The sequence below is a fragment of the Lepisma saccharinum genome, chromosome 13, assembly GCF_977018435.1.
Source record: "Lepisma saccharinum chromosome 13, izLepSacc3.1, whole genome shotgun sequence".
NCBI lineage: Eukaryota > Metazoa > Arthropoda > Insecta > Zygentoma > Lepismatidae > Lepisma > Lepisma saccharinum.
Window position 1 is genome coordinate 6,635,926 of NC_139241.1, and position 72,089 is coordinate 6,708,014.

The 72,089-nt window shown below is 36.9% G+C and overlaps 1 protein-coding gene across 1 annotated transcript; it reads left to right on the forward strand.

Moving 5' to 3' along the window:
* Positions 1 to 20,829: 20,829 nt before the first annotated feature.
* On the forward strand, positions 20,830 to 35,130 carry LOC145997123 (putative gustatory receptor 28b). Its single transcript, XM_083133751.1, has 4 exons — positions 20,830 to 20,984; positions 31,343 to 31,411; positions 33,308 to 33,397; positions 35,002 to 35,130. The coding sequence occupies exons 2-4, from the start codon at positions 31,388 to 31,390 to the stop codon at positions 35,128 to 35,130; spliced, it is 243 nt and encodes an 80-aa protein (XP_082989877.1). The 5' UTR covers positions 20,830 to 20,984; positions 31,343 to 31,387.
* The last annotated feature ends 36,959 nt before the right edge of the window (positions 35,131 to 72,089 follow it).

The window sequence follows — 72,089 nt, forward strand, 5'->3', positions numbered from 1 at the left end:
TTTATTGCGCATAAATTCATTTTAACGATACTTCTCACATTTATTATTATTATTGTTATTATTTTATTACTATCATTCTAATTATTATTTTCATTATTCTTGTTATTATTTAATCTATTTCTGGAAATGTCTTTCGGTATCCTAGTGTATTGTTTAGTTTTACTGTGGTTTCAAGTGTGTACTGAAATAGGTCAAAATTATACTTTTTGTATAAAAATCAAAATAATCAATCTCATGTGAATTATGTGGATCCAAAGTGTGAATTATTCCATAAAATTGCTAATCTTACACATTTGTATTGATTTAGGGGTCAAATAGCGAGCTCCTGATTTTTGCCGATTTTCTTCGCATTCCGGATCACTGTGCAATGTGTGCATAATTAAAGAAAGCGATTAGATTAAAATAACAATTATTTATTGCAATAATGAACAATGGATAATCATAAGCTTAACCTTATATGTTTAATGGGAATATACATGTCTAAAGTTGTAGTTTTTATCTGCGATTCAGAGTCTTTGGAGATAAAAATGAAGGCCCAGAATAGGCATAACTTTGCTGAGGCAAGGTGGGACACTTGTTCCCACAATTTCCACATTTATTTAAATGTACATGCTAGGGATTTTTTTTTACCTTTTTACCCCTTCCTCAAAAGTAAGGTTCCAAGTTAGGCTGCTCAGGGACACCTATACTAAACTGATATTAACTCGTTTTCCATTCAGCTCCCGGGATTGATATCCGGTGGAGGCACATAGTGGTTCGGATCCCATTTTAAACTAACTGTTAGCCCAACTGTGTATAAAGTGGACTTGAAACACCAAATCAACAATCATTTTCCATTCACAATTGTCCCACAACGGGAATTCTCACACGTTTGTGAGTAGGCTATGTAAGACTCGAATATGATACGTTCATGGTTTCCTCTCCCACTTGTATAGTTGACGTACCTTTGTCTGGATTCATAAACTGGATTAATATCACAACATAGGTCATGATAGAGGCAGCCATCTGAAAAAAAATATAATTATATTTATTTATATTTACTCTAATTTTTATTATTACATGACTTAGGAACTGTTACAACTAGAAAAGACTCATTGTTGTTATATTATTATTAACAAAGTCACAGCGAATTATTTCGTGTACATCCACTAATTGCATTACAGTGAAGATTATCAAATCAGCTTTTACTAAATTGAACCTATTAGACTTGTAATCAACATTCTTACAACTATTTCACTAAGCCAATAAAAATATAATTATGAAATGTGAAAGTAATTGTAACTTTGGCCTCACCGATGGTGCAGTGGTAGCGTTATCACCTTGTAATCAAGAGGTCCCGGGTTCGATGCCCGGTGGAGGCACATAATGGTTCAGATCTCACATTAAACTGTAGGTCCAGTCCCTATTAGCCTTACTGTACATAAAGTGGACTTAAAACACCAAATCAATCAAAGTAATTGTAACTTGGTAAATTTGTAAAACTTGTGTATAGATAAGGTCTACAACCAATTAAGAAATTTTTCTTGTGTAAAATAGTGAAATGCATAACTTAAGACACAAAAATTGCTCACCTCTCGCAACTTTCCCCAGAACATTAAGATCAGTTTTTTTTTGTTGTTTTTTTAAAAATAATTTCTCATAAGAAGAACCTGAACTTCTCAGAAAGGAAATCATTGAAATACTGTTTCTCTTGTTACTGATTAATTTTTCTTTTCAAGTCATGGAGACGTCATTATGCTTGTATATATGTGTATTACGAATGTGTATTGAACCGATATACTCTTACCAATTCCTACCGATACGGATACCGATCCTTGAAAATTGACTATTGTCAACTTGACTATTATAAGTTTTTCAAAATATTGATTATTAATAGTTGGTGAGTATTCCGCTCCAATTATAAGCATGAATGTTGTACCATAGTTTTGCTTTAAAATATTAAAAAAATACATCAGCATGTAAAAATATCTGTTATGTAATGGCAAAAAGTTAATATTTCATATAATATTGGTGCAAAATTAATGGAAACTTTGAATTTTGCATAACTTTCATAATAGTTTGATCCCCCGAAAATTTCGGGTAGAAATTTTCACGAACCCATGAACGAGGAAAAAGGCGGAAAGTGTCTTCAGGTATCGGTAAATAAAATCCAACATATATATACTTTCCGATACCACTGGTATCGGCTCAGCCCGAACATCCAATACGAATTTAATTCTTCGAAAGTTTAATTTGATACTAACCGAATGCAAGAGAGTCAAGTCCAATGGGAACATCCCACAAGCAGTGAACTGAACCTTCCTGTGAGTTGCCTCTGTAGCGAATAGCTGGAGCTAGAAAGAGAATAAAGGCAGTTTTAAGGTTTTCAATGAATGAAACTTACCTTGATACGCACCCACTTATTGTATCATTTTAAGTGTTTAATATGTTAAATATCTATGATGACGTAATTTGTTTTGTTCAATTGAGTAGTCTGTTATGGTTATGGACTAACCTTAAAACATTTGATTGTAGGTTGTGAGGTGAGAGATAGTATGAAACTTGCTGGATAATGGAAGTGATGGAGATTATGAAGTTGAGTTTTCATGGTGGTATCGTTTGGATTCTGTGTGAATAGCGTGTTGAATTGTTTGTTTTTCTAGTTTGAGATCTAATTAATTGAAGTTTGATTTGAGAATAATAGTTCTAGAGTTACAAGATTAAATCTCTCTATACATTTTACATTTGATATGTGAAAGAGAAAAGCGAAATAAAAACGCTTGTGATTTCCCAAGATGGCTCAGGATGTGAAGATTAATGAAGAAAATTTAATGCAAGCAATCCAGAGTGATATGAATGTGATTGTACCTGAACAGTTAGCGGAAATGGAAGTTAGTGATAAGACTTGTTTCAAAAGAGGTCGATCTAATGAAGAATGCACGGAACCTGAAGTGGAGAAAAACCCCAAAAATCCGAAAGTAAGTGCAAGTACAAAGGTTGGTGTTGCTAAATATAAAAATGAGGCATATGATATGTCTTTATATTATGAGGGACATGAAGGCCCATATATCGTGTTGGTGGACAGTACATTACCTGGATCACAGAGCCTGAATACGGTAAAATTAGGTTATAATTTGTGTAAGGAGAAGGTTGATGTTGAATTCGTTAAACAAAGTGGTTTGAAGCAGGCAAAATTGTCATTTCGCACAGCATATGATGCAAATAAATTTGCTAAAAATGAATTCATCAAGGAAAAATACCATTTAGAAGCCAGAATTCCTAAAGGTCTATTAGTGAGAGAAGGATTAATATATGGTGTACCTACCGACATCCCAGTAGACGAGATAATCGAAGACATTAGAGCTGAAGTTCCAATAATAGATGTAATAAGGATGAAGAAAACTTTTTTCAATGAGGATGGGGAAGTAAGACAAGAACCTACTAAACTCATTAGTGTAACATTCCAATCTCAACAGTTACCAAAAGAAGTGAAGTTGTGGAGACAAATATTTGAAGTGAAGCCAAAAGTAAGATCTGTGATTTTATGCAAGAAATGTTCCCGTTTCTCACACTCACAAACACAGTGTAAATCCTCTCCCGTGTGTTATAGATGCGGTCAAGCGGAACATGGAATCTGCAATGCCAGTCCTAAATGTATTAATTGCAAGGGAAACCACTTATCTACCGATAAGTCTTGTGTAAGATGGGAGCAAGAGAGAGAAATACAAAGGCTGATTGCTTATAACAACATCTCCTATCAAGATGCAAAGAAACAAGTACTTTTTGGAATTGATCCACGAAATGAACGGCGAACATATGCGACCTCTGCTAAAGACTTTCCTAAATTGCTGGAGATAAGAAAGGAATCAATAAACAAGGAAAGCCCTTGCACATCAGAAAATTATACTACAAACAGATTTAATTCTGTTACAGATTGGGAAAATAGAAGAAATGACACATATCTAAGTAACCTCTGTTGGAAGAAAGTGCCACCAGAATCTGACCGGTCTTATGAAAGTTTTAAAAAACAACACGGGGAAAATTTTAGACTGCATTCTTCTTCACAATTGAGGAAAACAATTAAACCTGTTTTGATAAAGGACAAAAATAAACACAAGGATCCACAAATTGCGTCAACATCATCAGCAGTGGGTAATTCAAGTGAACCTGTGAGCACGACGTGTTCCTCTAAGGAACAGGAGAGAAAATCAGATTCGATTGGACGCAGGACAACAGCAGAGAGTCCTTCTCAGAAAGAATCGCTAGTAAATCTGCTACATCTAATAGCAGAACTAACCACAACAATTTCAGTGAGTGATGATTTATTATATATTAGGAAAATAATATTAAAATGTAACGAAATTTCTGTACAAATTTTAAAACTAATTCAAGACTTACAAGATTTCGGGGACACCCCCTAATTTAAAACAACAATGTGTTGCCAGCAAAGAAAAATCTTGCCATTAATAATACAATGGAATTTAAGATCCTTTTCTGCGAGGAAACTTCAATTAATTAAATTAATAGATGAGTGTCACCCGTTAATTATTTGTGTTAGTGAGGTATGGGGTTTAAAATCAGAAAATATTCATATTGCTCACTATCATACTATATTAAATGATTATAATGTGGGAAATAAGGGTGTGGGAATTTTTGTTCATGAAAGTGTACCATTTCAACAAATTCAGTTTAATTCAACACATGATTTATTTTCCAAATATAATGTAGAAGTGGTCGGTATAAAAATGCAGTTAAACAACTTACTTTATAATATTATTAGTTTGTATATTCCATCTCATTATACTTCTCAACAAATACAAAGCTCTCATATAAATTCTCTTTTGTCTGGCTTTCAACATCCCTTTATCATAACAGGAGATTTTAATTGTCATAATACATTGTGGGGTGATCATAGAATTGATACTTTGGGAAAGACAGTTGAAGATTGGATGGATTATAATAACTTGACAGTTATAAATGATGGATCTCCAACACATGTACCACCAAATGGAAACAATATGTCATCAATTGATCTAACTTTAATATCTGATAATCAGTGTTTTGAATTTGTATGGGAAATAGACTTTGATTTACGAACTAGTGATCATTTTCCATGTTTCATCACGCTAACATCATCTCAAAAATTTCCAAAATTAATAAAACAAAAAACAATTCGTAAGTGGAGCGTAAAGATGGCAGATTGGATGAAATATAATTCAGTTTTAGACTTAAAATTTTCAGCCAAAGAATATCAAAACCAATATACTGTACAATATGAAAAATTTGTGGATATAATAACTCAAGTTATGGATTATGCCTGTCCGCGACTGAAACCGCAATATGATCGAAATTTTCCTAAAATAGATTGGTGGAATGAAGAATGTTTTCAAGCAAAAAGGAAGCGAATACAAGCATTGAAACAATTTGTAAGTGCTCCTTCACCTGCAACTTTGATAAATTTAAAACGAGCTACTGCAAAATCTAGAAAAGTATATATAAAGGCTAAGAGATTTTCATGGCAAAAATATTGCGATGAAATAAACCCTAAAACAAAATTAGACGTTATATGGCGCAAGTTCAGATCACTTAGAAAAGCACATGTAAGTCGGACTTTACCTTTGTCCACTGAATGGAAAACTGATTTTATTAATAAAGTAATTCCTACACCCTTTACATCAGCCTGCGAACCTCCTAATATATTCTACACGTTCTCATCTACATCAAAATACTCAAAGGGGTTCACATCCTCTATCACTGTAAATGAAATTCATGAAATTCTTCAAGGGTCTAAAGATTCTGCTCCTGGCATTGATGGAATTACGTATTCTATGGTACGAAATCTTCCACAGAATGCACTAAGCATTTTATGTAAAATTTACAATCAAATATTCCTATCGGGTAAAATTCCTGTTGCATGGACCTCTCAAATTATTATGCCAATTCTAAAACCAGGAAAAAAACCTTCGTTGGGTCAGTCATATCGCCCAATAGCTCTTAGTTCCGTATTGGCAAAAATTTTTGAGAAGCTTTTATTAAAGAGATTAGAGTGGTTTATGGAAGGTCAAAAGGTATTTTCTCCCAGACAAATGGGATTTTGGTAAAGGTTATGGAACCCAGGATGCATTAGTAACATTATCTTCTCATATTTATAGCGTTATTAAAAAAAACAATCAGTACTTTCAGCCTTTATTGATATTCAAAGTGCATATGACAACGTAGATATTAATGTTCTATTGAGACAACTACAATTACTAAAAGTGCCTCATTGTATACTCATATTGACATGGAAATTGTTATCTAAAAGACAACTTTATTTTAATTTTGGTTCAGAAATGGTAGGTCCAATATATATTGGACAAGGACTACCACAGGGAAGTCCTCTTAGCCCATTATTATTTAATGTTTATTTATCAGATATTAAAACAATAATAGATTCCCCATTTCAGTTTCTACAATATGCTGATGATGTATGTATATATTTAGACTCAAACAATCACTTGAAAGATTTTTCAATGTTTGAAGATAAATTAATAGAATTTAACCAATGGTTAAAGCAGAAAAAATTATCAATATCTTTAGAAAAGTCCAAAATAGTAGTATTTAAACATAAGGGTCTTCAAAATATTTTCAACATTAATCATAGGAGATTACAAATTCCAATTGTTTCACAAGTAAAATATCTAGGTGTATACTTTGATGCATCATTATCATGGCAGTATCAAATAAATATGATGAAAAATAGATCCGATAAAATATTTCATTTATTTAAAGCTATGGCGAATACCAAATGGGGAGCACATCCTACCAGCATGCTTATGTTTTATAAGAATTATTATCGAGCAGTATTAGATTATGGATTAATGGTCTTGTGTAATCTTCCAGTAACAAAACTTTCTCCACTAGAAGTCCAGCAACGAAAAATTCTAAAAAGATGTTTGGGATTAATGAACAGTACTGCTAATGTAGTGGTATATATGGAGTCAGTAGAATGTTCGGTTTCTGTGAGGATAAAGTTAATTGCAATAAAAACGTTATTTAAAATACAACATTCACCATGGCATCCATTCAATGATGTTTTATTAAATCTTTTAGAGCTGCATGATTCAGGAATAACCAATGATAAATCAGCTACCCTTTGGGTACAACTATTTATTAAATATCACCATGAATGTAGTCAAGTACTCATAGCAAGAACATTGCCAGTACACTCGTTAGAATTTCCCACACAACCAATTCAAAATATATATATCCCGAAATATAATCATTCAGCTGAGTTTAGAGAATCTTGGGAAGACTTTTATCATATATATACAGATGGGTCTAAAACTGAAAGTGGAGTAGGAGCAGCTCTTTATGATACTGAAAGAAATATATCAAAAATGTTTAGGTTACCAGTGGAGGCATCCATATTTACAGCAGAAATATATGCGGTATATCAAGCTTTGATTTATATTGGTACAGTTCCTGAACAGAAATTTCTAATACTGGTTGATTCGCGAAGTGTTTTACAAGCAATACAATCTAATTATAAAAATGTATTTAAAATATCACCATATGTCATCAATTGTATTCGTGCAACTAATAGCTTAATTAGCAATGGAAAGGTAGTTCATTATGTGTGGGTAAAATCACACATTAATATTTACGGAAATGAACAAGCAGACAGATATGCAAAAGAAGCTGCTCAAATGAATGAAACAATCCAGTTACCATTGCATTACACAGATCTTCTTCCGAGGGTTAAGAAGAAAATTTTTGAAGAATGGAACTTATGGTGTAATAATGCATTAAAAAGCGTTGGTGAAAGTTATCGTCCTTATGTTGATTACAATAGAAAAAAAACCTTGGTTTTATAATTGTAAAGGATCAAGAAATGCAATTGTTTTAATAAATAGACTAAGAAGTGGTCACGCGAGATCATATCATCATTTATTTAAAATACACATTTTAAAATCTCCGAATTGTGATTGTGGTGATTTAAGGGGTGATGCTCATCATATTATTTTGGAATGTCTAATTCACTCAGAGAGAAGAAAGACTTTATACAAAACATTGTCAAAAATTAATGTTCCTTTCCCTATTAATATGACTTCAATGTTGTATGCTCCAGATATTAGAATTGGATATGTTATACTTGCTTTTTTGAGAAAAGCTGATATAAAATTATAATATACTTCTGTTACTGACTGACTTAATGTAGTTACATAAAATTGTATTTAAGAGCATTTATGAACTTTGTGTGTAAAATTTATATTAAAAATGTTTATTATGTACTTATAATGTATGCTGGGCATAAACAGCCATCTGTAAAGCTGTAAGTCCAATAAATCTTTCTTGAGTTGAGTTGGATAATGGAAGTGATTTTGGAAATGTGAATGTGTTAATTTGTGTAGTCAAGAACAATTATGATGTTAATACAATTTTGTTTGTAATAAGGAGTTTAATTGCGAGTGCAAGTGTAATATATTAACATTAACTGACATCTAAATATATTATTTGTGTGTGAGAGTTAGTAAGGTTTACGTAAACATATCCTTATGTTATTTCCCACAACCTGAGGGCTTCATAGTAGGCTGATAAGTCTCATGCTCGCCGTCGAGGAATAAAAGTAAGTAGATCCATTGAGAATAAACCGGGGAACGTAACAACCTTTGTGTAACTTCTTGTGGTATGGCATTTGACTCATAATGTCGGGTTGAATTTGAATCAGGTATAGGTCTGGAAGAAGCTTGCGCTAAATAACTAAACTAAACAGTCACACTTGCTGTTTAACCTTTTAAACTTTATTCTCTTGTTTACTCTTCCGTCTCATTTTGAATTTTGTATATCTTTCGTGCCCCCTATAATCTCTGTATGAGATGTTTAGCAAAAGGAAAACAGGCCACCCTGTATAACAATGAAACTACGTGCTCACATTAAAAGTAATCCCCTTAGGCATGGAGGCATTCGTAACACCGTTCCGCCAGTAGGTCAATGGCAGTCCTGTAGAAGATGGGCAGTTGCTGCAACAACCAATCAGTCGCTGCATCCTTTACCTCAGCGTCCGGGTTGAACCGGTGACCATGCAGTGCCCGTTTCAGCTCACCAAAGATGGCAGAATCGCACGTGCAAATGTCTGGCATATAAGGTGGGTGCTGGAGTGCTTCATACCGAAATCTGTGTAAAAGGTCCCGGACAACATTGGCCGTATGCGAACGTGCATTATCAAGCAACGCCACCACCTCGGACGACAGCAAACCTGCTCTCTTGGATTTGATGGCCTTACGCAGGCGCGTCAAAGTTTCTGTATACCGTACGCCAGTAACGTTGCGCGTTTCTCACAAAATTCGATAAGCAGGGGCCCCTTGTGGTCGAGGAACAATATGAGGAGCATGTGACCGGAGGAACTCTGCATATGCCAGACGGCAAGTTCCTGCGCGTGTGCACTTCACATTGCTCACACTCGCACTGCTTCACACAAGCCTGCGACGGGTCAACCATATACCGGGCCACAAATTAACCCCCTTCAAGTGGCAGGAGTTTCGTGGAGCCGCGGCATCTACACGTTGAGATATACGAGGTGGCCTTTTTACCACTGACTGATGCTTACACTTGAAAGTTTTCGGAATGCTTAGCGAATGCCGCTATGAAAGTAAGAGTTACTAGGTAACGTAGGAACGTATTATTGTGTTTTCTATTTCCACATTTCATCATTCATACACATTGTAGCAGTAAACATAGATATTTCAGACAATATTAATATTTGTTAACTGTCCACTTCTTGAACTTACCTGTAAATCCCTCTCTTTTTCTAAAATAGACTCTAAGTACTTTTTTGTACAAAACAAACGAAAGAAACTCCTGAACCATAGATAATTAATCGAACACGTAGACTTCAAGAGAAAACTAAATGTCTAATATTCTGGATCATAACAAGGGGTCCCGGGTTCGATACCCGGAGCCACATAGTGGATCGGATTTTACTTTAAACTGTAGGTCCAGTCCCGATTAGCCTTACCGTGCATAAAGTAGACTTAAAACACCAAATCAATCAATCAATCAATTCTGGATCTTAAATTTTCTTCAGAGTATTCCTTGCTATTGCAGATTCCAACAATGGAACAACAGGCCAGGGTGTGTGTGCAGGAGCGGCTCAGCCGGGCGAGATAGATTTTTGGCGCCCTACACCCTGCCACCTCCTCCAACTTTCAGTTATATCATTCCACTGCCATATGTAGCCCCAACTATTTTTTGCTTATAACTTTTTAATGTCGCGTTTCCGGATCAGGGTTCCTCATCTCATATTGCTACTTTGGTCAGTCTTCATCCACCCTGCCAGTTTGATTCAAGGTCACAGAAACACCCTGTATATGGAAGCCCGAAACTGAAGAGTCCTTCCCTCCAAATTCATCCCACAGAAGAGCTTTACTTCTGGTCAGATTCATTGATTGAACATTTTTGGGTGCGTCGGCACTTTACGCAATCTTGCACCCTTCAATGTATACAGGAAAATGTCCCCTTATCTAAAATTCTTACTGCAAATGTTAAGGGGTGTAAAAAGCCCCTTGGGAAAAATTAAAAGTACAAGATTGTAAAGGGAGCTGCACAAGAAAAACACAACTCATTGTAAAATAAGAATCAACTAAAAACGTCCTCACAGACAGTGGAATAGACCAGCTCTTCGCACAAAGCAAAAACATAGGATAACACACAGTTCTCATCTCGTAACATGGATGACAAACAGTTTGGAAGATTAAAATTCTGCCTGAGGAAAGGAAAATCGTCACACTGAAAGATAATTCTTCTCGACGAATAGGACGGGACGAGGAACGCTATGTACAGTGGTGGAAAAAAGTTCTTCACCATAAGACTTTAATGGCAGTAAATAATGCCGGAAGGGTAGGCAACACACATTGCACGTTTAGGTGATCGGGTGATTCTGACTGTCTCAAAAGCAACTCGTTTTTCATTCAAAAGCCAACAGGCACAGGAAATGTAGGAAAGTCACGTGACTTGTCAGGTGGAATATTGTTCGTCAGAAAATCGCCTTTTCTCAAGCCATGTCGCAGAACCGACAAGAGCTACACGTTATATCTCCGAAAATGATTTACTTAAAAACGTTGAACGAAATGCTAAAATAATTCTTGCCTTAATTACATAGGCTACTATACTATATGTACCGCAGTAGCTCAGTCGTTAGGGCATTATGTTACCATGCGAGAGATTTGGGTTCGAGCACCGACGGGGGAGAATCGGGATTTTGTCCACCTTTTCAAGCGGCTCCGGTGCCCACCCAGTGTCGTATGAAGTGGGTACCTGGAGGAAACTCGGGGGGGGGGGGGGTAGGCGGCCAGGGGCGTGGTGCTGATCACATCATCACAACTTTCGGCCTGATCAAGAAAGCTTGTGGCCTTAACTTCACACCCCCTACACGCCTTCATGGCTTGGTGGAAAGCACAAGGTAGCACTTTGATTTTTAATTTACTATATACATCCCGAATTTGTCGGAACAGAACTTCCCAATCTCTACGTGGGCTTTCTTCCAAATTCCGTAGGAATGTGATTAGGCTCCAATTCTTCTTGACACAATTCATACATGTTATATTTCCTTATAAGAACAACAGCCGATATATTTTGTGTGCGTGTGTGTGTGTGTGGGGGGGGGGGGTTATAATCCAAACATGTGAGGTGACCCTTTTCCCACTACTCCATTCTCAGAAATAAATCTCAATTCCACACAATGAAAATGTAGCACTTTCTAGATCTTAGCATACAAATATGTAGTAGCAAAATAATGTGTGGAAAGAGAAAAATTAACGATTTGTAACGGCACTCTGGAAATTTCGTAGTTTTTTATCCAATTTGAACTGACATTCATAATAGTATTCATTAACAATCCCAATATTGACTAAAGAAAAGCTTAGCCTTTCTGCTACGTTCAATTATTCATTAACGTAGTCACCGTAACTCTCTCTCTCTCTCTCTCTCTCTCTCTCTCTCTCTTAGCCTTCCCGATGGCGCAGTAGTAGCGGTGTAGCCCCGGTTTCGATACCTGGTGTAGACACATAGTGGTTCGGATCCCACTTTAAAGTGTAGATGCAGTACCGATTAGCCTTACTGTGCATAAAGTGGACTTAAAATACCAAATGAAAATAAAAATAGAAATCACCGTAACTCTCTACAAAGCCAGATGATCCAGGTTCGAAACCTGCTGTGGCTTAGATGTAGCATTGCATTCGTATCATTACCCATCATCTTCATCGTCGCGATTATCGCAAGAGGTAAAAATGTGGCACAAAATAACCCAAACAGAAGATTGGATTCAATCTGAATATTGGTTACGTTGGATACGTGGTAGAACTGTCTTAAAAATCACTTCCTGTGATGTAATAGGGTTTTTGATTACAGATAATTTGTATAATACATATCGTTGTTGCGAACAATAAGTAGTTTCACGTTCACCACACTCTTCGGGTGTTTAGAAATCGTAAGGCAGAAGGATCTAGAAATTTCCGCTTTCACATGTCAATGAAACTTTAACATAAGTTCAGTGTAGGTCACAAAATAGATTTTCACATTGTTATGATATCCTTTAAAAGCCACGAAATCTAATTCCAATAGAATACGATACTACTCCTTACGTTCCTGTAAATGTTCACCATTAGTCTGGCAAAAAAAGTATCGAAGATTTCTGTGTTTCCTTGAGCAGAGATAGTCGCCTGCTTGTAGCAAGCAAGCACCAACTGCTTCGATCAGTGACCTACACTGCCAGAGTGATTCACAGCAGGCCTGCGCTCGTACCAGTGTGCGTATAAAGCAGGTATTTTATTTCGTTTGTTCCAATCCACAGTTATATCAAGCTAACATTCTAATATTTCCGTAAAATATGTAGTAAACAAGTTGTATACGTTATGGTCTTCCAGAGTGTTGTTGCCTGCTATTTACACGAGGGAGATGGGGGTGTTGTAAACACTTCTGAACCCAAAGGTCGAGCACGAAGGAAAAGTCGTGTAAACATTGGAGGTAATAACAAGGTAATAGAAGTTAAAGGAAATGCTAGAATTAATGATATTAGAAATTGAGTGAAAACAGTTTTCATCACACATAGAGCTATCAGATCACTCTTCAGCGGAAAGTAGGAAAAACTGTCTCAAAATGTTGGACACAAACTCATTTGCAGTAAATATAATATGTTACTATGTTACTAGGACATATTAGCATATAACGAGAATATTACACATCTTCAGCTCAAAAATTAATTGAAGTGAACCGTTGAGTTGAAAATTCACCAACTGTTTATTTAATAGCTCGTCCGCATGAGATTTCAACTTGTGTATGCAAGACGGAACGTTTTTCATCGAGACGGGGCCAGGAAAGGAAACCAATCAATGAATTCTTGAAGGAAAAAGTTCTCAATTTCGTAAACAGTCGGGAAGTTCTTGATTATTGAAATGTGAAAGACTACTATACACTGGGAAAAACCAGAATTGTGTGCCTTATTTATCCAATTTATGCATGTATGTAATTTCTGGAATGAAACTTGTTACTTCGAACAAATTACCGACACTTATAGTATCGATAAAACTTCACAAAGTAAGCATTTTTATACATATTTCCGGACTTTTCAGGTTCTAGAAAATCGTTAAGAAATTTCTAAGCTGGGATTGTAATTGTTTTTCCGAACATCCAGTAGCAACCATGCACACTCTTTGATTTAAGCATACTTCTCCAAGGAACCACGTTATCTCAGACTCCCCTCAGATTTTCTGTTTTTCCATCTAATTTGAAGTTACGTGATGCCCAAAATACGTATAAGACATTTGCGATTTCTTTCAAATTCCTTCCGGAAGCCAGACGCAACTCTAAAATCTAGGACACGTCCGGAAATAAGAATACTTTTTATAACCTCTTTTCATTTAGTTATTTAGCGTCGTTTTTGTTTCACCTTTTGCTAATCGCGACGACGAGCATGAGTGACATGATGAAATTGAAACAGGGTCACTCACAAAGAACACCCATACGCACGACGGAATTCGAACCCAGGACATCAGACATCGTAGCGCACTGTGCTAACCACTCAGTCACGGACGGAATTCTTATAGCCCTAATCGTTCCTCAAGCATATTTCCTATCTTTAACTACACACGAAACATAATGAACAATCTAAATAAACAGGTGCCAGTTCACACTCTAACCGTAAAAAAAACAAAAACATATGCATGTGAAAATGTAATATAATATTTATTTTTAGGTAGTTTTGATTTATTATTGTATATTAAAGAAATATATTAGTGATAAAATGACGGAATTAGAGGAACATCTCCAATGAAACACTCATGCCTTATGATATTTGTATTTCTTGCTGAACAAGATTCCGAATTCGAGTTCCGACTAAAATGGGTTCATTGTGTATGTTTATTCATGTGTTTAATGTAATCATAAATCGTCATCATCAATAATTTAACTTCAGAGGAAGAAAACTGAGGCAATTACTAATTAAACAATAACAAAACAAATTTGATCTTAAAGCCCGGGCTTTGCGCCACATATTCCATCAAGGGGACTGGCACTTTACGTAGGTGCAGACACGCTTCGTACAATTTGATGATATCGCGATTACATAATGGATGTGCAGCCACTTAACTGGACTCCCCAAAATTCCCATTTTATTACTAAATTCTAAATTAACATAATATCACATAGTTTACCTATTCATAATATGCGCTTCTTTGGTACACTTTGTGGATTGTTTCGTTGGTTGTTTTTTTTAAAGTTAATGTTGCATTAATCAACATCAGGTTAATCGCGGCAGGCAAAGTGGAGGGAAAATGACAATGAAGCAGAACGAGGGGCCCCTTGGTTCCCGATTAATGAAACTGTGTCTACATGCAACTGTGTCGCTGTGTGAAATCGCTGAAAATTTAATTTCTTAACTTTGCTTATTTTATATTGCTTTTCTAGCACTTGCGTCAACAAAGGCGATGAGGATGATTAATGAAGTTATGAAATGGATGATAGAACATGATGATCCATGCCTTACACAAAATTCTAAGTTTTGACTAATGAATATCGATTCGTCTTATCATTTGTCAAGTAGTTGTTTTTAACTCCAATCCTTTTCAAAGGGTTCTGGGTTGACAGCATGTGTGTTGGGCGATGATGATTTGATGAAAACCACCACTTCAGTGAACTTTCTTGACAATGACTAATATCAGTAAAGAGAACATTTCCTTACGAGTAATTGCTGTTAAGAAACCAATTCCTGAAACTTTTCCTGGAGGTCTCACGGCACCCAGCTGTTCTTTGTTATGGTTGGGCGTGGGGGTATGACTCACGCTGATGTCAATACTCAATCATTTCCGAGAAGCCAGGTTCACCAGGCAAACCTAACTGATAACTTTGATATTTGGGTTGCATAGACAACAGGTTTTAAGATGTTAGGATATCGTAGTTCACGTGGCCCATAAACTAATTTCTCTGACTGTACCTATGGTGAGCTTAATAGCGTGAAGCTTGTTCGCCGTTATCGCATGCTGCCCAGTGTCAAGAATGCAAAGTCGAAATACGTTCTGCAAGGCCCTAGCTGGAAGCAGGTGGACGAGAACGTCGCCGTCTGATGCAAACTTGGCGACAGCATCGGCTGCTTCGTTTCCCTGTATGACCACGTGAGAATGTACTCATCAGCACACTCAGATAAGGACACGAGCCGTCTCAAGATGTCCTGCACCACCATATTATCGGAAATCCGGCGATTCCAGTGTCTGAAGCACATTGGTCGAATAGCGCCATTTTAAGAAGTACCTTACTTTCCACAATTTCAGATATTTATCGCAAAGGAATAAGTAGTTAACTAAAAAAAAATGTCCATTTCCTCATACCTCTTCCTTGACCTCAGGATCCATGTCTCTTCGAATGAGTGTGTGCAGAATAGACCCTGTTGCATTTGCCTGTAAAATAAATGATAATGGATATTACGCACCTTTTCCTATTGCACATTCAATACTCTTTGGGGACACGTTCAGCTTAGTGATTTATTGATTTACTGTACTATTTTCTTTACAGGTGGTGTTGTATTGCACTTGATGAATGATGATACATATAATGAATGAATTAATTAAAATTTTGGTGTGTATCGACAGGTGTGGCCATTTAGCACCCTTCAAAGTACATGAGGAAATTGCTGCTATTGTATCTAGGACCTGATCTCAACCCCTACAAGGCCTCCTGCCAACGCCAAGAAACCTTAAATCTTACTGTCAATATACTACCCACTACCAGACCACATTTCATTAAAAGAAGTGTAATGTGACGTTATAGGTGTGTTTCACCTACGTCACAAACTGTTGCATTGTGGCTTCGAGCAGCCATGATTGAGGCCAGCTTTTGTACGTATACGAGTGCGCATCCTGAGGTCACATGAAATCGACCTGTACATAATATACACCGGTCAAAAAAAATTAGGGGAGCAAATGAGAAACTGCATATACAAACCAGCAAACTGTGCAACTATGATGTATTTGCCCTCGATGGGCTTTGCTGTGGCAATATACACTGGAGAGTGGGTAACTGTAGCTTAAGGGTGATGTCACGAGACATGACTCTCAAAAGGCGATAAGACGTGGAAGGAACCAGCCAAACGGGCACTCCAGTAGTGCTATACTGACTGTGAGAGTGTGTGTGTGGGCTTGTGTAGTGGAGTAATCAATGCAAACAATGCTGCCACAGCACGATTTACAATAATCTATCGCATGGAGAGCCATTTGAATGATGGAAGCAGGACAGACGCAAGGCAGGTTGCAGAAGTCCTTGGTGTATCTCGAAAGTGTCATTTCCCGCCTGTGGACACGTTTCCAGGAGAATAGAAATATGCAACGGAGGGCCGAACAAAGGCATCCACGGGCAACGGCAGCGAGGGACGACCAGTATGCACTGTTAATGGCTCGTCTGAATAGGCGACAAACTGCGACGGACCTTAAACGTGAGCTTCTCACGGCAACAGCATGCAGGGTATCACCCAAACCATTCGCAACCGAGTACGGCAAGATGACCTCTATGAACGAAGGCCAGTGGTTTGTATCGCTTTGACTAATACTGGACCGCAGAACACCGTTATTGGAGGCATGCAGGGTGGTGTCAAGTTCTCTTCTCCGATGAGACGAGCTTTAGTCTTCAGTCAGACAATAGGCGCATGCTGATCTAGGGGGAAGGTGGAACTCGTTACTGTCCAGCTAATGTGAATGGATTATCCCAGTATGGCGGTGGAATTATGGTGTTGGCAGGAATCACAAATGGCCGACTTACCGACTTCCATATTATCCTTAACAATACCTTGACAGCCCAGCGGTATCGAGACAAGATCCTGAGGCCTCGAGTTCTGCCTCTGGCTGTAGAAATTGTCAAATCGTCAAAATTGTGGACGATGATGTCCGCCCCCACCGAGCTCGGATGGTGAACGACTTGCTTCAGGATGAAGGCATCTAGAGAATGTTTTTGCCCGCGCGTTCCTCAGACCTTGATCCGATAAAGCACGTCTTGAACGTCCTGGGAAGACGCATATCAGCTAGGCCGAGACCTCCTGCAACTCTTCAACAACTGGAAATGCCTGTCCTGGAGGAGTGGCGAAGGCTCTCCCAAGAACTTGTTGATAATCGTATTGATTCCATTTCAAACAGGTGTGCAAGTGTGTTGGCAGTTCAAGGAGACCACACACCTTACTAGAGGTCGGTTTCTGTTGCGAACATCAATGTTTCAATCAACTTATTCCACCGTGGTACACTCACCTGTAGTGTGTCGTATCATGTGTCACTACATAAACACCCTATTGGGCTCTGCCAATTGTTCTTAACGGAACTGTACTTGTTGAGGGAAAGTCCATCACATGTAAATAAATCACTGTTCCGCCACTTTCTAGGTCTTTTATGCAGTTTCTGGCTTGCTCCCGTAATTTTCTTGACCAGTGCACATCAGGAATGGAGTCTCTTCTCAAGAAATCCTTTCCGTTTACTCTGTAACTGCGATATGTTCCACCAATCTGGAATTGATGCACATACATAACAATTCCACAACGTAATTTAAATGTTTTCAATGTGAGCCATAAATGAAACTTAAGTTCAACAAAGAGAGGAATACGATTACAAAATTTGCATTTGTGTATTACAATATACGTAATTTATTCTGATTTTCTCGCATTATTTTTAAATGTAATTACCCTAATTGCAACCAACTAAGATATCCAGCAATAATAGATTGTGTTGACTTCTTTCGTAGTGATTATTTTCAAAACCTAATAAATGTATTACAAGAGAAGCATCTTCGAACCTAGTAAACTTACCTCCTGAAGAGTCCTTGTTCATGTACTTGCAATGAAATATCCTTTCACAAAGTATGTTGATAAAACTATAATATGTACAATAATTTTATAAGTTTTCTTTGAATCTGAAAAACTAATGTGGAATACAAGACCATACAACAAAAAGAAAGCCATGACCAAAATTTGTAGCGCGTGCATTAACATTGGGAAACCGTATCCATTTTTTATTTGATCAACAACCTTTGCCAAACCTTTGCGAAGCTCTCTCAGCTGAGATATTGTCTTGGAATGATCTTGTTTGCTGTTCAGAGCCCTACAGCTGGTTCTTTCCTGGATTGTAATATGAGAAACTTTAACGTTTAGTACTGAAAAGTGATACTTGAGAGTAAATAGTAGATTGAGATACCACACTCCAACCATTTCAGCTTGTACATGTCCTAAGAAAAAGGAAATCACGTTGAGCAATCGACAACAGTTTTGAACATGCGCCGAGTAACCGAACATGACATTTCCATGTACCAATAACAAGAACAACAATGCCAGTAAAGATAAACGAATTATTTTCAACAGCTTAGAGTTATATTTCTTCAAGTTGAAAGAGAGACCACAATTTAAGTCTGACATATACGCCAGTACGTCAATGGATTTCCCTGAAGATTTCCTAACGAAGTAAAAGTTGGATAGAAGATCAGCCAATGTTGGCAATGTGTCTAGAATGCCAGAAAATATATCTGAAGAGCTGTGGTTGTTCCATTGTGTAATACAATATGCTTCCAAATTAGGATAAGATATAATGATGACCAGCAAGTAGCTGTAGACTTGGACAATTACAGAGCATGAAATGCTACAGTGAATCTCTGAAAAAATCAGTGGCATAATTCCAGCCAATTTTGATACGATGTAGGGGCTTTTGAAAACGCCAGTAGATTCATGTTTTTGCTGAGGACTCCAAAGTTAGAATGTTAAAGTTTTGAAAGGAACTGAATTAATAGCAGCAAACGCCTGTTTTACCTAACGATTGTGGCAGATTTTGGAGAGAAAATATATTGGTGATTTACATGTTTAATCGTCCTTATGGTGTATAAACTAATTATTGACTTATTCATCAAGATAATTAGATTCACATTCAAGGACGTTTCAGAAAAGTTTTATGATTTTCCAATTACATATTGATGACAAAACAGAGGGTGCTAAGTAACGAGGGGTCGGGGGTGCCCAGAATTCCTCCCCCATCAAGTATTTCTGCCAGCAATGATTTTTAATCCTCCCTTCCAGACTTTGTGACGAACACACATGTTGTATGATGACTTGAGTGGTAACCGCTGAGTTTTGAATGTGAATTTATGAGCGGACATGTCAGGAATTACTTGAGAATCGAAAAAAGGAAATAGTTTGTAAAAATAATGTAATATATTGTACCAACTCGGGCCTATCTCAAAGATGAAACGTTACGTTTGCTGTACGCAGTGACGTACTTGCGGCAAAGTTAATCTATCAGCGGAATGCGAAGCGATAGTGTTGCAATATGCAATATTAAATACTAGAACAAGAATAACTTTTAGATAAAACTGTCTATTACTACAACAAATAAAAAATAACTAGGGGTCAACTAAGTTAAACAATATCCACTCCCTTGACAATGACTTCTTTCTGGATCGACTACCACTACGTTCGAAATGAATGTCCGTTAACAAACCTGTGCCATAGAAGAATGTTCCAGGAAATGGCATTCTTTTGGAATTTGTTAAATCATGAAGTAGATGCTACTTTTTCAGCTTAATTTTCGAATCCCGTATACAAAAACTAGACGCAAGAATGAAGTTTTTCATCTTAAGAAGGCTAGATCGGAGACTGAAAAGAAATCTCCATTATGGAGAATGCGCACGAGTTACAATAAATTGCTAATCAAGAGTGAAATCTTTTCTATAAACCTAAGGAAATTCGGTAAAGCCCCTATTAACACACTGACCATAAATACAGGATTTGCTAATGAAATGTTATGCTAAACGTTGCAAGCACACACATATCATAGAAAAATATATGTAACTATATTCGATAAATTTATGCACTCTGCAGTACGCACCTGTTAAGTTCAATAAACATGTTCATTCATAAATCAACTTACCTCTTGAGATACATAAGAGGGTATTGCTCCTAGGAGGATAGCTTTGAATCCCTGGTTTACAAACGCCACGACTTTGATTACTGTCTCGCCCAAGCAGTGTTCGCAGGAATTTGCAATCAGGTAGATGACGCTCTGAGATAGGAACATGAACGTACACAAAAGTTGCAGAGACTGGGCCAACACAGGAACTCCAAACGTCTGGTTTAAGAACTTCGTGGTTTTATACATTTTAAGGTGCAAGTTTCGCAGAGTAACTATCCTTTCGGTCAGAGCTCTCGAAACCTCACTGTTGCCAGGTGTTGGTCTTGAACGTTCTTCATTGGCTCCAATGTTGTAGATAGCATTGTTGAGAGCTAGTGAGTAATCACTTAGCAACCAGCAAAGATAAAGGAAGATGAGGTTTATGATGCACAAATCGACAAACATAATTGCCATGTGAAAGCAGTCTATTATTATTGGAAAATAGTGATAATGTTGGTACTCAAAGTACGAGTTGACTACCATGATGGTAAAGGTAGGCGTGACAATGGTTAGCATGGAGAGTATATAAGTCATTCTCAACCTTGAATAGCGTTCGGGTGAGAGTTTCAGGTGTGTATCAAGGTAACATATTTCCTCTAGAAGTGGAGGAATATTCTTAGAAAATATTAATAAGAAAGCAGTTGACCCAAGTAAACCGATCGTCTTTTCTCCAATTATAAGGAGCCCAATGAACACTTGCGAGGGAGCTTTGTTTCTCCAATCAAAGTAGTATCCAATTAGAAAATTGTACGCTATTGATGATATGGAAATAGATAACTTGGTGATGCATATTAAAATGCTCAGCACTTTTACAGTAAGGCATTCGGACACCTTGAAGTACTGTCCATTACCTATGTCTGTTACTAACAGACCAAAATATCTGAGAGTGTTGTAAACAGGTATTAGAACCCATTCCATATTTCTTGTGGACATGTTGATGAAGATGAAGGAAAGAAAATGTTCAGTACTTCACTTGAGAGCTTGTCATTGCTACAAACTGATATAACCTTCTTTGCAAGCTCAGAACTTTCCCAATAAAAGAGTTTCTTATTACGTTAATGGTACGAGACAAATGCCACGAAAACATTTACGTCAATATCTATTCCGAGAAATTTTCATTTGCTGTTTGGGCGAGCCTCTTTAATTTGAAATACAAACAGAACAAACATGTTTTCTAATTGAAGCACTTGAAACAGAACTACATCTTGTTACGCCTTGTTTATTTTAACATGTGTACGTTTTACATGTTTCTTATATTCCCAGTAATAAGTTTCATTGGTTTGTTTTAATGCTGTTGTTGTTTGTGTTGGTATCAAATTTATAGTTTTTGACTTTATGTAAGTTTAAGATTTATCGCAATAAAATGAAGTGTTTAAGATTCTTGGATCTAATCACCGGAAGGTAAAGCCATTTCCGGAATCGATAAATTTCTAGAACTATCCAGTCTGGGAACGAGACAGCCCGTTATTGTCTCGGTTGCCAGGACAACGGTATCTGTGGGAAGAGAACTAATATTGTTATGGGTAGAGATTTTATTTATAACGTTTCAGTTTGATTTTTTGTTGTTTTTAAATCCACTTTATGTACAGCTAGGATAATCGGGACTGGACCTTCAGTTTAAAGTGGGATACGAACCACTATGTCCCTCCACCGGGTATCAAGCTAAGCACCCCTTGATTACCACGTGACAACGCTGCTACTACGCCATCGAGGAGGCCCTAAATTAAAAGAGAAAGCCCCATTGTATTGAACTGAATTTTTGTTTTGTGCCAACATTTGTGCACAGATAGGCTATTCGGGACTGGACCTACAGTTTAAAGTGGGATCCGAACCACTGTGCAATGTCCTTTACCAGCTATCGAACCCGTCCCCCTTGATAACAAGATGAGATTGTGTATGATTCAGTGTCGGCTGGTGGTCTGGCTCTATGGGTGTCCACTTCAGTGTCGCTTCCAGAAGAAGTGCTATAACACTCCTCTCAAATACTCGCACCCTTTTTTGCGTACCTAATGATGCTAAATGCATTGAAAACCCAAGTTATCATCACCTTTCACTGAAAATGAGTTAAATTTCATGAAACTTTTTAAAAACATGAATATTTTTACAAATTTCAAATGCAATAGAAATTTTCCAGCATATTACGAGAAGAGCAATGTCATTGTGCTATATGTAATTCAGCATTCGATAACCTGACAAAATCACTCTAAAATTTAGCAATACCCATCTACAATATCAATAGTATTGTCTATTTTCAAAATATTTCCTCACCCGCTCCGCTGATAGTAATGATCAAGGAAAATAATAACGTTGGCGTACACCAAAGAAGCCGATCCAACTATCACACGGAGGGAATCAGTTGTAATCTATGTAGCAGTTATTTATTTCAAATGCCGACTGACCGAACAAAGCAAATCAAGCGTAAACAAGGTAATAATAAATCCTAAAGATAATAACAGTACTCACTCAGTCCTCACTGCCCTACTTCGTACTTTAGAATTTTTCCTTCCTTTCCGCCATATCCATATATTACTACAGTCACTGCACGATTTGTAGCTAACTTTCCTCCAATAATTCAACAACGTTAAATATTAAGTCTCTGCTATCGCTATGTAAAGTTTCCCCTTTCATGATGAAATCAAAAACTTTGCACTGAAACAGGAACAAATTTTTGACAGCGCTAAACAATTTTGCAACTCAGTAAGGTTGAGAATTCGGCTACTGAGCTACAGAACCGTTTATTTTGAGAAAGATGCACAAAGGAAAGGGAATACCAGACATGTTTAAAACACCAGTTTCGCTTTCAGTCACCCTTCTCGCCCTCCCCTTCTTTCTTGCTCCTGCCATACTGGGAACAGGATGAGAGGACAATGTACAATCGAAATTTCCCTTTTCTACAAAGAAAATCCCTCAATTTGCAATGATGTATTGGTTTCCTCGACTCCGTCACACGGTTCTGATCCCCAGGCACGGTACCAAAGCCAGAAGACCCAATCAGCGTTTTCTACGCGACTGCTGCAAACAGCGTCAAAAGGAGGGAAACTCGCATAGAGCGATCTCGCCTCGGTCTACGCGTGTTGATATTACTGATCGCACGCTTCTCCACCACTTCTCTTGGTGAAGCGGTCTGGGTACATTTGATGTTTAGAAGAAGATAGCGTTTAATGAATAAGTACAATAATTATTATTTGCATTACAGATTTATTTGGGTGTGCACGTGCGAATGTGCTAATAGGCAGAAGCCGCTATTGGTATGATTGTGTATTGAGATTGTGTAGGTCACAATAATGGCATTATATTGCCGTGAGTGTTTTTAATTATTAAACGACAATAAACTTCGGCAATGGTAAGTTATCATTTCATTTTCTGACACATCCTAATAGAGCTAACTGCAATCGTACTTTTAAGGAGAGTCACGTAACTCTACCGCAAAGAGATTGGGCAACTACTGTGACGTAATTATCCTTGGCTCCCACAAAAGTGAAAATCACAATTTATTCTGCTCAAATACACGCGCCTGTCAAAAATGATAATACTCATGGACGCTAGCTTTCGTCAGTTGTCCCAAAGATCTTGAATGACGTCGTGAGGTACACGCCTCTATTCTGGAACAACACAATGGGTCAACACTGTTGCCATAAGCCTCATGCTGTACTCTTGACTGGGGATCAACAATGCGCTAAATGCAGCGTTCGTTTCTAATTTCCGTGTTATATTGACACAGCAAAATTCATGGAATTATATAGAAGCAATCAAGCAATGTCATCCATGGTTTTCAAGGTTCAATGAACGCATCAAAAGAAAAAGCGCTTGAGAATATTCAGAATGTCACGACCAAGAAACATCAATTTTAGACAATTCGGAAATAGGTTATGTTTGCATTTTGAACAGATGAAAAATAATGGCAGAACGTTATGTACACTGGTCGAAAAAATTGAAATTAATGTAAACACATTCAGTTGTGTGCACGCTAATGTAATAAGGCAGTAGATCAATGGCAAATCTTTAAAGAACTGAAGAAATTTAAGTTGGTGCAGAGAAAGTTAATCTTTCTCAATGGTAACACTGTTAAGCCTTGCTTCCATGTTAATAAAACATTAAAATACTGACCAAGGCAGAATTTATTGTATAAAAAATATATATGCACTAAAAAGGTAATGTTTCCACCCTTTAACCGGGTCTTCTTCAGACGAATATTCACACTAGAATGATCAAAATTACAAAACATCATCTTATATATACACACTCCCAGATAGGGTCAATACACAAAACAACATGAAGGCAACAGAATATTTCCTGTCAGGAATTCCTGAGTGTGGAATCTCCTGACAGGTAATTGAGGTACTTGGTCAGAGTGTGTGCCTTATCAATTCCTCAACTAGTGGACCTAGATAGATTCCTTATTTCCTGGACCCCTTCACTCCTCTCTTCGTTATTCTTCCTTCTTCTTTTCTCCTTCCTTTCTCTCATCCTTTCCACTATTTCTAACACTCCTCTCCTTGTTGATTTTCAGCCCGCCCATTCCAGTTCATTATTTCTTCTTCTCCTTTTTTCTCTATTTACTTGGCCTCTTTCCACTTCCTCACTATTCCTCTCTTCTCCCTCCCTATCCTCCTAGCCTTTTCCCATTCTATGTCGTATCCTGTTTCTTTTGTGTGCTTGAATATAGCACTTTTCTCCCTCTTTAATCTTACGTCATCCTTATGTTGCCGTAATCTGGTCTTTCAGTTTATTTTTTGTTTCCCTTATACCTTATACACACTATAACATTTCTTGCACTGAATCTCAAATATAATCCCCTCCTCTTCCTCCTCTCTGTTTTCTTCCTTCGTCTTGTTCGCTATTCTTAAAATGCTGCGGTCTCCTTTTCTGTATGTTTTTACGTTCGCTTTTCTAAGCACTTTGCTTATCGTCTCTGTGGCTTTCCCCATACTCCTTTCTCAAGTGTACTTCTAGTCGTTACATATCTAATTTTCAGAAGAAATTTCAATATTCTCGTCATCATGCACAGCAACATCCAATCTGTGCTAACACCAATTTACCATACCATCAAATACTCGGGTATAATTTTACCAAGTTTCCAAATAGGTTCTGAGGTAACCGAAAGTATGACCACAAAGTTATTGGGCATTTCAGTATGCTTCATCCTGAAGTCTATTGCGATGTCGTCATTCGTTTACAATTTGATGATTGGATATTACTTTCCTGACGTCTCGAGAAAGGGAGCAGAGTCTCACGTTTTTATTTGTATTCTTAATGTAGGGGAAAATACTCTTGGCTTCTTTTGATAAGGTTTCCGCTTAATAAGTTCTTCTCATAAAATATTTTCTCTTCTCAACCTAATAGTCACTCTTGACACACAACTCAAGCTGTCACCGGAGCGCTGTTGTAGACTGAGAAGAGGTTACTACTTTCTCTCCATATCAGAATGTTTGTCACTTGGTTTCAGCATTTGGACACATACTGTGAATGCCGGCGCTATAAACACTTCCCCATAGTAATTGATGGTTTGCACATGGGAGCAGTGTTTTTTTACATGTGTACCATACACGTCACCTTCCTTTATTTTTGATGAGTACTGAGAGAATTCTCTCTAGCCTTAAACAACGAATTATGTCATTTTGAAACCACCCATGAGGATCTAAGATATCCACATGTTCAAACTGAGATTTCCGTAGTTCTAACTGTGCAAAGCAGAATTCCTAAGTTCAGAAACAGAGCAGATCACTGTTCTAGAATACTTGAATTACGAAAATTACATCTTGAAATCCATACAATCATGAAGTCGTTAAATTATATTTTTGGAGTTCCTACTTTGGCTCACACCACTCAGATACTTTGCACTGTTTTGTTCGTTACTCAGTACGCCATCTCATTGATTGCGAGTTCCTGCACATACTGCTTGTATGAAATTGCAGTCAAATATACGACACTAGTATTTTACGGAGCCATGACCTATTTTCTTGGAGTGATACCCTCATCAGCTTCCCAGAGGTAACTGGGAGTTAATGTATTTTACTGTTTTAGATGTGTAGCGTCTTCAAATACTTTTTCGCACCTGTGTGGAATGGAATTCTCTTGATTCGAAGCAGTTGTTGTCCTCTACTTATTGAGGATTTTATTCTAATTTATGATAACCACATTATGGAAAGCAGACTGAATGAAAATGGCGATAGACAATTCGCCTACTATTTATTTTGCCGTTGGGTGTGGGTATGTGTGTTTTTGTTGATGTTATTATATAAAAGTACATTATATTATTTATACTCTGGAATTGGATGATTTTCATCTGTTTTGCTAAAAATAAAATATGATACTCTGAAAGACAAGACGACAATTTAAAACTGCAAAGGGTACAATTACGAAGCACTATCCATAATTTTGAAGATAGTCTCCGGAAATTAAATTTAAAAATGTGCAACACGCGACGTACTTCTCTTATTCGATTGGATAATTTATTTCGGCTGTGTTTGCTCAACGTAGAATATACGAATAAATCCATTACAGTGCGTTTCAAAATTAGAGTACTCCTCATTCTAATCGCTTACACTGTAGCATGGAATTCATAAGATATAATTACGACTGGGTTCTATGAACGCTCGCCCGTTGCAACATTTTGAAATACTTCTTATCATCTATAAATTTTATAAGTTTATTAATTGCGCTTTCAGAGACAAGTTTGTTTCAGAATGATAATTTCAATGAAGGAAACAAGATTAAAAGTTGAATTAAGTCTTGAAGCTTTCCTGGCGACGAATTTTGAAAGAAGTAGACTTCTACCCTGATGATGTGAGTGACGTTAGCTCTCGAAAGCTTAGAAACTTTTCCACAACTAACCTGGTCGATAGCCCGAGAGAATCTTTTCAAGATTAAAAGTTACTAGAAGATCATAATTCGAAATATTACTGCCTTCTATTTACAGGTTTAACCAAAGATGTTCTCTAGGGTAATGTAACTATACAAGACTAATCAGAAAGGAAATTAAGTATTGTAATGATATAATCACTACAAGATTCTTTTCATTATTAGTTTTTATGCATGTTCAATGTTATTTGTTTTTAGGGACAGCTATACTTCTTTTTTATACAGTTTCCAATGTAACTTGCTGTAGGGATGGCTTACGTGACGGTGAAAGCCAGCTTGCAGAAGGCGGGTAGTTTCAAAATCTTGTCCTTTCAACCTGAGGGTTGTTGGAAAAAGTTCCGTTTAGTGTTTTTTTTTCGAATCGCCTATATAAGGGAATCGATTGAGTAACGGAGGTTGGAATTCTTACGTTCTTTTTTTGGGCAGGAGGAGGAGACCTTTGGAAGGTTCTTCGGTGCCGGTAGAGTGGTGGGGCTAGTCAAATGGCTAGCAGTCACGGATAAACCATTTACTTTAATCGAAAAGCATAGATAAGTCCACGCATTTTTCTTGATTCGTTTGGTGACAAGCCAACGCCTAGTTTTCGGTGGACCTTTGTATTATTCTTAGAGAAACGTAGTATGCGAGGGGTTTTAGGGACACGTTTAATTACAAGAATGTGTCTATCAGTTGGTGACAAGCCAAGTACTTCGTTGCGCGAAAATATTAGTTCAATTTGTAGATTCCACACTGTCAAGGTGTCCGGTTTATATTTAATCTGGGATTAAAGGGACTGTGACAGGGTGGAAAAAGAATCGCATCAGTTTTGTTTTTATATATTTTCAAGAACAGCGCATAAATTAGTTGTTGTAATTTCATTCAAGTTTAGTCTATTTTTGCGTAGCAATTTTCATTATAATGAAGAAACATGTCATGTATGCTAGTGACAAGCTAGATACATTTTTAAACTATTACTGCTGGTCTAGGCCAGCGTACGAACCTCTCTTAAATATAGATTACAGTATTTCAATTAAAGAGGATCATATCTTTTGTTATGTGGGGGATAATTCATATGTAATTCTTTGTACATATTTAAGCAACGAAATAAATAGCCTCTTTATATATTTTTAAATTGAACGTCTGGGTATCATTGAGATAAAAGAACTGACTTTTTCCCTAATATCCATGGTAATGAATAAGGTAGTTTTTCTATGACTTTATATTAGATTGAACCGTTTTTTGTTAGTTATTGAAGTGTTATGCATCTTATTTTGGCTGGGGAAGTAACGAAGAAAAGTAACAAATCGAGCCAAGGCAGGTTACTCTCCCTAGAAGAGAAATAGAGCATAACAGTATATATAATTTAGGCTCCATTTCGTTCAAATATAACGTATTTATATTAACATTGTTATAATCTCAGCATGTGTTTCACAACAGTGTTTGATCCAGCCAACTTTCTCTCAAACTTCACGGTGGAGAATGTAATAGGCATCAATTTATAATACTAATATTTTAAAATTGCCCCTTAGTTTTGATACATAATTAAATTAAATTAAGTGTAATTAGGTATAATTAACTGTAATTTAAGGAAGAGACTTTGAGAATGAATAATATACCACTACTGAATGCAACAATTTACATTTACAGCAAACTAAGGCGTTTAGGCTATATACAGCATATTTGTGGATGACATGATCAATGGAATTTGGACGAACAGTTTTAAAAACCACAATTCGTAATCCACTTTTCTCTCCGGGCTTCGTAGATAACCTAGAATATATACTCCCGGTGAGAGTGTGTGTGCGAAACATTTCATTGTACCACATCAATTACGAGATTAAATATTGAGGTCGCCAAATATAGCCCTTCCTGAATATTGAACGCTATTGGAAGTTAGCAAGGCAATAGCTGTTAAATTAGGATGGGTTATAGACTTATGTGCCTCTTGAAGCATGTGCTGGAACATATCCAACGTCAAAGGATATTAAGCTCTGGAATAGATTAATTGATTACGAAATTATTTCGATCACTTGAAATGGAGAAATGGAAATTACATTGAAAAATTTCGAATAACAAGGTTTGTTTGTTCGATCTGTCAAATATCGAATTACGATGGACATTTTATTAACTCTAGTTTATTAGATCACTCTTCTCAACTCTTGTAAATGACATGTTGGTTAGGTGAGGTTAATATTGGACTTCCACACGAAACGAAACAGAGCATATTATTATGTATTCAGTGAATTAGGAACTTAGCAGATAAGTATATTACCTTGATGAATAAGTCAATATTGAATGTAGAGCCAGTTTGAAATTAAACATGCTAATAATCGATAGTGTTCTTTTCTATTCGACCACTTAGAATTCTCGTAATGAAAGAGGTCTTTGCAGATCAAATAGTAATCTTCGTCGCTTCTTGCACTGTCTGTACTTCAAAATAGGTGTTTGGGACAGAAACATGCACCTTGTCGTAACTTCTTTCAGGTATCTGTACCTTATATCAAAAGCAGCAGGTATTATGCCCTTGCATACAATGTATTCAGACAATCATTACAGCATTGTGTGGTCAGTCTACAGCTATGTGCTCATCATCACAATATGTTATCCTGCTTTGGAAGTATTTTTCATTCCTTACCTGAACAATCGAAGGTCTTCTGATATTTTTTCAGGTATATTGGAAACATTACCGACGGCAGCTCTTCTCTTAGCCAACTCACATTTCATTGTGAAATCATCGAGAAAATCCATTCAAGTGCTTGTAAATCTATCCAAGCTTAATGGTTGTCTCCCTCCCAACTTGAAAGGTTATCATTCTACTCTGATGAAAAGAATGCGTCTATCTTTAGCTGCAATACTCTTCACGGGATTATTACATACAAACCTTATGCTTACCTACTGGGTGGATATTCAAAACTATCGTCAGATTCTCAGTATGGTATGCATCGTAATAGCACAAGTCCAAGGTGCAGTAATAGAAATATGGTATATAAATTTACTGTTGACTGTTAGAGATTACTTTGAAGTACTAAGCACTAAAATCTCACGCGTTGTAACTGAAGAGGGAACAAACTGTGGGCCTTTGAGCAGGAAAAATGATATTTGCAAGAAGATATCTGAACTGAGAGAGCTCCGCAAAGGGTTGACAAAGATTGTTGATGAAATCAACGACGGATATGGTTTTACAATGTCAATGCATGCGTTAGAAATTTTATTCACAACTTTCTTTGTTTTGTACAATCTCATAAACTTCATCAGTTCATCGGCTCCGAAGAAAGCATACAGAATTATCGCACGAGTTATTACCCTAGCAACATATTGTGTGAAAAGTGTAACACTTGCGTCAGTATCAACAACAACTTGTCAGAAAGTAAGTATTCTTGGATTGCCTTGACAATATTTTCTACATAGTGTGCTGTAACGCCTATGCATTTTTTCTATTTTAGGGTCAATTTATAATTTATGTTGAAAATGTTCAATCACGCTGCGTACAACTTGAATATGCCGCGATATCAATTTAAATTTTACATTTTATAAAAATGTAATATTTTTTCGCCCAACCTAACCCATTGCCTGAAAAATGTTAGCACACTATCTCTTTGCCTCCCTCATTTTTATTCTTGTTTCATTCTGTTCGCAGTTCGTGAAATGCGCAGATAGTAATCCTTCTCTCTCATGAGCAGTTCTGGTAAATTATAAAATTGTCGAGCACCCAAGGTGTATGATACATATTTTTTCCAGCGTGAATTCATGATGTTCACTTTTTTCCACAACTCTTCTTACTTTTTCTTCTACGAATCTCACCCACATTGGAAAATTTGTGAAATAATATCTTGATGGTTCGTGAAAGGGATCTGAGGTAAATTGTAATACGTTCTTTTACATTAGATTTTCACGTTTTATTTTATTTTCTTCGTTGAGATATAATGGTTTTGTTTATGCCTATTTCCAACAAGAGATGTCAGAAACAAGATAATCTTGCTGGATGAGTTCCGATTCTGTTTATGCCTTAAATGATATTCTATCATTATTCTCAAAACAGTAAAAACCGCAGTATTGCTGCTAAATTAATACTGAGATTTCGCTTACAGGCAAATGCAACAGGACACATTATTTATACACTCATCCGGAGAGACATGGACCCTGAGGTTAAAGAAGAGGTAAGCATATCAATCCCATGACAACAGGACAATTTTCAGAGTTTGGTTTTTTGCTTTCTTCTAATTCCTTGAATATGTATAGGGTCTTCCACTCGCTCTAGGCCCATGATTTTCGCTTGTAACAATCAAGCTATTGGTCACAATGTAATGGTATTTGCTACGGACATACCTTTGTGTATGAGAGGCATTGTGACGTCCTTGGAGATGGCGCCGCAGTCTCTCTAGTCCTTGCGTGGGCATGCGCGTGCGTCTGGGTGATTCTGCCTTTAAATGCCAATCCTACGGACGTGTGCTTTCAGTCTGAATTCTTTGCTCTGCTGTTCTGATGTACCTGATAGTGGTTCTCGTGTGTCCGGGTTCGGTTCAAACAATGTGCTTACAATCAGTTGTTTGTGATTACAGTACATTAACAAAGCAGTACAGTATGAATCGGTACTCAATGGTTTGATTTGCTTTATTTTACTTCGCTTTTTGTGCTACTTTTGGCTACTTGCGAAGATGGGATGAGTGATGGTACGATGGAATTGATGAATGGACACTCACAAACATTCATCCTCAGGCCGGGATTCCAACCCGGGACCCCTAGCATCGTAGCGCGATGTCCTAACCACTCAGTTATGGGGGCCGGCGGTACTCTGTGGAACAGGTTGTATTTATCTCTCGCACATACTGGAAAACGGAGTCCACAAAGGACTATCATGGAACTGCGAGACAGCATTCGGCGGGAAATGGACGTTGTGCCTCCTGATGTGTTGGTGGATACCTTCTGTAACATGGAGAGGCGTGTGCAGGCATGCATTGATGCTAATGGCGACAACTTCCGAGACTCGCTCTGACATCAACAGGCTTCTCATACACAAAGAATTTTTCTATTTCATTCCATTATGACCAATAGTCTGACTTTTATAAGCGAAAATCAGGGTCGAGAGCGAGTGAAACATCCTGAATAAGCATTGAGGTGCGTAGCCGGAGTATCTTGTAAAAATTCGGTTAATATCAATGTTAGAACGAATGGTCATCAGATGAACTAGATGGAAGAACAAACACAAGGATACCTTGTCCTGGCTTTGACTCACATCCAGATCATTGGTAAGGAAATCGTGATTCCAACTAATCAATGGAAGCTGCACTATATGGCTCCATTCATATATGGGATAACTACATGAATTTTACATATTTTAAGAAATTCGTATGTGCATATATTGATGAGGAAACTATGCAAACGTAAGTAAGGCAGTTTGAGATATTTCTGGAAAGAGGGTACCCCGGTTAGATACTCGGTGGAGCCACATTGCACAGTGGTTCGAATCCCACTTTAAACTGTCGGTCCAGTCCCGATTATTCCCTATCTGTGCAAAAAAGTGGATTTAAAACAACTAAAAAAACAAGTACCTATTTTACCAGAACGCTGCATTGATTAGACACAAACAACAAGCAAAGATATTTATGAATTATGAGAACGTCGTAGCTACCTGTTCCTGAGAGAAGCGACAGATATACAGGGTGAATTATAGGTGATTGTCGAAACTTGGAGGGCGAAAAGTATACGCAATACTAGAAGCCAAAAAAAGTCTCCATAAAGTCCGTAATTAACCGTTTGCGAGATAATTGGGAATCTATGAAAGTTAGGATCCGCCACGCTCATCATGCACTGCTCTTAAAAAGAAAAACAAAGACAGTCGTACAAGTTGCCAAGACATGACTCTTCCATTTGGAACAAAGAAAGGGCTTTCCTCTCTTTCTAATAAGGAAGGAAGTGTGATAATTTACATTGACTTTTCTATTTTTTTTCCTCGAAAATGCCAAGAGGCCCCAATGTTTTCTTCCCCCCTTGTGTTATCAATTGAAAATACAATACACAAATTGCAAGGAACATTCTCTTAATTTTCTTTCTAGCTCCAGCTATTCGCCACAGAGGCAACTTCCAGAAATGTTCAGTTCACTGCTTGTGGGATGTTCCCTTTGGACATGACCCTCTTGCATTCTGTAAGTTTTGCAAGCAACTAAAAATAAATTAAAATATATACGATACAAACACAACTGTATATATGTGGTTCTGAAAGCTAAAATATAGTAATAAAACTAATAGTAGAGATATATTAGTTACATACGTTGCATAGAATTCAATGCACCATAATGCTACAATAACTTTGACAAATTGAAAGTAAAATTAATGTATGTGGAGCTAATGGTTACGCTCGCAGATTCAAAATACATATTCACTTCTTTATGAATGAGGTAAGGTTAATCAATTCCTCTATTATGGGCGATCAGAACAGTTGAACATTTTTTCATGAATTTATAATACATCTACCGTTCCCAATTTCATATTTGTGACCAGAAAGGGCGACGCCTTTAGAAAATGCAAAATGAAATAATTCACTGTGGCTCTAATAGTCCAGGCAAATTAGAATTCGCGTATTTGGCACTTGTGAACGTAATTTAAAATAATTTTCTTGTTTCATAGGATTGTGACGATTGTGTTCCTGATCCGGCTTGTGTACAGTCCGCCATCTTGGAAAATGGCCCACACAGGGCTACCTTCATTCAATTTTTGACTATTATCTCGAGAACGATTAAGTTGAGAAAGAAAATAAACTGAACCAGTTCCTAAGGGCAAAAAATTTCCAATCGAATTAATTTTTCAGATTTGTTTTTAGACTTTCTATGGTCAAGAAAAGTTAATTTCAAGAAGAAAATGAAAAATCATTATTTTCTTCTGAATGTTGATTCATTTTTGGATTTTTCAAACCTCTGAGGCTCCGCCGGGGTCAGTGGGTCATCCCCCTCTACCTTTAGCATCAAACATAAACGATCCAAAAATTCATTGATCGAAAGCAGTGGCGGCGATTGGGTTCCAAAACTGGGGGTAAGGCACCGAAAGTAAGGGGGGCAGGAGAGTTTACTTGCTCATGGTAGATAAGGTTTATCATAGTGCGGGGGCAAAACTGGCAAAAAAGTGTGGGCAACTGTTCCCCCCCCCACTCATCCTGATTGCCGCCACTACACATAAGAGATAAAGCATCATTTGGAGACAAATATTCGATAAATCATAAAATAAATAAACATTCAGAAAAAATAATGACTTTTCAGGTAAATTGCCCAGAACCTATCTTCTCTCGACAATGGGATGCTTTAGACAAAATCTAAAAACTCGTGGATGAAAACGGCCTCCCAGATGGCGCAGTGGAAGCGTCGTCGCCTTGTAATCAAGGGGTCCCGGGTTCGATACCCGGTGGAGGCACAAGTGGTTCGGATCCCACTTTAAACTGTAGGTCCAGTCCCGATTAGCCTTACTGTGCATAAAGTGGACTTAAAACACCAAATCAATCAATCAATCGTCGATGAAAATTTTCTGATCTTTGGAATTGGTTCAGTTCATTTTCTTTCTATAATTACCGTTTGATAATAGTCAAAAACTGAATGAATGTCCGTCATTTTGTACACAATTCAGATAGATCAGGAATTTTAGTTTTGAAGAGGAAGCCAAATGCAAACATTACAATAACAATGGCGTTAGCAAGTGAATTTCTTCTTAAAAGATTATTTTTACTATATACACACAAATGCATGAATTTCTATATTTTCAGATTGCAGCTTCTATCATGACGTATGTTGTGATATTAATCCAGTTCATGAATCCACTCAAGACTAAGCAAGCCATACAGCTGGAAGAAGAAAACGCAACCATGTCGTATCAGAGTTCTACATATTTGTAACCGAAAAAATTTGCTGTTAGACGAAGGAATGTGTAAACTTTATCTGCAAATGAGTTGGTTTACATTTCGTATATACCTCTTTCCTTCATTTCATTTTGTAATATTTAGGTATTCCTGTAGTCATGAATTTCAACACTAAAATCTGTGCAAAACTGAACTGTGTCAACATTTGAAAATAAGATTTTAAACGTGAAGTGTGAATGTGATAGATAAGTTAAGCCTTTTTGTAGAAATGTTTTTCGTTTCGAACGTTCGAAATTGTGAGAAATTAGGTATGTTTGATTCGATTTTTGTTATTTAGCTTCGCTGTTCTACTACATTTGGCTAATCGCGACGATGAATATGAATGATGTTATGATGAAATAGGTGAAGGAACACGCGCAAAGATCACCCATGCTCAGGCCGTGATTCGAAACCGTGACCAACGACAGATTAGATATAATTTAAAGCTTTTCTGGAGCATTCAAAACAGATATCGTGCCAATTCTTTTCGCTGTTGTCTGGTTATTTGCTACAGTTTCGTGGCGGTGTTAGCCAATTTTCTGTTACGGTCTGCAAATATCTGGATATCAGCGAAATACATTTACACGAAGGAGTGCCTATCCCCCTCCCCCAAGACATGAACATGTGCTAAAAGGTATTGAGTACTTTTTGGTTCAGGTTGTAGAGGTAAAATATAATTTGCACAGATCAGCAGAGGTAAAAAATATGGCAATATAAACGCAGAAAATGTAGATGTGTCCGATTTCAGGTATCCCTTCACATGTCGACACTGGCTTACGCAGGGAGGGGGCCTTATGTGAATAGAGCCACTCCAGAAATTTTGAGACAAAAGTTTTAAATAAATGCGTTAATGAACTCGAGAGAAACCAAAGTGGTTAACCCTTTCTCTGGCACCCTGAGAAATAATTGCCGATTTATTTTTCACTATAGAAATAAGGTAAATCTGTCTTTCTGATAATGATTATGCACTTTTGAAATACAATATTGTATTTATGTTGTATATTCTTGTAAGAAACATTGACCGTAACATGCTTACCTGTTATCTCTACAATTCCTTACATCTAAACAAATATTTATTATATTAATTGAAAGAAATACACTTTTCTTTGCAAAACTTTTAATGTAACATGCATAGTATAGTATTCCAAACAGTAGTACATGGACCTCAACTAAAATATGTGTGAAAATTTTAGTTTCAAACATTTACAATTGTATTATGCATTTATGTTTTTGTGGTGACGTAAAATATTGCAATAGAAATAACTTTGTAATCCACAATGAAAATTATTACAATAGACATTCATATTAATGCAGAAACAAATGTTCATGTCTTTTGAAAAAAATATAATATTATATAAATATTAATAAACAATACAGTAGTTCTCCAGTATAAATGTAAAAACAACTAACCATCCCCAATGTCTTAGTCTTTCATGTAGAAAGATTGGAAACAGTTTCGTGTGGGGACAAAGCAAAGATCTAAATTGCATTTGGAACACTTGACAGTTAAATAACCACCGGGACAGTATCTGCATAGGCCTTTAAGTCCAAATTTAGGCCAGAGATCCAAACGGCCATACCTTGCATTTTGTACTGGAACAGGTACTTTTACCTTCCTCTTTTGGGGTGGTGAATTCGAATCCAAGGATGGCCTACCCACTTTCCTTTTTCCTGCAGCCATAAGACCATTTGCAATGTGTGCCCTGAAATGTTTTAGACTCAACTTCTTGCCTTGAGTTTCTCTCCGATGCACAAGCCAGCCATTGACGACAAATAAGTCCAAAACATATCCAAATAATCGCAAATACAATCTGCATGATTTCAGTAGAACTCTGTATAGTTCCATTAGCATCCAAGCTAAATCAACTCCACCCATGTGTTTGTTGTATTGCTTCATAATATTGGGACAGGGGACATCCGGTTTTCTTTTTTCTGCTTTATTCCATCTTCTTACAGTTGATATAGGTTCTATGCCACAGAAGGAACTTGCAAGACACACTACTTTATTATCTACCCACCTCACAACTATGAGCCCTGATGAAGTGTCCAATCTAAAGTCATAACTGCCTCGCCCACGCGACTGAAGATATTTTTCACTTTCAATGGGGCAATTTTTTAATAGATTCTTTCTCACTGTTCCCATAGAATCAATATTCAAGTCTTTCAGGTAAATGATCAGCTCCATTGTACAAAAAAGTTGTCAAAGTACACCTTAGTATTTATACCAGCAGGCAAAGCCGTACACAGAATGATGACGAATTGGCCTCCAAGTCCAAATGCCTTCTCTTCTTCAGAGAGATCGGTCAGCATTCCTTTCCCTGTGTAAGGAAGGAAATCATATATAACTCCTCATACACCTGCACGAACAAAGATCTTTAAGCCTCACTTGTGTGGTTTATTCTGAATATATTGACGCAAATTTCCTGCCCTTGTGCCCTTACAATGACATCCAAAACAAGCCTAATCATGAACAATTTGTAATTTGAATCTGGAGCATTATCGTTAAAATGCAATAACCTGCGTAGCTTTTAGAAACGTTTAAAACTAAATATATTTGTGATTTTTTCACAGTTGGTACTCTGTGCCCAATAATCAAGATAAGATGGCAAACTAGCAATTCCCATGTAAATAAGGGCACCAAAAAAATGTTCCAATTCACTAACGTCAGTATTTATTAAGACACTAGATTTCTGAACAGAGTACAGCTTTGTTTAACGTCCAATTTTCTCTACGAGTTCAGAATCGAAAAATCGTCTAAAGTATTCCAAGGGAGTGTTGTCATGAGTGTCAAATTGGGGAGACTGATTGGCTGTACTCAAATCAATGTCCTGTCTAACCCATTTATAAACCCTGGGACCTCTTTGACTCTGATGCACCCTGTTTCCACCAGATGCAGACTGTATGGTCACATTATGAGCATCAGAGGCAACAGCTTCTTCAATGTCATTTTCCGATTCTGAATCAGATTCTGGTATTGTCAATAGACCATTTGTAGTAGAAATTTCTTGGGCATAATCAGGATCATTATAGCTGTCATCGGCCAAAATGTCTGGTTCTGACATGTCAGATTCATCCCCATCTGATAATGAAGGATTGGCTGGTTGAAGCGCAACACCTGCATGCCTTCTTTTACCACAAAATTTTCCTGGATCCATGACCAATCAGCTCCTGTAAATCGAAATTCCACCTTTTAGTCCTTTCAAGAACGTGAACATACACAGCAGGTTACATTGTAAGAAATACCTCAAGTACGGCAATGTTGCCTACAGGCAACGTTCCTTTTTTAGTACCACATATTACGCACTAAAGACAATTTACTAAAGTGTATAATACGTGCAGACTTACCTTTGAATCATTGTTGAGATGAGACAATCACGTTTACTTGTAATTTCGTTGCCAAACACAATCAGAATTACGAATAAAACAAATCAATACGATGTAAACTGCGCAACAATGCTCCTGCAGCACTCACGTCCTAGCGGCAGATTTCCGAAACAAATGAATGCGAAAACATGCACTCAGATGTTGCACAAGATCAACAATGCCGACAGAACCGCTGCCGTGGCTCTCATTTCTGCATATAACTCGATAGAAAACCATGTTGCTTGTGAGCAACACAGCCAAGCTAAACCCATTTTAACCTTACCCCGATTGCCATGTTTGTCTTTGAACAACTTTGAAAACAAAATTTAAAAGCCGTAATTACGAAATAGTTTATTCCTTATCAACCCCCCTCCTACCCTAGAACGCAGTTATGAATGTTCATCATCACGATTCCAGCCTCCTCCCTCTCAAAAAAAAAAAAAATCCTGCTTACCTAGTGCGTGTCGAAATCTGATTGCGAATTTTGAAAAAAGTTTATTTCATTTCTATTATTTTAACATTAATTTGGCGATTTTACTGAGGAACCCTCCTAATTGAAAAAGACATCATTAGGATCACAGAACGTTCGTGAACAAGGGTGTCCCCGATGACGTACTGATAACGTCATCCCCTTGTAATCAAGGGGTCTCGGGTTCGATACCCGGTGGAGGCACATGGCACAGTGGTTCGGATCCCACTTTAAAGTGTAGGTCAAGTCTCGATTTCGATTAGCCTCTCTGTTCATAAAGTGGATTTAAAACAACAAACCAATCAATCAATCAATCAAACGAACAAAACAAATGGATTACAGAAGCTTTCTTATTTAGACATAGAGAACATATTGAACATATTGAGTTTTTTGTTAGGGAAACAATACTTAATGGTGTTATAATTGCATTTGTACTTCGAACTGAAAACAAAAACCTTTTCCAATGAAATGTAAACTTGTCAGAGTGGAAACTAATGCAAACCCTTTCAAGTAAATTACCTCTTGCCATTACTGTAATAAGGCGGTAGATCAAAGTCAAACCTCCTTAACTCGGTGCGTACGAAATTGAACATCTCCAGGGAACTGATGACTTCTTCACGTCTCGATCTTTAGAAATCGTATATCCAGGCCAGAATGTGTAAATGCGGAATTAAGTCTGCGCTAGCACCAATTTACAAGACCATCAGATACTCGGGTCTCATATTACCAGGTTTCGGCATCGGACGCTACTTTGAGGCAACCGAGAGGTTAAACGCAAAGGTGTTCAGCATTTCAATCTGTTTCATCCTCAACTCTATAGGGATGTCATCACTTGCTTACAACTTGATGGTCGGATTTTACTCCCCTTATGCCTCTAACAGTCACGCCCAGTCTCAAATTTTCGTTTGGTTCCTCTACGTGGGAGAAAAGACTGTTGGTTTCTTTGGATCGGCTGTTTTCTTAATAAGGTCCTCAAATAAGATTCCTCATTTTCTAGAGGAAATGTGTGATTTTGACTCACACCTGAAACTCTCACCAGAAAGATACTCTGTGTTGGGAAGGGCTTACTTTGTCTCCATATCAGGTTGTTTGTCAATTGTTTTCGTCACTCTGATCTCAAACACGTATTTCGAATACCGGAGATATGAATATTTTCCCATAATAATAGACAGTGTACACATGTGTATAGTGTTCGTTGATATGTGCATTATATACGTCATATTCCTATATCTGTGCTGGATTCTGAATCATTTCTATCTGGCACTAAACAACGAGGTGTCTAATTATGAATCCAGCGAGCAACATGAAAGATCTTCAGATTCAAACAGTGGCATTTCCACAACAATAAGTTCACAATTCAAATATCCAGAGCCAAGAGCTGTGGAAATTGACTGTTCCAGAATAGTTGAATTACGGAAACTACACCTTCAATTGTACAAAATGACCCAGTCTTTAGGCCATGATTTTGGAGTGCCTATATTGGTTCAGACTGTGCAGATTATGTGCACACTTTTGTTCATTTCTCATCACACCATGCTCTTGATGACGACTTCCCGTGAGCAGTGCTTAGATCAAGCAGCAGTCAAAGTTACGGAGCTTGTATTTTACGGAGTCATGGCTTTCTATCTAGGAGCAATACCCTCTTCAACATCCCAAGAGGTAAGTGGGATTAATGTAATTACTGACTTACACCCGCTGTAGACGAAAGCATTTTTCTTAGCATTTTTTGTTACAATCCAATTAGTGAAGACATTTTATAGTATTTTTATGTCGTAACATATTCCACGGCACAGAGAGGATCGGTGCTAATTTTCTTATAATTTCTAGTAGCATAGCCAATGGGAAACGAGCTCTATTTCACACGTGCAGTTGTAATGGCGGCCGAGTGCCCTGTAAACGAAGTATCACTTAGCATTTTTAAAAGCCAATAAGGCAATAACTATTCAACAGAGACGAAAAACGTTTCCTATGAAACAGTTTTCAATAGATGTGCTTAAATACAAACAGCACACGTATGAAAGAGTATTTTAGTTATTAAATGAAAACCGTGGGGCTCGTTGTGCCTTTTGTGCTGTACATTGTGAGAGTGTTGTTGGAAAGCTAGGAAACGTGGTAGAATATTTCACTTCCGGCGGAGAACGTGTCTTTTTGGGTGCGAATACGACATTTATTCCTGAAACGAAAACGCCCCAGACCCCAAGTTATAAGCCCTCGTTTATCTGTAATGACTTCCTCAAAATGGTGGTCGTGACGAAAATTCTCTTCGTGAAACCTATTACTTCACTGCGATTACTTATCATTCATAGCATCTTATTTTCACATAATTTGCAGTTTATATCTGTATTATGATAATAAGAAATTAAAAAGACCCATTTTATCACATAGCTAATATTAGATATGGCAGCCAGTATGGTCGCTAAGATTCTCAAAACCAACCCATTCAGCTATGTGATCATGTTTGGGATCAAATCCTATGTTTTGGAAGTTCCATAACTCAACGGAGGCATCAAAAATACGGACAAACTAAGTCCATGAAGTAATAATAATTTACCGTTTGACAATCTTTAAATATGAAGGGTGGTTCAAAAGTCTGATACCACAAGGCAACTGTGTTATTTGCACAGACAATTAATACATTGTCTGTGGTTAATGGTGCAGATGCCAGAAATGGAAAGAAAATATGAGGTTAAAATATAATATGCTAGAATTTTCAACGTATAGGATACACGTTGCAACGTAGCAAAGCCCGTTTACGAATGTTTAAAAAATTAATAGCACAATTAAAATTATAATCATCTTTTTCATCGGAATATTGATAGGCCAACTTGTAATTAATATTGATGGAGCACATCGTGGTTATATATCAACAGCAGTTCGAATGTTTTTCCTGGAAGCAAATACTTGCATATTTCAAGCATCAATTGATGAAAATGTCTTTCTCAAGGTTCATTAACTGATAATAAAATTAAATTGTAAAATTAAGAAGTAGATGATTTTTTTTATTAGATTTGGTAAGTGTGGAATTAAATGATGGCTATATGGCTTATTTGATCCCCACATGTATGGCATGCCTTTTCATGACTAATTGGAGAGAATAGTTGTCAAACTTGACACACGCGCACACACACACACACACACACACAAACACACACGCACGTATGTGATTGTTGTGAGGGGTGTCATTTCTGGGGGTGAGTGTGTTGAATGCAAGGGGTTTTAAGGGGACCGAAGGCAGGGCGCCGTTCAAAGCTTTTTTTTTTTTTTTTTTTGGAAATATCAGTCGGGTTTCTTAAATATTTTGTAAATTTTACTTAGAATAATGTGTAATACATAATTTATATCGACCAGAATTAAATACATTTAAAATACAAAATTTTCTACTGAGAACATACTGCACACTGTATTATTTATTGTATTGTTTATTTCAATTATTATTCTTAATCGTTCTTCTTTACTTTCTTTACTTGTAGGAATTTACACTGCTGGAATTTTCTGTTACCCAAAGTAATAGTAATTTGTTCTTCAACAGACACTAAAACATAACTGAAATTTTCTTAAATATGCTAAAGTTTTAAAATCAGAAATGTAAACAACAAATCTTCAAATATGACCTATAATATGTTTAATGACTTCTTCTGCGTTGCCTCATTTCAAATTTATAGGACGCAAATGTCAAAAACCATGGCATAAGAAGAAAATATCGAAGGACGTACATAAAATGTTGGCACTTGTAGGGTGGGAGGCGCCAAAGCACAATCGTGGCAAGGGCGCCAGAATATTTAGCCACGGAGTTGCTTATAAATGTTCTTTTGTCGGTGTCCATCCTTTAGTTTAATCTAATCATCATTAAATCTCGTCGTCACCATTTGCCAAAAATGGTAGAAACGATGCAGCATATGAAATTCGTGTGTATAAATCAAACTTGCTACACTTGCTATAAATCAGTGGCGAATCCCAAACTGACGCTTGGGTGACTCACCAGAAGAAGTCCATTTTGAATTAAGGACTGTAGTTTGTGTGTAAGCAATATATTGGCCCTTCCATGTGAAACCAATCAATGAAGAGGCACTTTTCAACATCACATATTTTGCTTCATTTGAAATTTGGCGTACTGGAAGGGCCACCTGAGGTGGGAGAATATGCAAAGTTGCAAATCCATATCTTTTGTATTTCGGAAATTACAGTGTTACAAACTATGTGATTTTGACCATTTTCGCCAACATCTTGTTAACTTTGAATTACAATGCATCGGCAATCAGAAGTAATTCGGACGACGTTGGAAAGGTCTTAAAGAGCTCTTTCACATTAGATATTACATGCCTGTGTCAGGGTAAAAAGCAATTGAAGTTGCTGTAAATAAAATTTTGGTAGCCATTTTCTCAAAATCGAGTCTCTTAAAAAATTAATGTCATACATAAAGTAATACTCAATAATTGTACACAATTTGAAAATGGGACGCCGAAGGGATCAGAAGTTATGTTAGATTTGGGGCAGAGTAGGTTTGGTATGCATGATAACATATTTTAATACACAAATACCTAATATTCCTAAGTAAAATTCTAACGGAAATTAGTGCCTCCCCCATGGCGCAGTGGTAGCGTCTTTGCCTTGTAATCAAGGGGTCCCGGGTTCGATACCCTGTGGAGGCACAAGTGGTTCGGATCCCAATTTAAACTGTAGGCCCAGTCCCGATTAGCCTTACTGTGCATAAAGTGGGCTTAAAACAGCAAACCAAACCAAATCTAACGGAAATTAAATAGAATATTGTTTGGATTAACTTACATGAATCTAATATTTAAATTCTCAGTTATTAGGATTGAGAAGTCCGGTCCGTACTCCGGCAACTCCGTAATTAGTGCACATACTGAATAATGGAAAGAGGAGAAAGTTGTTGGAAATAGGTGAGTTTTGATCTAAAGTGCTTAAATTTTCAACGTGTCGTGCACCGTGCCATGCATCGTAATACCACACAGTACTGGTTAGATTAAGAATTAATGACGACTGAATTGATGCAACTTTGCATGTTCTCCTACCTCAGGTGTCTCTTTCAGTACGCAAAATTTCAAGCAAATAAATAAATAATGTAAGGTTGAGGATCTTGTTGCTTTCACATGGAATGACCCATATGGCACTACTCCTTGGTCTAGAGAGATTGAAATGCACAGGGTGGATATAGGAATACTGTTACGTACCCAATAGGACCAAATAATGTAAATAGTTTTCCAAAGAGGAATAGAGATGGCAGCACCAGGCGGGCAAGATTAAGAATTAACATAATATATGTGAATAACTTTATAAATAAGAACAAAGTAGATTGGAAAGATGAAAAACAATAGAATCTACTATAAGAAGACAAAGAATAAATATAAAATAAATAAATTAATGTGTATACGCGATAAATCAAACTAGTGATCATATGTAAATTGAACAGAAAACTAAAGAAGTCAAAGTACTGATACAAATTTGTGTCATTGAACAGATATTGCATCTGTCTGATTAATTTACCATTCCCATAGCGGAAATTTTGTTTACATCAGTGGCGGCGCGTTCCAGTCGACGACCCACAACACTTTTGGTTGCGCGTGGTAGTCGTTTGGCACCAAATATACACTCTGTTGAACCCAGGTAGTGTTGGCGGGTTCCAATCGCAGCCGCAAGGGAGGAGATTAGTATATTTCCCAAAGCTTAAGGGAAAGAGATGGAAAAAGAATAAAGGAATTTATTAAATCGTCAGAAACATAAATAAATGGAAATCCAGAGGGAAGTTCACAAAGAAGACAAGAAGGAAGTCCAGATCCAGATCGTCCATTGAGAAGGAAGTCCAGATCCAGACCGTCCATTAAGAAGGAAGTCCAGAAAGTCCATTAAGGAGGAAGTCCCGATCCAGACGGTCCATTGAGAAGGAAGTCCAGATAGAAGAATATACAAATTGAAGAAAAGAAATAATAAAAAAAACATATTGAGATAAAACTTGACTGTAGATGAGAATTATATTGAAAAGTAGCTCATCATGTAAATATTCTATTTCCATCTATCCTTGTTTATATAATATATTCGTTTAAATGTCTCCATTGGAAGGCGTCCTGTCTGGTTTCGTTGTCTACAAGGAACCCTACCCTGTAGATATTCTAGCTGAGGTTTAAGATTAAGATTTATGCTCCTTGTACCAAATGGAGGTAGCAATACTGAGCTCGAATCACGGACAGATAAAGAATATTTGTTATATTTTTTTACATTATTATTCTATCTTCCCGTTGTTGTGATAACTCTAACTTTAATTAAAATTAAAATTATTATCAGAGAGCCTCAATTCGGAGCAAGGAACTAGGCAATACAATATTTACAAAATATCCACAATAAAAATGCATTTTGTTTTACAACAAGGTAATAAAGGATAATGTACGTATACATTTGTGAGATAAAATTAAAATATAGATTAAATGTAATGTGAGCAAGGACCTTGTTTAGACAGTTTGGAGGGGTGATCAAACCCATCGCCCTCCCCGTGGATCCGCACCACAACAGAATTTCATGGTATGGTACTATTTAATACAAATCATGTGTAACAGAAAATCCACTCTTTATCATGTAAACAATGAATTATCGCATTAGAAGGAAATCCAATTACCTTAATGCATCAAATAATATTGAATCTACATCCATTTAGAAATTAAAAACGTCAAAAACCTATAGTTTCCTATGTTACACTTCTTACATAGGAATACATATCAAATAACGTACATCACTTTTTACATGATCAGTACTCCCATGTAAGTTTCTTGAGCAGAAACATGCACCATGTTGTGGACTCCTTCAGATATCTCTACATCATATCAAAGGCTGCAGGTATTATGCCACTGAATACATTCTATTCAGGCAGTCATTACAATGTTGCTAGATCATTAACTGCTACGGTCTGCAGCTACGTCATGATTATCGTTGTTAGCTATCCCGCTTTGGAAGCATATTTCGTTCCTCACTTGAACAACAGCAGGCCCTCTGATATATTTTCTGGTATACTAGACGCAACACCAACAGCAACACATTTGCTTGCCAATTTTCACTACATCACGAAATCTTCAAGAAAATCCATTGAAGTTCTAATACATTTATCCGAGCTTAACGACTGCCCGAGTCTCAACTCGAAGAATTATCACTCTAACCTGATAAAACGAATTCGCCTATCTTTAGCTGCATTACTCTTCTTGCTACTGTTAATCATAGCTCTTGTCTTTAGCTATTGGACAGATATTCGCAACAGTCGTCATTTTTTAAGTTTGGTGTGCGTGTTGATAACAAGCCTGCAAGGTCAAATAGTCGAAATGTGGTATCTGAATTTACAGTATACTCTCAAAGAGCACTTTGTTGGGCTCAACGTTCAAGTTTACCACATCACAAGCCTGGAAAGAACCAGCTGCAAGACTCTAAGAAGCAAAACTGATCAATGCAACAGGATATGTCAATTGAGAAAGCTCCGTAAAGGGCTGACAAAGGTTGCTGATGAAATCAACGACGGATACGGTTTTCCAATGTTAATGAATTCGTTGAATATTCTATTCACATGTTTCTTAGTATTGCATACTGTCCTGTCTTTCATTAGTTCCTCTATCTCTAAGAAAACGTACAGAATAGTTGTACGTGTAGTGACTCTTGCAATATGTGCTACGAAGGGTGTTATGATTGCATCAATATCAACAGCAACCTCTGAGGAGGTAAGTATTTCTACTATCCTAGATAATTATTTCAGCAAAATATTTATGACTCTTGTGCATTCTTGTATAATTTCAAAGCATATATTGATTTCTGCTGGCACGTAAACATGAAGTATATTCCACTTATGGGCACAACTTTTAGATTTTCATTTTAGATTTTACCGCACTAGAACATTTTATTCTGTCATCCATGACTGCTTGCAAAACTCACAAAAGTTATGTAGGTTATTGAGAGACCCCAAAATATACGATAGACTTCATTGACAACTGGCTAGGATAATTTGGTTTTCTCACGCTCGTTTGTAGCTCGTATCATGCGAGAAATATTTTGTTTAGAGACAGGTGGTGTTGCCAGGTGCAACAAAATTTACAGTCGGTAGTGAATTTGTGGACAAAGAATGATTTAGTAAGCTAATACTAAGATTTCGTTTACAGGCAAATACAACAGGACACATCCTTTACACTCTTATACGGAGAGACATGGACCCTGAAGTCAAGGAAGAGGTAAGAATATCGATCACATGAAAAACAGGATGATTTTCCGTTGCTGGTAGGGCATTTGACTGCCACATAGGAGACAGAAAGATACAAGCAGTTGTATACACATTATTTCTGTAATAATTATGACCTAGTTGTGATTCTAATCCAAAAATCTTTAAAAGGGAAACCTTGTATCGAACAATAAACATACTCAGAACACTGCACACTGTCGCCCAGTCTGCATTCCCTTTTTCAATGAGAAGTGATAGTAGGCATTTAGAACATAAAAAAATGTTTATTCTTTTTTCTCGTGCGTATTTAGTTTTGTTTTGAAATTATGAAATGAGATATCTATTATTAAGACAACCACAGAAAGCAAGACCAATGGAAACAATAGCAAAAAAAACTCAAAAAAGTTGTCAAGCTTGATCATCACTGAATTGATGTTGTCCAGGATAGAACAGATAAGTGCGATTTGTTGGAACAAAATCCTTCAGGTATAAGAATGGTAGAGAGTTGAGTGGACAAGAGTTAGAAGAGTTTATTTCTATATTGTACGAAAATTAAGGCTAAGGTAGAAAATACATTGGAATAGTATATAAAATTATGACTGAAAAGATGAAGAACTTATAACCAGTCACTAATGAAGAATGTACGTACTTACATATATATATTATCAGCCTGTGATTAATAACATATTAATTGTTGGAGAAAACCAGCCATAATATGTATAAGGGAGGAAGGAGGCTTCATTTATTGAAAATGAGCAACTTGTAATTAAGATTTTCTTAATTTTCATTCTAGCTCCAGCTATTCGCCACAGAGGCAATTTCCAGAAAGGTTCAGTTCACAGCATGTGGGATGTTCCCTTTGGACATGACTCTCTTGCATTCAGTAAGTTTTGCAAGTAACCGAGAAAATAATATTTATGTTCGAGTTAAAATGGATATTAGCTGAAACAATTACGTGGCATGGTGTAAATGTATTATAATATTTAAATTCTACATATAAAAATTCGTGTAACCAAACCTCCCGCCCCCTGGATTTCAAATCGAGTAAGGGAATTCTGGAAGTTGCGCCACTACTTTCATCTGAGGTACGTAAATACAGGAGACTCAGACGCTCTCCTATCATACAAATACTTTAGAAACAGAGCCAAAAAAGCAGTCAAAATCGCAAAATTTAAACAATATAACGAAACGGTAAATATGAATATAAAAATGCTAAGAACTTATGGTCTAACCTTAGAAGCTAGGGACGTTTACCACATGAAAAGGGTAATGCGCTCTCCTCAGATACTTTTCAGCCTGATGCAGTAAACGAGTTTTTTGTTAACCCAAATCCAACCTCAGATAGCAATACAGCGGTGATTGATGAAATTAACACTTATCTCCAGCAACCCAACAATGACCCGTTCATTTTTACCCCAGTAAGTAGCGAACAAGTACGTAAAAAAAAAAAAAAATGAAATCAAACGCGTGCGGATATGATGGCATAAACCTAACTGTTTTGCAACATTACATCCCATTTTGCTTAGAAGCTCTTACGCACGTTAATAATCTTTCCCTTTCCGGTTGGTTCCCTCAAGAATTAAAAAAACAACGAAGTAACACCTATACCTAAAAGTCCAACGCCACAGAAATTAAAGATCTAAGGCCCATTAGCATTCTTTCCACAATGTCCAAAATACTTGAAAAGGTAATTTATGAACAAATACTTCCACATATTCAAGGTTTCCTACCACACTTTCAATCTGGTTTTAGAAAAATGCATAGTACCTGCACTGCGCTGGTAGATATGGTAGACAATATAAGTACAGGAATAGACAAAAATAAAGTTACACTGTTAGTCTTGGACTATTCAAGAACGTTCGACTCGATCAATCATGGATAGTTATTTGCCAAACTATATCACTATGGCGTTACCGGGAGCGTTAAATTGGTTTCGTTCATATTTAGGCAACAGAAAACAACGTGTGAAATATCGGGAACCGGAAGTTACGTACTCTAAATGATTAGCTGTTCAACAAGGCGCCCCAAAAGGAAGTATATTAGGTCCGATTTACGTAGCTGATTTCGACCGTGCTGTCCAAAATTGCCACTACCATCAGTATGCTGACGATTCTGAAATCTATATTCAGCGTAATTCAGAAAACTATGATAATGCGATGACCAAACTTCAATTGATGCTATAACAAATTGGTCACGGAGGGAATCTTCAATTAAATCCAACAAAATCTTGCTTCATGATCATAAGAGCTCATGGTATACTTAAAAAAACTTCACAAAAATGCACCTTCTTCTCCAACTCTCGGCAGTATACCGCTAAGCGAAGTGGATACAACAAAAACTTGGGGATTGTGTTCGATAGACACTTAAATTGGGAGGCACAAGTAGAATGTATTGTGAAAAGCTGTATGGGGAAATTTAAATCTTTGTATCATTTAAAACATACTCTGGACGCTAATGTTAAAGATCGCCTTATGCAAGCACTCGTTCTATCTACACTAGACTATTGCGCTCCAGTGTACAGTAATATCTCCCAGGGCCTAAACTATAAACTTCAAAAAATGCAGAAGTGTTGTATACGTTTCATATTTAACCTAAAAAGAAAAGAACATGTATCCCGCTACTTAAAGAAACTTTCTTGGCTAAACATTAACAATAGAAGAAAATACTTAACACTCACCTTGATGCACAAAATACTTAAGAGTGGCCCCCCAAAATACTTATTCGATAAGATCTGCTCTCGTAGAACTTCGGTCGAACATAATATCCGCAAGAAGCACAATCTAAAAATCCCCAAACATAAAACCGCCACCTATAACAAGTCCTTCATTGTTACAGGGATAAGGGAATGGAACAAACTGCCTGCACCATTGACTGACATTATTTACCATCAAAGTTTTAAGAAACAACTAAGAACTTAAACTATATTAACCTTCATATGTAAACAATTGCACCTGCACTTACACATCACACAATGCATACCTAACCCCCCCCCCCCCCCGCACACACACAATGAACTACTGAAGACTTATTACTTATCTTCTATACTTATCAATTCAATGTATCATTTTATTATTGTATAATCTTTATTTTATTATCATGATCAATGTGTTTTTATCTATGTTTTTATTAATTTATCTTTGACAAGGGTTGGTTGTAAGAACGGCCCACGAGGCCGAAACACGCCTGCTTAAATAAATACCATTCTATTCTATTCTATTCTATTATATATGGATGAAGAAGCTTTTGTCAATTTACCTGACACGTAACTTCCAGGTCAACTTTATAGTTTTATGTCTTGGCGAATGTGAGTTTCAGTATAAATACTAGCGAATAATATATGTAGAATACGTATATAATCAATTAATGCGACGTGGTACGTAAGGAAATATTTATATTTTCGTTGGCTTCTACAACGACGATATAACTACATACCTTTCATTTTCGTAAATAAAGGGTGGGGCACGGGAACCAGAAGAATTTGAAAAAGTCACTACAAAGTTGCTGGAAAAAAATATTTACAGAAATATATAGTAAAGAACATTGAAATGTTCCGTTACTAGCAGTTTGTTTTGTTTTGGAATGCTTGCACGTTATGATGAGAATGAAGACATGGTGTTGTTGATGAATGATGAAGCTCACTTCCACCTAAATGGTTCTGCAAATAAACATAACTGTCCCCGATAACTCCATCAGAAACCCCTCCACAGCCCAAAAGTGACCGTGTGGTGTGCTGTAGGAACTCGACAGGAACATGCTGCAGAAAGCGGAGGCCAATTTCCATGATCGCCTTCAAAGTTACATCCGCGAATATGGACGCCATTTGACCGATGTAATTTTTCGTATATGATTAGCATAAAATGCTATGATCTTCACTATATTTCTGTAAATAATTATTTTTCCAGCAAAAATTAACTTTGTAGTGATTTTTTCAAATTCGTCCGGTTCCCGTGACCCACCCTGTATATGTAGTTAACAATAACATTGGGCACATACATATAAATAATGTATTCATATATTTTCAGATTGCTGCTTCTATCATGACGTATGTTGTGATATTAATACAGTTTCTGAATCCAGCTGAAACTTCGCCAACCATGCAGCGGGTAGAAGAAAATGCAACCATTTCATATTCGAGTTCCACCTACTTGTAAAAGTAAATGCTTGCTTCTTATGGAAGAACAGTTGCATGAAGCTTTGCCTCTAAATAAATTGGTTAAGTTTCGTATAGAACTTGAAACCTTGAGAAATAAATTGAGTTGAATATGTTCACATTAGAATTGAAATTTGCATGTAGCATTGTAAGATGTTTCGACAGTATTTACAATCGTAAATGTAGTTCAAGTTAAAATTGAATTTTGTTACTAGGTTGTTTCAAGTTACGTTTAAACTGCTGTGCAATGTCATTTTGTGCGAATTAACAGTCAGAAAAGAATTATTTTTGGCCCATTTTCACTGCAACTATAACGGAAGAAAGAAATAATGAACAAATGACAATTCAGTGAACATTGCAAGAACTGATGTGATAGTACATATTTGTAAACTACATTTTGTAATATTTTCAAAGGCTTTCCTGTACAATATATGTGTACCAAGTGTAAAATTCAAAAGTGCAAAATATACAAGGATATAAATAAACATTTAAGAGATGAAATATTATCAATTGTAAATGTGATATAAACATTATGTTTGTCTCAAAAAAGCTATTTGGAATTTTGTTTTCCGTTTCGAGTATACACGTTAATATTTGAAATTGTGAGGAATTAGATCTGTTTAAAATTTCCCTAGGATATTCGGAAGAATTAATGTGCTATCCCCAAAATGTCCTCAACACCCCCGGAAATGTTTCCCCAGAGCTAAATGTATGGTCATTATGGCTCTCAATTTGCTCATGGAACCTCCTAGGTACGAACTTACAAAACCCAGATGGTAAAAACTGGAAAAACCCTGACTAGAAGTATCTCAGATTCTAGCAGCGTTGTAAAGACAAATTCCGGTGGACTGGTAAATCTAACAAATACTCGCTGAACACAATGTGAAAGACAAGAATCGATTCAAATAAACCTGCTGCTATCACCTGTTTTGCTGTTAACAATGGCTCGGAAACTAACAAACGTGAAAGTTTGAATTTTTCTACACCTTATGACCTACCAAATGCTAATTGTGTTTTTAATCTTAGTCTACTGTTTTGCTGTTTTTCCTGTAATGGCTTCTGCTGTACTGGAAATTTCAATAAGTAAATACAGCTGACCGCACAGGAGAAGATACCTGACTGAAGTGAAGTGACGTAGCGGCAGGCGACTCCACTATTTGGGTCGGGGGTTTGCACCTGAGTGAAAAACACATGTGGGCTCGCTCTAACCGGTGCAGCGACGCAAATCGTTTAGGGTTACCAGAAGTTATCTTTTACCCAGACAAATCCTGTTTTTCGGGTACTAAAAATGCTCTGGGCGGGTTTTTAGGAAAATTTGGAAATATCGTATTATTTGGGGTATTTGGGGTATAGACATTGAATTTTCGTGATGCGCAAAAATGCGAAATGTGAAGAAACGTTGCAATATCTAACATTATACAAATAACTACATCACCAATGATGAAATATGTGCGAATTTTATTCGCGAAGTAACGCGAAATGTGTGCTTTTCCACGAAATTAACACCTTTTCGCGAAATAGCTGCGAAATATAATCGAATTAAGTAGGAAACACGCAAAAACCGGCAATCGAGGCCGTGTGTTTACACTGCCGATTTGTGACGAAACAGTTGTCTAAAGTAACCTACTACTAGCAGTTGTAAAAAAAAATGTCTTCGATCACATCGGAAAAAGCTGCAAATTGTGATTTCTCATGCACATAGTCTCCGTTCGAAAACTTTGCTAATTGTCGTGCTCGTAAAGCTGCATTTCTTTTTTTCTCTTAATCTCTTCACAGCTGCCAGTTATATTCAACTTGCTAGCTGTAGCAACGATTTCAGGATTAGTCTGTCTGCGAAGAGTAAGATAAGATAAGAAAGGCTTGGAGAATGAATCACCCTCCCGCGAAGCCAAAACGTAAACAAACGTACGCTCTCAGTGTTCACCATTTTCTGAATAGATTCATTGTTAGACTTGAGAATATATAACAAGCAGATGCTGATCACAAAACTTTTTTTTTGGTATCCTCTCACCATTCAAAAGTGGGTGCCGAATTTTTTTTTCACCGCTGGTATATACCGCCGACCTAACATTTTTTTATCGCTCTCCTCACTTTTATTTTACATAAATTTGTCTGTCTAGGTATAGACAACTCCTTAACTTCAAGATTAGTAACAAAATGTTATTTATAAATAATTGATAATATTGTTTCAGTTTTCAATTTCAAAGTAAAGAAATACAACACACTCAGTTGCAAGCGCAAAGAAAATAAACTTTTCTTTCATCAAAGAAAAATTGTTGGACATTTGCGTCTCTTCTGTTGTCACCGCCGCGCCGCGTGAGGTTTTAATTTGAAAGCATTTGTGACATCTACCGCGGCTCTTGGTGAGCAGCAAGTTTCTGACAATAGGTAAGAATATGCAACTCGCCGCGGCGTACTTTGATTTGAGTTTCATGACAGAATTCACAAATAAACAGTATTTTTTTAACTGCCGTAATCTTAGTTATTATTACATGGCAGTGGAGAAGTTAAATTCTGTCGATCAGCCATCTGAACCATGCCAAAATGCAAATGTGTTTTTAGTGACGACTTACAGGTTTCCTGACTTTAGGCCTAGAAGAAAAAACTCCGAGGCAGAATGTCAATTTATGTTATTCTTTTAAAGTAAGAGACCAAGCTTCACAATCGTATAATATTAGGAGCATAGTGAATAAATATTAGAATATTCAGACAATGAGGCCTATTATTAGTTATACGGAAACGGTGTAGTAAAATTATTTTACAGGGGTGTGTGATCTATAAACCCACCAAAACAACCAGTAAGCACAAAACGTGTCTCTTTGTCTAAATTTAACATCATTTTGCAATCTAGAAATGTCTTCTTTTTTAAAGTTCGTCATCCGGTAACTCTAAAGTCATTGCCGTATATTCTTTTAAAATTCTTTGAGATACAGTCTAAATAATCCACAGGATAAGCAATACAAATGTATTCTGGCCACTGAAAGAAAAGCAGCAAACTGTTTCTGCGGACACACGCTCTGCGTGATTGACGCAAATCAACTCCCACGCACTTCGAAAAGCCGCAGCAGAAGGCTATCTGCTACCTCTAAAATCTGCAAATGGATCGGTCCTTCCCTTCACACCCGCTCCCCGTTTCCCCTCGTTTGGGGATCTTCTCGTGAGCGGTGAGCTGTAAATAATACATTACTGATTTGCCAGTAGTGTAAACGAACGTTAACAAATGATTGTCCCTTTACGTCCCAATATCTTCGAAGCTAATGAAACTACAAATATTCACGTTCGACGATTTGCATGAACCGTGAATCATTAACACGATACGAAATCAGTCTTCTCGATCGAGCAGCAATTTATCTTCTATCGTAAACAATCTGTGTCGGAGCATGGGCATTTCGGGTGGGAACACCAAGTCCGAAGGAAGGGTCGGCCCTTTCTTGCTTAGTAATTTAATTATGGTAGTAGTCGCTACAGGTATTATTTGCCTGAAGTCAGCTGGGTTTTCAATAAAACATCATCCATGCATGGTTTAGCTAGAAAATTAGATGCCTCACTATGCCGCAAATGTTTTGAACTCTGGTGTTTTATACCTTTTCTATATACCTTTCTGCATGACGCAAGTCATTAAGAAACCTACGTGAATCACAAGCGCCTCTGAATAATAGTAGACGTCATTGTTGTGCAGGATGCAACTACTGATTGATTTGGTTTATTTTACTTCGCTTTCCAACCACTTTTGGTTAATCGCAAATATGAATATGAGTGATGATATTGATGAACTTGATGAAGGGACACTCACAAAGAACACCCGTGCTCACCCCGGGATTCGAATCAGGGGCCTCTCTCAACTTGGCGCGCTGTGCAAAACACTGACACGGAGGTGGGTGGATGATTCAACTATAGTACACTCAACTGACGTAACAGTGCCGATTAGTAATTCAGACCATTGTTTATTACAAGTTGAGAATGTTAATAAACATTTTAAAATAATTTTGTCCAGAGATCATTCGATGTTAAGAGTTTTCAAATGAATGCTAAACATTTCCATTCACAGATAATAACGAAAAAATAATAAAAATAAAAGAGAATAGTTTTGCGGGTTAAGAGGTAGCGCAGCCACAGGCTGAACTTCTACCACGAGGACTTCACCAACTTATTTGACAGAAACTGTGTTGATATTTTAGTTTTTAATGCACATCGCTGTTCGTGCGATAAATTATACAATGCAGTGGCCATTATGAAGTGGTATATTTGAGTTTGGTAAAGTTATACGTCAGTCAATATTGCGTATTGTAGCATCACATAGCACGAGTGGCATGAGCGCGAAGATCCGGGTAGGAATTCTACCGCTGTCTCGTCTGCTTCAGAAGGCAGGAAGGGTCACATGAACCAATCACGGTAGCCCTCTGCTCCGTACGAGAGAGCATTTGCGTGCGTGCTGACAGAGATCCAAGCTTTCCATCCAGATAGACAGCAAGGAATATAGAGACCTTTACGCCGAACCTGCCCGGCGTCCGGCCAGGTAAGGCATTGGAAAAAATGCTGGAACGAGTGTTGTTTAGTGGAGCGTTTCAAGCGGATCGCGAACAATAGCTATTATAATGCCATGAAGGTGAAACATATATGAAATTAGTCAAGTTTTACTTTATATTTACAGCATTTACGCATTTTTGCGCTATGCCACTGTAAACAATGGCTTAAATGGTTAACAACATTGTTCATTTCAGAATAGTTCTCACGGGAAATAAATTATTGTTACAATAGCAATAGGTAGAAATGCACTTTCTAGATTTCTTCGTATAATATCTAAGAAACTAAAAGTTAAAATATAAGAAACAATAATTTGGTCGGTAGTATTATGTGGATGTGAAACTTGGTCCATTACATTAACAGAGGAATATAAATTAAGAGTATTTGAAAATAAAAATCCTTAGAAAAAAATATTTGGACCTAAAAGGGATGAGGAGACAGGTCAGTGGAGAAAGTTACATAATTTAGAACTGAATAATATGTATTCATGTCCACTGTCCAGATATTATTATAATAATTAAATAATGAAGATTCAGATGGACAAGCCATGTGGCATGAATGGGAGAGGAAAGAAGAGTTTACAGGGTTCTTGTGTGAAACCTGATGCTGAGAGACCTGTAGGAAGACCAAGACGAAGATGGAGGGATAATGTTGAGATGGATCTAAAGGAAATCGGTGAGGATGGAAAAGATTGGATTGGTCTTGCCCCGGATAGGGACAGATGAAAGGATTGTTTTGCTGCAGCCATAAACCTTTGGGTTTAAGAATGCTAGAGAGTTAGTCAGAGTTATCAGGACGAGTGGTTAATTTAGCATTCCTATTCTCGCGTCGCTTTTCAACCTCTTTTGGCTGATCGCGACAATGAGGATGGATTGCAACAAACAGTGCTCGAAGTGGGGGAAGCGTGAGGATACTATTCTCACTTCCACCCAAACAGGAAATCTTAAGCAAATATTCACCTCACCTGTAGCTCATTCCCACCATGTCAACATAGAAGCATCCAAATAGCTTGAGCGAACATCCCCCATAACAATTTTAACTCCACGGGCAGATAATAAGATGACTTTAAAGAAAGAACATTCACCAAGGAACCTCAATGACCAGGTCAGGAGTGAAACATGGAATCTATGGTGGTGAGTAGGGATGACACTGACATTAGCCAGAGACGTGCTTGTATAAATCAAGACGAGGCGTAGAACGAGACAGGCTTGTAATTTTCCAGACGAGAACGAGGACAGACCCTTCCAGTCAGACCCTTGAAAAATCGAGGCGAGATCGAGAATCAGCGTCCCAGACTTTCTGTCTGCTTCGAGACTTTGGTACGATTTTGAAAAACAAAATCATAATACAAACCAAATTTACTTTACTATACAACTTCCTGTGACATACTAAAATAATATGTATCTGGTTATTTATAAACAAATCACATTTTTTATCTATAATAACTGTAAGTTCTGTCCATTCGTGGTCATTGTGAATCCTTGCATGTTTGACATCGTATAATCAGGATGACGTCTTGTTTTCGAGGATTCGTAGCATCGAAACCTGGCATCAAAAAGCATAATCAACAAGTTGTTTCTTATAATAATCTCTACACGCTGTGAAAACTTGTGAGGTTACCCTTTGCACGTGTTGCTTATTTTCTATATTTCGAAACTTGAGACGAAAACTAGACGAGAACGAGACGGGTGTTTTAAAATCGAGACGAGACCAAGAACGAAAGATGTATTTGTACGAAATGGAAATGGGAACGAGACTACAAAGGATAAAAGAAGTTCTAGCTCATTCTTATTTTGCACTGCACTTGATGGTAAATTTCAATACATGGAAGTTTCATAATTAATTTTTAAAATGTGGTCAGTAGCGAATTTTAGAAGCAATATTTCTGGTTTGACTTTTCAGTTATTGAAGTATTAAGGGCATGCGATACAGTTTCCACGAGAGTCTTCCCAAGCCCTTCCGTCCGTGGCAGTGTGCCAACTTAGCTATCTTGGAGCCAGATCTGGCTATTTTGTGCACTCGTTCGGCTGTGAACTGGGACGCCCACCCCCATGTCCCACTATGATGCCATCTCTGGTTCCGATTCACATAGACCACCTTTCGTCATAATTATACATTTTGCACGTGACGTGATATTGTTATATTGGCTGCGTCGCCCCACTCTCTCTTATCTCCCCAGCTACTTCTTTACAGCGCAATGTTTGACGTGAAATTGATATAATATTGTTATCAGGGAATTCTTTATTTTCGATTTCATACCACCATGGGTGGATTATTGAGATGGGCGATGCTGCCGGATCTAGATGTTGCAAACTAAGAATAAATTGTCATCAATTTAGAGTTAACAATAATAACAGTGCCCCACCCCTTTGACAACTAACATTACCCTAGGAGGCACTTTATCCAGCCTTCGTAAATCTAGCTCCATGAAAGTCAGTTTTAACTCCATTTAAGGTGAAATTTAGTTCTTTTATGAGCATCAGGTTTGGCAACACTGCCAGGAGGCAAGGGGAAAAGCATTGATCATATGGGAGTATGATTTGATTCGTTTTCTTGGGAATATAAAACTTCCGATGGAATAGAAAGAGATGTCAACGGAAAGAGGGCAGTTCAAAGATGAATTTCACCAGCGGAAAAGTCGAAACTTCCATTTGATTAGCCGTAACTTCATGTTGAAGTTGATTCCCCATAAGGAATACATGGGATTCCGAAAATTCTTATTCATCATATTTTTCAAACATGTTGTCCAGCTTAATAATCAACATAAGAAAAACGCTTCCACTTGAAACATGGAGAGACATTCATACTCTTGGATACGCCCAGGTTTTTTTTTAGTAGCAGTGCCCATTCGGGTGATATTGAAATAAATGCACAATTGGTGCGTAACTGTATCTCCTCCCCTTAACATGAATTTTTTTTTTTTTTAAGCGCATTACTGGCTTCGAAACTAGAAGATCCGTTTTGGCCTCAAATTGAACGCGCAGGGGTTATTTCCCAATGATTAGCTTTTTAAATTAATGGACATACATTTTAGTGGAATTGTCAATTAGTCAGTAGTGGCACAAAAGCCATGCATCATTTGCTAGAATAACACATTACGCCCCTACAAGACTTCATGGCTTGATGCTATTTCATAGAAATTACACTGAGACAGATATGGTTAGTCATGCATTCAGTGAATTCGCAAGTTGGTAGCATATTCAATTACCTTAATGCAACTAACAATATTGAATCTACATCCATTTGAAATTTAACACGCCATCATCATCAATAGTTTTCTGTAGGAAAGACGATTTGTCAGATCCTGCAAGGATACGATCCAATAGTCTACATCGCATTTTACTAGCCCTGTAGTCCAAAGAAGGTTATTTCAGTAGAAACATGCACCGTGTTCTCGACTCTTTCAGATATCTCTACATCATTTCAAAAGCTGCAGGTATTATGCCACTGAATACATTCTATTCAGGCAATCATTACAATGTTGCCAGATCGGTAACTGCTACGGTCTACAGTTATACACTGGTGATCGTTATATGCTATCCTGCTTTGGAACCATATTTCGTTCCTTATGTGAAAAGCGGTAGGTCTTCTGACATATTCTTTGTTACACTAGACATAACACCAACATCAGCTCTTCTCTTTGCCAATTTGTACCTTATTATGAAATCTTCGAGAAAATCTATTGAAGTGGTAATATATTTATCACAGCTTACTGGCTGTCAGCGTCTCAACTCGAAGAAGTATTCATCTAAGCTGATGAAAAGAATGTGTCTATCTTTAGCTGCATTGCCCTTCTTGGTATCGTCATACGCAACTCTTTTCTTTAGCTATTCTGCAGATACCCAAAACAGTGGTAATTTTTTTGATATAATATGTGTATTGATATCATACATGCAAGGTGCAATAATAGAAATGTGGTATGTCAATTTACTGTATACTCTGAAGGATAACTTTGTAGGGCTCAACGCTCAAGTCTCACACATAACAAGCCAGGAGAGGAACAGGTGTTTGGCTCTGAGAAGCAAAACAGATCATTGCAACAAGATAACTCAACTGAGAGAAATCCGCAAAGGGTTGAGTAAGGTTGCTGATGAAATCAATGATGTATACGGTTTCCCAATGTTAATGCATGCGTTAGAAATTCTATTCACGTCTTTCTTTGTGTTGTATGCTCTCATGTTCTTCATTAGCTCTTATACCTCCAAGAAAACATATATAATAGTTGTATTTGTCGTGACTCTGGCAACATATGCTACGAAAGCTGCATTGCTTTCATCTGTATCAGCGGCAACTTCTAAGGAGGTAAGTCTTTCTTCTTTCCTAGATATTTATTTTAGTAAACAGCTCATAACGCCTAATTCCTGTTTCAGTTTAAAATTCATATTGATTCCTCATGGCTTGATTGATTTATTTATTAATTGATTTGGTTTATTTTACTTCGCTTTTCTGCCACTTTTGGCTAATCGCGAGATTTCTAATGGCACGTAACCATGACGCGTTCATGATTACTTACAAAGCTCATAAAATATCATCCAGGCTACAGACATGTCACGTTCAGCGGCATATGGTTGTGTTGCCAGTTTAACAAAATTTTCTATCGACAATTAATTTTAAGGACAAGAATATGTGATTTACATATGCTGCTTGACTAATACTGAGATTTCGTTTACAGGCAAATGCAACGGGAAACATTCTTTACAGCCTCATACGGAGAGACATGGACCCTGAGGTTAAAGAAGAGGTAAGCATATCCATTACACGATAGACACAACAGTTTTCAGTTGCTGGTCTTTTGCATTCTTCTAATTTCTAGAGGATGTCATTTAAATAACGCCAACGGATTACAGGGACCTCCCCCATGGCGCAGTGGTAGCGTCGCCGCCTTGTAATCAAGGGGTCCCGGGTTCGATACCCGGTGGAGGCACAAGTGGTTCGGATCCCACTATAAACTGTAGGTCCAGTCCCGATTAGCCTTACTGTGCATAAAGTGGACTTAAAACACCAATTCAAACCAAAGCCAACGGATTACAGAAACGTCTATAGGTCATCGAAACAAACAACTTTTCTGAGCAAAGCATTTGTCGCTCGTGCTTCATTTCTGCACTACAACCATTCAAAAAGCCCGTTTTGCCGCCTTGATACTGACAACACAACGCAACATTTGATTGTATCCGTGATGTATCTTCCTGCCGTGAAGAGGCGCATGCGAGTTTTGCAAGGAATATGCATATTGTGTGAAAATTCACCTACTACCAACCACATTATGAGTTGTAAAACGCAGCCAGGAACACATCCAGTACCCCAATGGGAAGTAAAACAATGATAAGAAAACAGCGGAACAACAACGTATTCAAAGAAAGTGGTGGAAACTGAGATAGAAGGGAAAGGAACGAGCCTCTGACTCAAGCGTATCCAAGGTTAATCTACCCATTTGTTCTTCGGATACTGAATATCTGCGACACACTAAAATGTTGAGAAAATTGCAAATGAACGAACTAAAAATTCCAAGGTAACTTGAAACCACAGATATCTGACACAACTGCAACTTAATGCGTTTCTGTGGTCCGTTGGCGTCACTCAAATGACACCTTGTATGTGTGTGTCTGGAGAGAGAGAGAGAGAGAGAGAGAGAGAGAGAGAGAGAGAGAGAGAATCAAGGAACCACAATGGTGCTGTGATGAGGTGTCTGGCTGTCACGCAATAGACTGTAGATCGAGTCTTAGAGTAGAAAAACTCTTTACTTTTCACTCAGAATAAACTTAAAAGTAACGTAGTTGAAATATAGCAAGCTGTTGAGTTGTCTGTAGAACAAGATTTCGAATGCGCAGCGTTTGAAATAGCTATTTAAAACTTATGCGTAATTAATAGCAATATATAGAACGCCTAGTGGAAATATGGATGTCTTCTTAAATAAGTTAACATTAGTACTAGATCTCGTAACAAATGGCTACATAAAGAATATTGTTGTTTGTGGAAATTTTAACATTGATGTATCTAAAGACACAGAAGAAAAAAATAGTTTTCTGGATGTAATGAACTCTTTTGGTGTGTTTCATACAATTACAACTCCAACTAGAATCACCAACAAAACAAAAAGTACAATAGACAATATTTTTACCAATATAAACGTTAATAAATATTCAGTAGAAACTTGCATAGGTTTTTCTGACCATGATTCTCAGCTTATTAAGGTAAACGTAATAGAAGACAAGCGAAATCATAAACCACGCGTAAAATTCAGATTTGTTAGACCCACAAACAGTGATAAGAACATTTCAAAATTCAGAAACGCGCTAAAATCAGAAACATGGGATTTTATAAACAATATGTCTGTACACGTAAACGAGAAATTCGAAAAAATTCTTGATACTGTAAGATACCATTTTAATAAATGCTTTCCCATTTAAAAAGCACGAGTTCACAACAAAACCAATTGCCTATGGATAACCAAGGAAATTAAAAATCTTAGCAAATTAAAATGATAATTGCATAAACAGAGTAAATATGCAAACAGCCCTACCCTTAAAGATCATTACAAACAGTTCAACAAAAATTACAAGAAAACATTAAAACATTGCAAACAGTTGTATGAAGATAAAAAGTTGAATAATTCAGAAAACAAAACTGCAGAACTATGGAAAATAGTTAATCATATAACAGGTAAAAAAACAAACACGAATCAAGATATCATATAGAAGCAGGTAATGTAATAGAGACAGATCTGCAAAAAATAGCTAATATTTTAATAATTATTTTGTTAATGTAGCACTTAACCTGCAACGTAACATCAGCGTAACGGACACATACAAAGAAAAGTTAAATAACGTGAAAAGATCTTTCACGCATTCTTTTTATATGACCCCTACTACAGACGAAGAAATTTCCAACATAATTCGCAATATGAAAAACAAAACGTCAACAGGGCTAGATTCAATGCCGATTAACGTGATCAAAGATATTTGCACGTACATTAACGAGCCTTTGGCTAAATTAATTAACGGGTGTATGGAAAATGGCAGCTTTCCAGACTATCTAAAAATATCAAAAGTAATACCCTTATATAAGAAAGGAAATAAAACAAAAATTGAAAACTAGAGACCAATTTCCTTATTGTCAATTTTTCCAAAACGTTTCGAAAAATTAATTTATAATATGATAATAAAGTATGCAGAAGATAAAACGATACTCATAAAGCAACAAAATGGGTTTGTGAAATCGAAAACAACAAAAAATGCCATTTTTGATGTAATTGATAATATTCTTTCCGCCATACACAAAATGTATTCTGTTGTTCCAGCAAATGTTGAAACCGCCCAAGTTACTCTTTTCGCTGATGCTACCACGGCTTTAGTGGATTGTGTTAACGATGCAACTTTAATTCAAAAAACGGAAAAAGCGCTCACTGAACTACAAAGCTGGTTTTCAGCAAACAAACTTTCTACGAACAACGAAAAAAACTAATATAATAAAATTTGGTGTATCTAGAGCCAAAACCTCTTCTATTAAGCAAGATAATTTCACAGTAGGGCAACAACAATACAAAATTTCTTGGAATATTTATAGACGAGTGTCTAAACTGGAAAGTTCACATAGATCATTTATGCAAGAGGATAAACACCGTATGTTACCAATTATGAACTTTTAAAAATAGATCCAATACAGTGTGTATGCTAAATATCTATTTCTCAAACTTCGAAAGTATTTTGAGGTATGGTATTCAATTTTGGGGGAATTCGGCTCAATCGCAGAGAATTTTTAAAATTCAAAAAAGTGCATTGCGTATTTTGTCAAATGCACACAAAACTGATACATGTAAACCTCTTTTTTTTTAATCCGTATATTAACACTTCCACGTTTGTACATACAGGGTGGCGCACGAAATGTCATACCATTCAATCACCTCATAAAATTTTTAATATCATATATTGAATGTTCAAAACACGTATGCGGGTGAGTTGGTTCATGGAAAATCAGATAGATGTCAGGAGAAGTCAGTATCGGACTCTATTTTGTTGCGAAACAGCAGTTTGCAAGATGGCGGATAACGGCCGGTTGAGTGTCGAACAGAAGGTGAAAGTTGTAATATTTTTTGCAGAAACAAAGAGTTTGGTAGCGACACAAAGGCATTTTTGTGCACACTTTGGTACAAGATGGGCTCCCTGTAAACAGACCATTCGCAGATTGTGCCAACAGTTAGAAATCACCGGCTCTGTGTCGGAGAATAATCGACGGCGCCCGTCAAGTGTCCGAACACCTGAGAACATTGAAGCAGTTCCCGTGGCTTTGGCACGAAGTCCAAGCAAATCAACAAGAAGAGCGGCTGCTGAGTTACGAATATTTCGTAGGTCAATCCAAAGGATTCTCCACTCTGATCTTCACTTGTTCCCTTACAAAATGACAGTTGTCCAGAAACTAACGGCAGTGGACAAGGAACGAAGGCATTAGTTTGCTTCGTGGTTAGTGGCAGAAGATCATGTTCTGCACAACACTTGGTTTACAGATGAGGCGTACTTTCATTTAAATGGTGTGGTAAATAAGCAAAATGTTCGATTCTGGGCAAGTGAACAGCCTCACAAACTGCATGAACGTGAGAATTATGGAGAAAAAGTGAGTGTGTGGGCAGCAATTTCAACTCATGGAATCATTGGACCGTTTTTCTTTGACGACACAATAAACAAAGAACGATACAAGGAAATGTTGGAGAACTCATTTATTCCGCAGCTCTTGGCAACAGGTCTACATTTACACACTCAGTGGTTCATGCAAGATGGAGCCCTCCCACATACTGCAAACATTGTTCTTGATTTCCTGTATGAGATGTTTAATGTGCGTGTAATGTCTAATCGGTTTCCTGAACGTCACGAAGGTGGGAGATTGTGGACCCCGCATAGCCAGGATATTAATCCTTGTGATTATTTTTTGTGGGGTTTCTTGAAAGATAAAGTTTTCGCAAGGAAGCTTGCAGATGTAGTGCAACTCAAGGCCTTCATTGTGCAGTTGTGCCGTGAAATTTCGGAGGACTTGTGCCGGAGGGTTGTGACAAATGTAAAGGTTCGCTTGCAAGAGGTTGTGAACCATAATGGTGGACACATTGAACACATTCTGCACTAAACAAACTGATAATTCACTATGCATTAATTTTGTAATGTTTCGATAATAAATAAATGTGTAATAAACAAAACAAATGGTAAGACATTTCGTGCGCCACCCTGTACTTGAAACACTTACTTTCATACACGAAACAAAATCGAACTATCCAAAGAACATAGACGCTCACAATTACGATACCAGACAAAATGATAACTTCCACATTCCCAAAGTGCGGCTGACTGCACATCAAACAGGACCTTTTTACTCAGCCATCCAGTTATACAATATGTTACTAAAAAGTTACAACAAATTTCAAAGAATCACAATCTTTAAAAGTAAAGTGAAAAAAATTTGTTATTGGAATACACATTATATTCAGTTCAAGAATTTCAGGAATTAAATAACTTCATAAACTAAATTTAGATTGTATACACTATATAATATGTATTTTTACAGCACTAGTTCACTTCAAGAAATAATTTGTCATTGTATGTTTTACTATTATATATTGTTATATTATTATAAAAAAATTCTGCCAAATTGATATATAGATATATATATTATGTGCGATGTCAACCTGTATTTTGTAATGTACATGCACCAATAAAATTGCTCAATAAACTCAATAAACTGAGTCACCCACCCTCTAGTAAAATGCATATCTAGGATCAACCCGGAAAATAGAGACAGCCGAAACATCGTGCAAATCACATCTACTTCACAAATTACCGAGATTAGCGAATGTGTGTGGACTTGCCTCCACACACACTCATGTGCCTTCATGGAATGTTATATGTGCAAAAAATAACACGGGAAGCAATCACTTTCGATTATAGACTCCTAACATCAAAGTTTCCGAGGCCGAATAGCAGGTGGCGATTCGTTTTGAAGTAAGTAAGATAACAACGTAACAACAACAAAAATGTAATTCGTAGAACGGCCACCCTGCACTAAATTCCGTTGTCTGTCATAGAATAACCTGGTTGTGGCTCGAATCCAAAAATCGCTAGCAGGGAAAACTTGAGCCGAACAATCAATATGATCAATCACACACGCTGCACTACCTTTTTGCGATTGCTTGAACTGAAGTATTTGGTTTTCAATTACGAGCAAAAAGGTATCTTCAGTTTCTTTCGACAATTGTCGAGCATTGTCTAGGCTGAATTGATCTTGCCCAGAATAGTGACATATAGAATGAATATGCTAATGGTTGATGCGATGATGATTTTTTATGATGAAGAACCCTCCAGGTTAGAAATGCCAAACAATTGGTTTATGACTTTCTTGTAAAACCTGAAGAGTTTATTCCTCTATATTATGGGAAAATTAAATTGAATCCAGAAAATAGATACGAATAATAAATAAAATCGCGACTGGAAGAATGAACACTTCAAAACAAGTCACCAATGAAATGTATGTACATATGTATATTGATCAGCATCTGATAAATACTATATTAATTATTATTACGAGTAAACCACCAAGAACATATGATAGGACAAAGTATTAGCTGACAATAAAGTAAAGACATTGCAAGTAACATTTAATTTTCTTTCTAGCTGCATCTATTCGCCACAGAGGCAATTCACAGGAAGGTTCAGTTCACAGCATGTGGGATGTTCCCTTTGGACATGACTCTCTTGCATTCAGTAAGTTTTGCAAGTAACGGAAGAAAATTAACAATATGTACCTTACAAAAAACAGTACTATTTATAACTCAGGAAGTTCAATAATAGAATAGACTACAAGTAGAGGAGAGGCGTCAAATCATAAAGTTTTCATACATATTGGAATGGGTATTAGTTGTAAAAATATCCATGGCGTGGTATAAATGCATTCTTCATATGATATGGATGAAGAAGCTTTTGTCATTTTAACTGTTGTAGACATTCAGGGGTTACTAAATAGTGTCATACCTTTACGAATGTGAGTTTCTCACTTAATATTAGCGAATAATATATGTATTACATTTAATCAATGAATCTCGACTGGTACATTTGGAAAATATTTTGTTTGCTGTTGGCTTCTATAATGCCGGTATAATTATGGGTTATATTTAAGTAAATAGTTATAGTCTAAAGGGTAAATCACCAACCCTGAGACCTTCTGTAAACAAACGGTCTCACCGATTCGATGTATCACTCCGCGTCAGCTGATTCATGATCGCAATCATCTGCTGTTACACTCATAGTTCACCGCACCTATTCATTTTATATAAGAGCCTCTGAATGTGAGAACCCGCTCTCAAAACATCAGACGAATATGCAGCCGCATACATTGTTACTCTCGCGGTCAATCTCTCTTTCATAACCCTTAAAACTGCAGACACTGACACACCACTGCACTGGGATACCAACTTAACCACTTCATTTACTGGTTTCTCAGGATACCACTGACAGACTAACTAACTAACTAACTAACTCCCTAGCCTTCTTAAACCCGAAGATTCATGGCTGCAGCAACACAGGCCATCCATCTTTCCCTATCTTGAGCAAGTTCTATATACTCTTTTCCATCCCTACCGATTTCGTTTAGGTCCATCTCAACGTTGTCCCTCCATCTTCGTCTTGGCCTTCCTACAGGTCTCTTACCATCAGGTTTCCCAACAAGAATCCTGTAAACTCCTCTTTCCTCTCCCATTCGTGCCACATGGCCTGCCCACCTAAGTCTTCTTGATTTAATTATTCTAATAATATCTGGACATGAATACAAATTATGTAGTTCTAAATTATGTAACCTTCTCCATTCACCTGTCTCCTCATCCCTTTTAGGTCCAAAGATTTTCCTAAGGATCTTATTTTCAAATACTATCAATTTATGTTCCTCTTTTAATGTAAGGGACTAAGTTTCACATCCATATAATACTACAGGCAAAATTACTGTTTTGTATATTTTAACTTTTAGTTTCTTAGATATTAAACGAGAAGACAAAAGTTTATGAAGAGAGAAGTAACATGCATTTCCTGAATTAAGCCTACTTTTTATTTCCTCTTTAATATAATTTTCATTTGTTAATATTACTCCTAAGTATTTGAATTTGGAAACTGGTTCAAACGAGTTGTTATCAATAATTAGATTTTGATTATTACCTAACACTTGGTTTCGGCCTGTAAGCATATATTTAGTTTTCTCTTTGTTAACTTCCAAACCTATCTCTTTAGCAGTTTTGAAAAATATTGTAGCATTGTTCTTAATTGTATTCACATCATCCCCCAGTAAGTCTACATCATCCCCCAGTAAGTCTACATCATCTGCATATGCTAACAACTGAGTCACACAATTTAATTTTAGTCCTTCTTTAGTTTCTTTTACCTTCCTAACAGCATATTCTAAGGCAAAATTAAAGAGCAATGGAGATAATGCATTCCTTGTTTTAACCCATCATGAATTGTAAATTTGTCAGACATATTAATACCCACACGAATTTTACTTTCTGTTTCACTGGTGCATATTTTTATCATACTAACAAGCTTCTTAGGTATTCCAAACTCTACTAATATATTATATACCACTGACAGAACGTTACATAAATATTGAGTAGAATCTGTTTCTCACCCCTTTTCAAAGGCTGTCCTTGCTGGTGTTTTGAAAACATGCTCGGAGAACACGGAGACCTTCCCGCACGCATAGAACTCGGTATGTTATTTTTCTAAGGATAAGTCAGGCAATATTACTAAGTTGCACTACTTCCTTGTTGTTCACATGATTATTTTTAGAAAATAACCAATGTTATAAAATATCATTATGTACACAAATCTCTAAGCTCATTGAAAGTTACAATGCATATTACTACAAAATGTTCACATCTATCTTGCCTTGCCATGTCACCAAGTTATTTTACGAAGTGCACTATATTTGGCGGAACAAAAATCGTTATTAGGATGCTTGTCAAAGTTTCCAACTGCAATAAATTTACGAACTTTCTTTGTATTGTTTTGTTCATCATCATCAATATATTTATTGGACTTACAGCAATGCATATGGCTGTTTATGCCCATTATATATTTTATTTACATAAGATACAATTTACATAAAATCTACAAACAAATTTCAAATACACTCCTATCTATATCATCCTTAGAAATATACATTACCATGTTATATCATTTTGTCTAAAAAATGCAAGTAAAATATATTCAATTCACATGCAAGAAAGAAGCCAAATTTATGGGAAATGATCACTGGTGCAAAGAGTTAACCATAAAGGTGAAGCAATAAGTAAAAAAAGAAAGAGCATTGGGTTTAAAGTGAGACGTCATTTGAGGCAGCGTATCCCATACTACAAATTGGCCATTGTTTTACTTTACCTAATGAATCCTGTAACAACGCTGGATTTTCGTGTGAATGATTTTACTTCTATGAGTTTGCAATGCTTTCTGCATTCAGCTGGTTTTGTTTACAGAAGGTCTCAGGGTTTGTGATTTGAACTTTACATTCTATGTAAAAATAACAATAATATCATGAAAGTTCAGTAAATTTAATAAACGCATTCGTATATTTCCAGATTGCTGCTTCTATTATGACGTATGTTGTGATATTAATACAGTTTCTGAATCTATCTGAAAGAACGCCAACCATTCAGCGGGTAGAAGAAAATGCAACCACTCCATATTCGAGTTCTACGTAGTCGTAAAGAGTAAAGCCTTTCGTGTCATGGAAGAACAACAGTGTAAAGCTCTGACTAACAATGGATTGTTTTAAGTTACCTGTAGAACATGTAACCTTAAAAAATAAATTGACTAATTGAATACCTTCAGATTGAAATTGAAAATAATATAACGTTGTAAGATGTTTTGAAAATATATGCAATCGTAAATATAGTTTAAGTAACGTGACTTTTTTATACAGAGTTGGTTTACGTTGATACGTTTAAACACTTGTACGTACAATGGCATCTAGTGATATTTAAGATCCAGAAAACAATTATTTTTGGCCGATTTTCACTGTAACTAGAACAGAAGAAGGAACTAATGCACAAATGACAACGTAGTGAACATTACAATAACTGATATTTTCTTTTTGATTTGATATATTTTACGTCGCCTTTTGTGTCACTTTTAGCTAATTTGCGAAGATGGGGATGAGTGATGATATGATTAAATTAATGAATGGACACTCTCAAACATCCATGCCCAGACCAGGATTCGAACCCGGTACCCCTGGCGTCGTAGCGCGATGGGTACAATAACTGATGTCATAGTTTGTATTCACTATGTACATTTTGTAATATTTTAGCTGCACAAATTGTATTCCAAAAGTAAGATTCAAAATTACCAAACATTCAAGAATATACTTACATGAAATATCATCATGTGTGAGTGTAACATAAAGATCAAGTTTGTGTCAGAAAAATCTCTTCGGGGAAAGTTTTTCTGTTTCGAGTAACCACATCAATGGTGGAAATTCCGAGAAATTAAATCTGTTTATATTTTCTTTCTCTCAGGGCGTTAAGAAGAATTAGCTTGCTAGCCCTGGTAAAAAATGCATTGCACCTTTTGTTTTGGGGTCGGTGGGGGCCGTCTCTCCACGTCAACAGCAGTAATTTATCGACACACCCACAACAAGTTCTTAACTTCCATTTCATGGTCTTTGTGACTCTGACTTTACCTCTAGAGTTCCTAAACACGAACGTCTACCTCCAAAATGGTCAAAGCCCTGGCTATCAGTATCCCAGAATTAACAAGACTTATAAACACAGATTGTGATGGAGTAGTATATCTTCCAAATAGAAGCTCAACGCAACGTGAAAGACAAAGAAGACTTGTCGATATCTCGGAAAATAGCAAACGTGAGGGATTGAGATTTTCTAAAAATTAGGACCCGACAAATGCTAATTTAAAGCGATGTTAATGATTGATTTGTCTGTATAGTAGGTTTCATCTTCGACCCTGATTAGGAATAGCAGTATTTTTAATGAATGGATTTTTTTTAAATGACACTTTCTCACACTAGTGGCACTGATGACACAACACAAGATATTCCTTTATAAGAATATGTACATATTCTTCATCAGTGACTAAGTGTTAAAGTGTTCATTGTCACTGTTTCACTCTATTTTCTACCAAAATTTTAATTTTCACACAGAACAGAGAAATAAATGAATCTTGTTTAACGTATTAACAAATTCTATAACATTCCTAAAGGTGCATGTTTTTTGATGCGTCAACAAATACCATTTATGTATTCCTATCCTCAACTTCATATATAATATTTTAATTAGCAAGGATTAGGTGGCAGATCAGTCACAGTCTGATCCTCGCCCGCTCAAAGAGCAGTTTATTATTAATACTTTCCTGATGCCAACAGGAATATTGTCCTCTATTTGTATTATTTACTACACGGCTCTTAACATTAGTCCACTTTATGCACAGTAAGGCTAATCGGGACTGGACCTACAGTTTAAAGTGGGATCCGAACCACTATGTGGCTCCACTAGATATCGAACCTGGGACCCCTTGATTACAAGGCCACGATGCTACCACTGCGCCATAGGGAAGGCCCTAATTGATGCTAAAGAAAGACCATTCAGATTTGATAAATTAGTTTTCCAAAAGGGTTGGTAAGAACATGACATTTTGATTTTAGCGAGATTTGATGTTTCATCTCGAAAAGTAATCCGACTGCATCCAGCTTAGAAGTATGGAAAAATAACTACTTATATTTTTACGCATCATAGATTTGAACTTATTTTGTCAAGTGAAATAACATATTAAGGTGAGGTGTGACAATTTCGCACCAGGCATGCATTTATTTCAATATCGTCGGAATGGGCATTGCTACTAAAGAAAATCCACGCACAATTTGAGAGTATGAATTTCTCCCCATGGTGCAAGTGGAAGTGGTTTTTAAAGTTGATTATTAAGCTAAATACCGTGTTTGAAAAATATGATGAATAAGTATTTACAGAATCCCATGTATTCCTTATGGAAAGTCAACTTCAAATTCAAGTTACGGCTAAACAAATTGGAGTTTCAACTCTTTCTAGCGCAAATATCATCTTCAATGGATCCTCTACCCGATGATATGTTTTCCCCGCTATCGGAAGTTTGATATTCTCAAGAAAACGAATAAAATAATTTCCCCATAAGCGTAATGCAATTCTCCTTGCCTCCTACTGCCACTCTGGCAGTGTTACTAGACCTGATGAGCATCAATGA

Coding starts and splice junctions, on each gene's coding strand:
- LOC145997123 (XM_083133751.1), top strand. CDS start 31,388: ATGGACCCTGAGGTTAAAGAAGAG. Junction 31,412..33,307: donor ACCCTGAGGTTAAAGAAGAG/GTAAGCATATCA, acceptor TTTTCTTTCTAG/CTCCAGCTATTCGCCACAGA. Junction 33,398..35,001: donor ACATGACCCTCTTGCATTCT/GTAAGTTTTGCA, acceptor CTATATTTTCAG/ATTGCAGCTTCTATCATGAC.